This window comes from Chenopodium album, chromosome 14 (genome assembly GCF_948465745.1).
Source record: "Chenopodium album chromosome 14, dcCheAlbu1.1, whole genome shotgun sequence".
NCBI lineage: Eukaryota > Viridiplantae > Streptophyta > Magnoliopsida > Caryophyllales > Amaranthaceae > Chenopodium > Chenopodium album.
In genome coordinates this window covers 20,877,015-20,949,103 of record NC_137847.1, presented here as the reverse complement: position 1 = coordinate 20,949,103, position 72,089 = coordinate 20,877,015, and the positions used below count along the sequence as shown (strand labels likewise).

At 34.7% G+C, this 72,089-nt stretch overlaps 4 protein-coding genes and 1 non-coding gene across 5 annotated transcripts in view; 4 read left to right on the top strand and 1 right to left on the bottom strand.

Moving 5' to 3' along the window:
• Window positions 1-3,154: 3,154 nt before the first annotated feature.
• On the top strand, window positions 3,155-3,865 carry LOC145577893 (uncharacterized). Its single transcript, XM_081635314.1, has one exon. The coding sequence runs from the start codon at window positions 3,155-3,157 to the stop codon at window positions 3,863-3,865; it is 711 nt and encodes a 236-aa protein (XP_081491440.1).
• Window positions 3,866-19,785: 15,920 nt separating this feature from the next.
• Window positions 19,786-19,891, top strand: LOC145580335 (small nucleolar RNA R71). Its single transcript, XR_014099400.1, has one exon. It is a non-coding gene; the product is annotated as a small nucleolar RNA R71 (small nucleolar RNA).
• A 10,449-nt stretch (window positions 19,892-30,340) lies between these two features.
• Window positions 30,341-36,649, top strand: LOC145580139 (cell division cycle protein 48 homolog). The gene is made up of 9 exons (XM_081637497.1): window positions 30,341-30,493; window positions 30,644-30,809; window positions 31,879-32,107; window positions 33,001-33,767; window positions 33,858-34,079; window positions 34,172-34,243; window positions 34,339-34,620; window positions 35,559-35,918; window positions 36,177-36,649. The coding sequence occupies exons 1-9, from the start codon at window positions 30,468-30,470 to the stop codon at window positions 36,462-36,464; spliced, it is 2,412 nt and encodes an 803-aa protein (XP_081493623.1). The 5' UTR covers window positions 30,341-30,467; the 3' UTR covers window positions 36,465-36,649.
• Window positions 36,650-42,429: 5,780 nt separating this feature from the next.
• LOC145580137 (glutamate decarboxylase-like) lies at window positions 42,430-49,106 on the bottom strand. Its single transcript, XM_081637496.1, has 6 exons — window positions 48,899-49,106; window positions 46,685-46,889; window positions 45,521-45,721; window positions 44,901-45,369; window positions 43,865-43,917; window positions 42,430-43,296 (listed from the first exon to the last, which is right to left on the bottom strand). The coding sequence occupies exons 1-6, from the start codon at window positions 48,991-48,993 to the stop codon at window positions 42,808-42,810; spliced, it is 1,512 nt and encodes a 503-aa protein (XP_081493622.1). The 5' UTR covers window positions 48,994-49,106; the 3' UTR covers window positions 42,430-42,807.
• A 14,940-nt stretch (window positions 49,107-64,046) lies between these two features.
• The window catches only part of LOC145580136 (bifunctional D-cysteine desulfhydrase/1-aminocyclopropane-1-carboxylate deaminase, mitochondrial-like), a 12,639-nt gene continuing 4,596 nt past the window's right edge, over window positions 64,047-72,089 (top strand). The window contains exons 1-6 of the mRNA XM_081637495.1: window positions 64,047-64,302; window positions 64,421-64,486; window positions 66,608-66,802; window positions 66,889-66,999; window positions 69,105-69,196; window positions 70,371-70,463. Coding sequence (XP_081493621.1) covers window positions 64,084-64,302; window positions 64,421-64,486; window positions 66,608-66,802; window positions 66,889-66,999; window positions 69,105-69,196; window positions 70,371-70,463 — 776 coding nt within the window. The 5' untranslated portion in view covers window positions 64,047-64,083. The remainder of the gene's footprint in view (window positions 64,303-64,420; window positions 64,487-66,607; window positions 66,803-66,888; window positions 67,000-69,104; window positions 69,197-70,370; window positions 70,464-72,089) is intronic.

Here is a 72,089-nt window from a genome sequence, read left to right as displayed (position 1 = left end):
CAAGAATCACCCAATTCGGAGTTATATCGAAGGAGTTACAGCCTCTGCAAGTTCTGCCTATTCTTTCCAACGAAAATTCAATTCTCTTTAATCTTATTCCTTTATCTTTTTCATGGTTAGTTTTCTAAAATACAAATACCTATTTATAATTTTATATTAAATATTATTCTAAAAGAGTTTTATAGTCCATGCACATTAGATTTGAGTTTATGTTGTGATAACCTTATGGTTATGTTATTTGCAAGGTGTATTCGTGATTGAACTTTGAAAGTGCGTGGTGTTAGTTGATATTCGGAATCAAGGTTCTTGAGGTTCTTTTTGTGTGGTTTTCTAGCAAGGATCAATGTACGTTTAGGTGGCTAGATATCTTTGAAAGTGATTGGTTTGAATAACATGTTTTATATGATTTTATTGGTGATTGAATTAAATTGATTTGAATGATGTTTGGAGGTATTGATTTTAATATTTCATTTGTTTCATAAAAGTATTTTGAATGATTGATTTTTAAATCATGTTTTGAATGGTTTGAATTACTTATCGTGTTTAAATAAAGGAATTGATTTTAAAAGGTTTGTTGAATTAAATAAAAGGTTTTTCAAGGAAGAGTTATTAATTTTGAAAAGTTATTAATATGAGATTTTATTCTCAAGTATCTATTTGAAAGGTTTTGATTTTGAAAGTATGTGGAATTATTAAAAAGGAGTTTGAATTATATTGGAATTTATTGGATATTAAAAGGATTTATTGAACCATTGAATTATTATTATTAATGCTTTATAAGCATGTTGGTAATCCCACTATACAGATTTGGTTTATTGATAAGGCCTTGGACTTTGTATGACCGGATCTTTCCTCAAGAATAGCCTTGTAATATAAGGAGACTAGCTTGGGGGGTGTGCACACTTAGGTGAGGAATTGGATTAAAAGAAATTGGTTCTTAATAAAGGAATTGGTTTTATTAACTATTATTTTGAATATTGAATCATTGGAATCGGTTTTGGAATAATGAGTTTGGAATTTATTGGATTAATTATTGGAATTGATTTTTAAAGCATGTTTGCAAATAAAGTGAGTTTACATTATCTTGCACTTATCGTACTTAGCATAATTTGCTAATCCGTATTTCTTATTTGTTTTGGTTCTCCCTGTTTACCGTAATGGTAAGCAGTGTTGACTGTTTTCAGAGGGAGTCATGAATGAGCATATGGGAGTCCCGGGATTTGCTTCACCTAGTTTAGGAATGTTGGTCTCATCTTTATTTTGAGTACTCATAACAATGTTACTATTTTTATAAGTATTAATAAAGGAAAGTTGAGTTTTCGCTGCAAGTTTTGTTATTGAGTTAAGTATCTTGAGTAGCCTTGCGTAATCACGAGGCGGTAATACGCCCAAGTCTATCTCTACGGTATAATTATACGTATTATACTAGTATTTCCGTAGAGGGAGATTTGGGGGTGTTACATTAATCAATTAGAATTTTTGGAGGATAAGTTTGGTGGAAACACTAATATTAGAGGGGTGGATGATTTTATTGACTGGCGTTTGAATAATGAAGTGTATGAAGTTCCCTTTTTGGGTCAAAGATTTACTTGGTCAAATAAACGACTTGATTCGGAGTTAATTTTAGAAAGATTGGATAGGGGTTATGTTACTTCTGACTGGTTGGACTCTATCCGGAGAGACGTATTTCTCAAGAGCCGATTATTGTTTCATACCATGCGGTTATTCTCTATGACTAAAATCCGGTCACACCCCTTTCTACTCGGCCTTACCAGCTGGAGCTTTGGTGTTTACGCTTCCTGGAGTTTAAGGACATTATAGCCAATGAGTGGTGTGTGGACTTTCAAGGTTCCCCTCACTTCTCCTTGGTTCAGAAATTGCGTAAGGTCTGTACCTTGCTTCAAAGGTGGTGCTTGGATAACAAATGCTTATGGGGAATCAACTAGAGAGAAATCTCAAAAGAGCTATGTATAATGGGGAATATTATCAACTCTTTTAACAGACGGCCAAAACTACATTGCTAGGGTGAATTCTTTCATTCCAAAATGCGAGTTGAGTATTCAATATTGGCGTTAACTTGTAAAATGTGAATGGATCAAGGATGGGGATGCTCCTACAAAACGACTTTTTAATAAAGTTAAAGTCAGGAAAGCAAGGAATGAAATAGTCACCCTACGATCAGGAGATAATACTTGGGTGAAAGGTCACTCCGAGGTTGCTAACCTCATTGTTCATTCTCTCAAGGAGGTTTTTGAACCTCCTTCCCTTCATGATCAAGAAGAAAACATCGATCTCCTATTATGGCAAATTCACTTCCCCTCTCTCTTTACATATCAAAGTGAACTTTTATGCCTTCCGTATGGGGTGGATGAAATGAAAGCCGGTGTGTTTGATTTAAAGGGTTCAAAATCTCCGGGACCCGATGGTTGTATTGCAGAATTCTTTCATCAAAACTGGGATATATATAATAGATGAAACAGTCACCAAAAGTATCTAACATTTTTTTGCTACAGGTTTTCTTCTTCAATAACGTAACTCAACACTTCTTGTTGTGATCCCTAAAACGGATATTCCGGAGTTAGCTTCTTAATTCCGCCCTATTAGCCTTTGCAATACAGTGTACAAATGCATTGCAAAATGCCTGGTGTCAAGGTTAAAAGTAGTTCTTCCGAATCTTATCTCGGACTTTCAACATGCTTTCGTTCCCGGCAGACACATGGAAGATAAAATCTTTATGTCCCAAGAATTAATACATTTCATTAATTCTAAGAAGCGATCGACACATTTTGCTGCAATCAAAGTGGACATGTCTAAAGCTTATGACAGGGTTATAAATTGGCTATTTCTGCTCAAAACCTTACAAGCTTGTGGTTTTCCACCAAAATGGCTCTAATTGATTTCACAATGCATCTCCACGGTTTCTTTCAAGGCCCTTATAAATGAAAGAACTTCTGACTCCTTCAAACCTTCCTGTTGTTTAAGGCAAGGTGATCCTCTTTCCCTGTACCTTATTCTGTTCTATATGGATATCTTATCCCGTATGCTTGTTCTTGCTTAGGATATCAATTGTCTTAGAGGAGTCAAAATCTTAAGAAGAGCTCCCTCTATCTCCCATCTTTTTTGTGTGGATGATGCAATGTTATTTTGTAAATGTATGGAGGAGTCTTGCACTACTACTGTGGATATTATTGCCATATTTGGTACTGCCTCGGGGCAACAAATAAATTTCAACAAGTCCTTTGTGAAATTTAGCCCCTTAGTTTCTCGGAAGCTTAAGAACACTTTTAAGGGTATTCTTCGGGTTCCAACCATAGATAATTTGGGGAAACTTTTAGGGGTACCCATGGATTTCCCAAGGAAAAAATCACATCTCTTTGTTGATTTGGTGGAAAAGGTGAAAAAGAAAATCTTATCCTGGGTACACTATCGGCTTTCAGAAAATGCTAAGCTTATTCTCATTAATTCTGTTCTCCTAGGTATGATGTCCCGTGTTATGAAGTCTTGTAAAATCCCGCTATCTATTGCAAACAAAGTCGACTCGCTAATTACTAGGTTCTGGTGGGTGAAGAGTGGTGACAAAGGTATCTACTGGGTTAACAAGCAACAGGTGCAGCTCCCCAAAGACATGGGAGGTTTGGGGATCCACTCTATTGGTAGGTACAATGAAGCCCTACTTTTCAAACTTGTCAACAGGATGCACATGAATCCTCTATTGCTGGCGGCAAAGGTATACAACGCTCGCTCCAACTGTCTCCTCTGCCCTAATAGTGACCTGTTAAACCTATTGCGATCTCCTCCTCGTGGGTTAGGAAATTTCTCCACTCCATGGCTGTTAATTTTAGGAAGGGTTTTGCTTGGAAAATAGGGTCAAGAAAGGATATTCTAGCTACAAGTGCGATATGGGTTCATATCAAAGTACAGTGGTGAGATTGGACCAAAATCTACGTCAAAGTGCTATATAGAGGGTTAATGACCTTCTCAACCAGCATTCTAGATCTTGGAATGTTGAAGTCGTTAGGCAGCGTTTCGAATGGGATAGTGCACAAGCAATTCTTATTCTTGATCTACCTGAGGAAGGTAAGGAGGATTTTCTTTACTGGGATGGGCATAATAAATAAGGGAATTATACTGTGAATTCAAGGTAAGCTTTCTTAGCAAAATCTAATGAGGGTTGGGAACCGACTCACATGAAAGAATTGTATGTTTTTTTTTTCGAATCATGTGGTATTTGGACATTCCCTCGAAATGGTGTATTTTCCTTTGGAAGCTGGCTGTCAATGGCATGCCAGTTAAAGCTAATCTCATGACTAGGAGGATACATGTGGACTCTCTATGTGATTACTATGAGGAGAAGGAGGAGGACTTATTCCACCTTTTTCTGAATTGTTCTATAGTTCGGTATGCTTGGGAGAATTGCCAAATATCGGACTGTTCTATATTAGTATTAGTTTATTTGCAAGTATAACACGATACACTTTTCTCCCATTTGTTAAATCAAGGTCAGAATCTAAAGGGTCTCTAGAAAAACACAGCATATGCATCATCATAAAAACATCACAATCAAGAGTATATTTTGGTGTTTTCCACTTGAACTTAACTTCATCAAACTCATAATCTAGTATTTCCTCATCTTTTTCATGATTAATTCTCTTCAAGAATTTTGACATTTCCTCCACCTATAACATTTGTAAAGCAATATATAAGTAAAACAAATTTACAGTATAGTTACTTTTAATACAAATTTATTTACTTTAATAGTAATGTCATTTACTTTATATTTATAATAATTTACTTTTGAGAAATTAAAAAATCTTACCACAAGAGATGCAAGAATTTTGTAGAAAGGATTATGTCTGTCATCATACTCCCTGTTATCCAAGTATTGAATGGTCTCTTTCAAGAAGTTAACCACTACCAAACTATAGTGGTTACTCAGACATATTGGAACAAATATCTGTCATTTAAATTACACTTATCAGTCTACAAATTCAAAATCATAATGCCCTGCAATGTAGTTTAATTGCCATGAATAATCAAACATACCAACTAAGCTATCATAATTTTCTCCTTTGCATCACAGAGGCACATCCAATCATACCATGCCTAATTCAATTCTGCCAAGTGTGTTGAAGGAGATGGTTTTTCTTTTTTATCTGTTTTTGGAGTTGGTTGGGAAGGATCTTGTGACATGAGAGATAACTCTAGAGGAGGTATTTGTGTATTAATGAGGACATAAGACGTGTTACTTATACATTTAATTATGTATTTAGCTAAACATTTAATTTAACCTGTACATTGTGGTCAATGCCAAAGAAAAAGCATGATGGATCTTCCTTCAGTCATGAATCATTCATAAGAAATGACCAATATTGAACTATATTGGACTTTATCATTTGAGGGGGGGCAGTTGCATGGCCGTAGAAGAGGGAGTGCAAAGTGTCCCTTTCCACAGGGCCCTCATTTAAAAAGGGCCCAATTTTTTTTTTTTATTAATAAGAGCCTAGCTTCTTGTTTCTAGCGCAAGTATTTTCCTAAGCTTCCATAATCAATTAACCTTTACTAAAAGCGAACCTAAAATGACACTTGTCACAATCACATTAACAATTTTCCTGCCCATTTTACTTTCCGTCTTTACACAGATTCTTTAAGGAAATCATTTTATAATAATTTAAAATATCTTTCTTCCAATTAAAATTCTTAACAATAATAATGCTCCATATAAACCCAACTAATATATTTGTACATGTAAGTAGTCTTTTATTTGGTATTATTTTCGTAAAAAAAATGAAGTAAATATTATTAAACAATACTGCTATATATTATTTTAGTCTTCGATAATACTATTAACTTTTTTTTCTTCCAATTTTGTTACTTTTGCAATAATGTTTAATTCAATTAAAAATAAAATCATTTTGTTAATATATATATATATATATATATATATATATATATATATATATATATATATATATATATATATATATATATATATATATATATATATATATATATTTACACTTTATTTTCCACTATTAAAAGTCGTATCAATACTAACGCAGCATGTGCGGGTACTATCCTTAGAATTTTTTTACAAAAAATAAAAACTTCAAAGACCTTTTTTTTTTTAAAATCAAGTCTAAGTGTCACTAATCTTGACATTGATAGAGTTACATATAAAATTAAAGTTATATTTATTTTTTAATTAGTATTATGAGTTTAATTTTTTTTATAAAATTCAATACAATAACTCTTTATAAAATTTAATAATAACCGTGCATTGCACGGGACTTAAACTAGTAATTTACTAATTCTCAAACTCATTTTCCTAAGCTCATTTTCCACTCTTAAGCCAAGCTTCCATAATACTTCATAATTTCTATGGAGTAGAACTTTTCATATTCCTCCATCAATTCAAATCACAGTAGTATTTTCATAAGTACATCAATTTCAGTTTCAATTCCATAGATAATTGTATTGCCTATTTCTCCATTCAAGAATTTTCAACGGAAAAGAAAGTTAATTTCAGCCAAATTCAAACTATTCTTCTTCCGCAACTATGGCAATGAGCAATAAATTTTGATTTTCCATAAGTATATTTATCAAATGGGTAATTATTTTTCCAATATATACATGGGTTATCTTCAGCCTTTCTTCAATCATTTGATTCCCAATTGATACACAATTAAACTAATATGAATTGGGAATAAAATACAAAACCTTCGTTTGATTTAAGGTCATTTTTTTTTGGGTTTTTGTAATGTCAATTAGATTCTTTAATTTTTTTAAAAAAAAAATTGTTAGGTTTACCGTAATTGTGTTATTGCTATCACTCAAGCATTTTTTTTGTTAAGGTTAAAATTTTCTTAAGTCAATAAGATTAAGAATTAATACAAATTAAGTCGATGTAAGTTTTGAGTTGTATTTTGCTGCTAATATCAGTATGAAAAAAATGTTTACAACTTAAATATTAGGTAAAAAAAAAAAGGTTAAAAATCAAAATTTTTTATTATTTTCAAATTATTAAGGGCCTATTTTTTATTTTAGAACAGGGCCCCCAAAATCATTGCAACGGCCCTCGGCAGTTGGAGCTAGGGATACCATGTCATCCTTTGTTATCATGAGAGGAGCTTCATATTTCACAAGATCTTCACTGTGCACATTTAAATGTTTTTAAAGTAAATTAAATATTTTAATTTTAATTTACTTTAAAAAAATTAAATGTTAACTAAAGTAGATAGAATATTTTTAAAATTAAAAAATTTCATAACTTACTGTTTGAATGAGCTATACTTCACAAAGAAGTAATTAGCCACTACTTGATACAACTTTGGCATTTCATTTATTCTTGATTTGTTGCTTTACTTCAACTTTGAAAGGAAATTAACTTCAATATCTTTTTCTCCACAATCTACATTGATGTTTATCTTTGAAGCTATATCTTGGTGAATGATCTTAAGCACAATGGTTTCTTCGACAACATGTTGTTTATCACCATCACCTGAAATAAAACAGCACATGTAGTTTCAAGGAAATCATACACTATCTACTTTTAATTGATTTGTATTTATTTTTATACAATATTTACTTTCTTTTGTTAACAACTTACTTTCAATTGTTTTTTCTATTGCTTTCTTTGTAACATTTGGCTGCTTCTCTTGAACAACAGTATCCTTTAGGATAATCTCAGCGACCGAGCTTACTACATTAGTGAGGTTGATGGGCGTTAGAACGGCCGCACATTCCACACTTAATCAAACTCACTTATAAACAAACATCCTACAAACCAAGCATAATGACAAGTAAGAGTTCAGTCCACAAGGAACGGGATATGGTTGCTAAAGATCTTAACACTTAAGCTAATTCGAAGTCTTTGGTGAATTGGGGGTTCGTCAAGCAGACAAACAAATTATGGTTCTAAAACGAAGTATTAAAGACACTAGGAAATGGGATTCACTCAACCAAGGCAATTAGGCAAACGGGGAGTAAAATAGACAAGATATAGCAAGGACTATATGTAAGATCAACCTCATGCAATTAGGAAGAAACTCACACTACTAAACTTAGATTCCTCATTAGTTTAGCAATAGAAGATACAGAATCAAATTGCAATAAGTAATGCCATGCTTCATTCATATTTCCATGTCAAACTAAGCATATCATACTATCAAGCTCCTAAATCAAGGGAAGCTAATCCTATCATGAAGAACTAACAAGCAATCTCATACAATCAATTTAATTACAATACAAACATCAATGCTACTCCCACATTTGCATAATTAACCTAAAAGGTTGAGCTTCACCCAACCCCTAGCAAGAAGACTACTCACAACTCATATTCATCAACATGCAAACAAATATTAGGGTTCTAGCTACTTCAATAATTGGGGAAAAGTGGTTAACAATCAAATTCACTATCATCCAACAAGAAATTATCAAGAACTAAAAGGATTCAAGTAACATGCAAATACCAAATAAAATCTGAAATTAAGTAGAAGAAGGTTGAAGAAATTACTAATTGAAGCTTCAAATGTTGAATATAAAGTGCCAAACCTTGAGAATAATTCTTGAATTTCACCAATACAATGATTTGATTTGATGAAAACTAAACTAAATTAATTAAAAGGAATGTTTCAAACAAAGAGAGGTTTCTGAAAACAAGGCTACTGTTCTGTAATTACAAATGAGCTAAAGGGGAAGTATTTATACTCCCCGAAACACATAGGGAAATCCGTCAAAATAAAACGGATTCCCAGCAAGGAGCGCCAGCTCCACAATGAGGAGCGTCCGCTCCTCTGCTAGGAGCGCCCGCTCTAAGCTGCTGCACGCCCTCTCCAGCTGCTTCAGTGAAAAGTCAGATTTGAAAGTGTCAAGGAGGAGCGCCCGCTCCTCACAGGGTGCACGCCCGCTCCCCTGTTTCACAACATAGGCAGAATTTAACTTCAAAGGGAGGAGCGCTCGCTCCTGTTTAGGAGCACGCCCGCTCCTCACAGGCTCTGAATTTGGGCAGATTGTTGCTGAAGTTGAGGAGCGCCCGCTCCCCCTGGAGCGGGCTCTCCCTTCCTTGTCTTCAAGGCTTGAACATTACTCCATGCTTTGAGTGCTTGTCAAATTGAGATATAGTATCTGCAAAACATGGACAAACACAAGCAAAGAAAGGGCGAAGCCGAGATACAACATTTTCATTCAAAAACGAGTTAGAAAGAGGGGGAAAAATTACAAAATCGGGTTTAAATCAACACTATAAGTGGTCAAATAAACCACTTATCAAATCCCCCCAAGCTAGCCAAATGCTTGTCCTCAAGCAATTCACATTGCCCAAAAACAAACCAAAAGATCAATTTGCTCAAAGAAAAGCACATGTATAGATACAAGAATCCTTAAGCAATAAAAATCGAGCATGAGGTATATGCCTAAGATCAACCATGGTCATGACTAGCTAAGGCCTAGCTAACCTTTCCGAAAATACTCAACTTAAGCCTATTCAACACATCTTACTGCGTCCTCATCACAAAGTTCAAATCCCCCCTAATGGTAGTGTCTCGTGACTCCTCAAAGGAGCCGAAAAAACATAGATAAAGCGAGTTTCAAAACACTCGACATCTCAATGAAAAAGTACCTTCTCCATATGCTTGTGAATCGACTCCCTCTACCGACTATGGCTTCCACTACTCTCCTAATCATTACAAAACTCAAGGATTTCGACACAAAGTTAAGGCATAGATAGAACTAGAAGTGTTTTGCAATATGAGCCAAACTAAATTGTATATAAGAGGTTCCTAATTTTGACCCATGCTACAAACCATGAATGAATTGAAACAAAACACACCCCCAAGCTTGTTTAATTGCTAGGGTGGTGACATTTCATCACTTCTTTTCTTTCTTTCTTTCACTTCTCTTTTTTTTTTCCTTTCCTTTTTTTTTCTTTTCCTTTTTTTTTTTTTGAAACAAACTTGGATATTTACATCACTAACTACTAAATACAATCAACTTAAAGAATGAACTAAGAAACAAATAATGATACGCCTTAAATTTTGTGAATTATCAACACATAACAACCTTCATCAATACTAAGAGTAGTTTAGGCCGCGGTCTTGGGAGTTGAGACTCAAGTTCTCGATCTAGGTACTAAATCAAAGAGGATCCTTGCCACTCATGCAAAATGTAGTAGGCTTGAAAAATATTAAAACCTCACTTTTTGGAACAATGTGGGATCAAATACTATCATTGAGGATCAAATTCCTTTGAGATAGGTGACACCATCTTACCACAAACCTAGACTTTAAGTCTCGTACATTCGGCAAAGTTATTCTCACACTAGCCTAAACTAGCCAATTCTATGTTCAACCAAGGGCATCTAAACCATGCTCGAAATTTTATTACAAAAAGAAAACGAGCATCCACCACATATAATCAAATATCATTATTGCAAACCGATCAAAGGCAAAACAAACTCTTTTTTTTTAAGTAAAAAGTTGAAAATGGGGGATAAGAGAACTAAATAAAGAATTTGGATATTAGGGGTTTGGATGTTAAGGAATTTGGATATTAGAGGGGTTAGAAGATAAGAAGAAGAAGTTTGGATATTAAGGAAAGACCAACATCATCAATCATCACAAATCATCATAAATAATCATCATAACAAGAGACCAAGAGCAAACCAACCATACCATGCAATCGACCATCACACAAACCAACCAAAAATATGCAAATACCAAAGCTTAATCATAAGAATAAGATGCTCCAAAGCACACATATAAGGAGAAGTGAGACAAATACATCAATATGCAATTGTTCTAGCCTAGGCATGCCATATCATCGAGAAAAGAGCATAACCAACCTAAAATAGGCATGCAATCTAGAACATAATAACACATGAATCCTACCACAAGTCCCAAAGGCTAAGCTAAGCCTTTCATGCCAAACATTCCACATACAAACTCAAACTTCTCCTTATATAGCACAAGATCATCACATGAAAGCACAAATCCTATCAAAATCGAAACTACCCTATACACAAAGACCCCAAGACTTCCCCCAAGCTAGACATTTGATTACCGTTCCCACGATAGATGGACACAATGAGAAACATCTCCCCCCCCAAGCTAGAACTCGACACCGGCCTCGGTGTTACACATGATGGGAAAGAAGAGAAGGGAACGGTAAAAACAAATGTCTAAAGGCTACTCCCGATCATCCTCCCTAACCGGCGATGGCATGTAATTATAGTTGAGGTCTACATCGCCGGAATAGGAAGGTTGATCCACGTATGGAAGAAGATCATAGTTGGGGCTACTACGATAGTGACCGTGGTCCGGTGCACTACTAGTACCCCAACCATTATACCCGGGTGGAAACCTGAAGTATCCCCTTAAGGGGTGGTTATCGATCTCCTCGGGAGTCATATTACCACATGTCTCGGGGACGTGGTAATAAGAAGGCTCCCCCCTAAAATCACAACCTCCGGGTTGTGTATAATCGTAGGGAAGGAAGGAACGTAGCTCCGAAATGGAGCTACGAGGTCCTTGCCAATAGGAGTAGGTGGGTTGGTTGTTGTTCCAACCCGGAACCGGCCCCTCTTGTACGGGGCGGTGAGGATAGTTGACATAGGGGAGGAAATCCCCCCTCTCAACTTGGTTTTTATAGGACCTTAGAGAGACAAAACTTTGCTATTCATTTTCTTGAAGGATTCTGTGGTTGGTTAGGTTGAGATGGTGAAAGGTTGACTTAAGGTTGAAGGAGGAAGAAGAGGAGGAAAAAGGGCCGCCCATAAAACTAGGAATGGTGGATATGCTATGGCGGCGGGGTTAAGATGGTTGGTCAAGGTCGGGAACATTCCTGGGGAGTGGCTCATTTGGCACTTGCCAAGTCGTTCCCACGGTGTTCACTACCGCCGCATTAGGGAGAATGCAACGGTGTTTCCCTTTGACCAACCAAGAGTAGGTGGTCACATTACCTCGGATTTCCACAAGCATATGCATTGAGGCAAGTCCAGCAAGGTCAAGGGAATTGGAGCCATTTACCGTGGTTAATTGCTCAACCCAATTGGTGAACTTCAATGCCTTGGCAATGATAGTGATCATCCCACCACACTTGATCTCACCCGCCAACTCCGAACTCTTCTTAATTTCAAGGCACCGCTTAACAAATAAGTACCCCATAGTCACATTACCCTCAAGATCTCCCTCAAATCGGGAAGCTATAAAGAGGCATTTTATCTCCTCTTTAGTTAGCAACCCGAGATCTTGCTACGAGAAGCAAGCGTACCCCATAATTCTTATGAATATACCGAGTACGGGGTGGATGATGTGGATAGCATGGCTAAACCGGGTAGTGAATTTAGGGTATTCCGCGATAGTGTTCCACCAATTATACTCCTCATAACTAGAGAGGTAGAAATTATCGGGGTCGGTTATTTGGTTGTAAACGGGCCATCCAAAAATCTCATTGAGGCGAGTTAAGCTTAAGGTTTTGGGTTGGTTGAACATATAAAACTTAAGATCGCACTCAATAGGCTCTCCCTCACCACTAACTTTTCGCATGATTAAGGTAGAAAGAAATTCGAGAGTGAGCGATTCGTAGGTTAGCTCCCTCTTGTCGAGGAAGTTTAACCATTTGAAATTTTCGGCCACTCGCCGAATTCCATTGTCTAATCCTAGGATTTGGCAAGCCTCTTGGTCGTAAAATTGAGTTGGAAGAATTTATCGTGTGGAAAGCTTTTTGTGATACCCCTTGAATTTTTCAAGAATTTTTATTGAGGGGGAGGATTGCTTTGGTTTGGTGTTTGGCTAGGGGTTTGATTTGGGCTTTCGGAAGAACGATTTTTGTTTATTTGGATGCCGGAAGTAGTCTTCCTCTTCTACCCTCCCGCACCTCCAAATAAACGAAGAACCATTTTGGTATTGAGGTTTGGGTTAAAAAGCTAACTCAAAACACCACAAACACACTCACAACACACCACAAACAATCTCCGAAACTTCAAACCCCCGATAAAATCCAAGTACATGTTTCACAATTCAATATAATTCCAACACAACCAACAAACAATTCCAACACAACTAACAAACAATTTCAACACTCTAATTCACAATTCCAATAAAATTCACACAAATTTCATGCACAAGTTCACCAAACTTAAGCAAGAAACTAATCACAATTCTCTTAATCCAATAACTAATCACAAAAAAAATCTACCAATTAATTCACAAATAGCAAGTAAATTTGTTTTAATTCACCTAATCATGCAACTAATCACACACATTCATGAAATAAACAAATTTAAGGAAATTGAAGAAAAACCCTAAGGTTTAAGAGGGAAAGTGAAGTAGGGAAGAAGATTTTACCAATTAGAGTATGAAAATACTCTAAATTCCTCCAACTTTACCGAAATTGGCTCCTTCTCTAACAATCTTCACCCTTTTGCTACCTTGTTCTTCAATTTGAATTCGTGGGTCTTCAAATTTTTGCCCAAATTTGTGAGAAATTGTGATTTTTGGAGAGAGAATTTGATGGAGATTAAGAAATTGTGAATTTTGAGTGAAGAAAGTTTGGATTTGATGATGAAATTGAAGAGAGAAGTTGGAGAAAATAAGGGTTTTAGAGTGATAAGTAGATGGGTGAAGAGGAGGGAGAGTAAGAATGTGAGAATGAGTGGTGAAAATGGGTGAAGGAGGATAAAAGGAAAAGAAAAGAATCTTTTTTTACCCGGAAAGGTCGGAGCGGGCGTGCAAGGAGAGAGGAGCGCCCGCTCCGAACCTTTAGAACAGAATCTGATTTCACGAACCCAGCGAGGAGCAGGCGTGCAGACATGAGGAGCACCCGCTCCTATCTCTGAAAATCATTCTGTCATCTGACCCCATACTGGAGCGGGCGTGCAGGGTGAGAGGAGCACCCACTCCATATTTTATTTTAGCTACGGCATTGTCGTGGAGCGGGCATGAAGTTGTGTTGGAGCGCCTGCTCCTAACCCTTCATAGAACTTCTAATTTCTCATCAAGCAAGGAGCGGGCGTGCATATGTGATGGAGCACCTGCTCCTAATTTAATTTTTGCTACGGCATTTGCGAGGAGCGGGCGTGCAGGTGCGATGGAGCACCCGCTCCTTCTCATGTTCTTGGATTTCGTTATCCTTCCCACAACGGAGCGGACGTGCTATCTTAGATTTTGAATCTGACTTCCTTCACTTGTGAGGAGCGGGCGTGCAACTCAGTTGGAGCGCCCGCTTCTCATGGTACCTTAAGGTTCTATTTTCTGTATAGAGTTTAGGAGCGGGCGTGCATGAGGGTTGGAGCGCCCGCTCCACATTGCCCTGAAGTCTTCTGGTTTCTTCATTGAGCTAGGAGCGGGCGTGCATAGTGCCTGGAGTGCCCGCTCCTAGCTGCTGACAGCTTTTTGTTTTTGTTTCCTTTGCTCCATTTTGCCTCAAGTACCTACATCAAACCACAAGAACAAAATCCAATCAATTTGTAGCCCAAATCATATATCACCAACACTATTCTTTCTTTTTCTCACTCACTCAAAATTTTTTATTTCTCATTCTCTTTTTTTTTTCTTGTCTCTTTTTTTTTTCTTTTTCTTTTTTTTTTTACTTGGGTTGCCTCCCGGAAGCGCTTCTTTAACGTCATGAGCTTGACGACCTCCACACTCAAGAGGTAAGATCACAATGTAGTAACTCAACTAGACCGACATGAGCACCCTCATAGTAAGGCTTAAGGCGATGTCCATTGACTTTGAAAAATCTCTTTCCATCCAAATCCGTGACTTTAACGGCTCCATGTGAAAACACTTACTTAACAACAAAAGGTCCACTCCACCTTGATAGAAGTTTTTCGGGGAACAACTTCATTCTTGAATTGTAGAGGAGCACCTTATCACCCACAAGAAATGCTTTCTTTACAATATTCCGATCATGTCATTCCTTCGTGCAAATCTTGTAGTTGTTAGCACATTCATAGGCCTCCAATCAAAGCTCTTCAAGTTCATGCAAATCGAGTCATCTTTGTTCTCTCGCACTAGCCAAGTCGAAGTTAATGTTCTTAATGGCCCATTGGATTTGGTGTTCAAGTTCCACCGGAAGATGACAAGATTTTCCATACACTAAACGATATGGGGTTGTGCCGATAGGGGTTTTGTAGGCCGTTCTATATGCCCATAGGGCATCATCAAGTCTTTCCGACCAATCCTTCCTATTTCTTGCAACCGTCTTCTCAAGGATTAGCTTGATTTGACGGTTGGACACTTCCGCTTGTCCACTAGTTTGTGGATGATAGGTAAGGCCGAACCTTTGGTGAACCTCATGCTTTCTTAGCATCTTTTGAAAAGCACTATGAACAAAATGTGAACCGTTGTCACTTACCACAGCTATAGGAATTTCGAATCTTGGAAATATGACTTTCTTGAATAATTTTATAACTACCTTGTGGTCATTAGTTGGGGAGGCAATGGCCTCAACCCATTTTGAGACGTAGTCAACCGCCACAAGGATGTATTGATTTCCATAAGAAGTAGGAAATGGTCCCATGAAATCAATACCCCACACATCAAATACCTCTAGCTCAAGTATCGGTTGTTGAGGCATCTCATTTCGCTTGGATATGTTGCCGGTTCGTTGACACCGGTCACAAGTCTTCACAAACCCCCAAGCATCCTTAAAGATGTGAGGCCACCACAACCCGTTATGCAAGACCTTCAATGCTGTTTTGTTTGCTCCCATATGCCCTCCACAAGGATCGGAATGACACATCTTGAGCACATTTTGCACTTCTTCATCCGAAACACACCTACGGAGCAAACCATCTACTCCTCTCTTGTAGAGAATGGGGTCATCCCATACACAGTGCCTTGCTTCCCTCTTTAGCTTCTTCCTTTGGTTCTTGGAGAAATCGGGAGGAAATTCTCCACATGCCAAGTAGTTCACCAAGTCGGCAAACCAAGGAAGCTTCTTCTCATTCAAGATATAAATCACATCATCTCTTCATTCATCACATATGGGGATTTCATCATCACTAGCTTGCACATTTTCTAATCGGGAAAGATGGTCCGTAACCACATTCTCGGCCCCTTTCTTGTCACGGATTTCGACATGAAAATTATTGGAAAGATAGGACCCATCGAAGAAGACGAGGTTTGGACTCTTTCTTTGCCACAAGGTACCTAATAGCCGCATGATCGGTGTAAACAATAGTTTTGGAACCAATGAGGTAGTTCCAAAACTTCTCAAAAGCATGTACCACGGCAAGAAACACTTTCTCCGTCGTGGTGTAGTTCTGTTGAGCTTCATTCAAAGTCTTGGACATGTAGTAAATGACGTGAAGCTTCTCTCAATTCTTGTCCCAACACCCCTCCAATTGCAACATCACTAGCATCGCACATAAGTTCAAACGGCAAATCCCATCTTGGCCCTTGCACGATTGGAGTACAGATCAAAGCCTCCTTTAATTTGTTGAAAGCTTAAAGACACTTTTCATCAAAAATAGAGATGGCATCCTTTTGAAGAAGAGCATTTAAGGGTCTAGAAATTTGTGAGAAATCCTTGATAAATCTCCTATAGAACCCGGCATGCCCCAAAAAGGATCTTACTCCTCTCACATTAATTGGAGGTGGCAATTTTTCAATCACTTCAACTTTGGCCTTGTCGACCTCAATCCCCTTGCTTGATATCTTGTGACCAAGGATGATTCCCTCTTCAACCATGAAGTGGCATTTTTCCTAATTTAGGACCAAGTTGACCTTCTCACATCTTGCTAAGCATTTGCCCAAATTGGACAAACAATCTTCAAATGAAAGGCCCCCTACCAAGAAATCATCCATGAACACTTCCATTTTGGCCTCAAGCATGTCTCCAAAGATACTCATCATGCACCTTTGAAAAGTTGCCGATGCATTGCAAAGTCCAAACGGCATCCTCCTATATGCAAAAGTACCATATGGACAAGTAAAAGTTGTCTTCTCTTGATCATCCGGGTTTATGGGGATTTGAAAGAAACCCGAATAACCATCAAGAAAGCAATAATACTTGTGCTTGGTTAGTCTTTCAAGCATTTGGTCGATAAAAGGAAGTGGAAAATGATCCTTGTTAGTGGATGCATTTAGACGTCTATAGTCTATGCACATCCTTCAACCGGTCACCGTTCTAGTTGAAATGAGATCACCATTCTCATTTTCAACTACGGTCATTCCTCCCTTTTTAGGGACCACATGAACGGGGGAAACCCATCTAGAACTCGAAATGGGGAAGATGATGCTGGCATCATTTGGTGATTTATTTCTTTACCACCTCCCCCATTTGAGGATTGAGTTTCCTTTGCCTCTCAATAGAAGGCTTAGCACCTTCCTTAAGTGTTATATGGTGCATACATAAAGCGGGACTAATACCTTTGAGGTTATCAATGGTATAGCCTAAAGCACCTTGGTGGTTTCTTAAGACACCACATAACATTTGAGTTTGGCACTCGTTCAAAGAAGAATTCACAATTACCGGAAAAGTTGAATTAGGATCCAAAAACACATACCTTAGGTGTGATGGTAGAGGTTTCAACTCTACCATTGGAACACCTTTACCTTCTCTTGAGGTAGCTATTTCCAAACCATCATCACTTGTGATTCCCATACATACTTGCTCAATGCTTTCTACCGTACTTCCTTCAAGCATTCCTTCATACAATGCCATCTCCTTGCTTTGCTCACCTATCTTTTCCTTATTCAAACGGACATTCTCAAGGGCATCGTTAGTAGTGAGCAAGTGCTCATGCATATAAGTTACAATAGAATCAATAGTATCAATCATCATACAATTATCAAGACTAGAGCTTGGATATTTCATGCTCTCATTCAAATCAAATTCTATCACCTCATCTCCTACTTTTAGTGAAATTTTAGCACTTTTAACATCTATTAAAGCACCCGAAATAGCAAGAAAATGTTTTCCTAGAATTATTGGAATTTTCACATCTTCATTCATCTCTAACACAACAAAATCCACTGGGATTTTAAATTTTCCCACCCTTAGAGGAACATCCTCTACCTTACCTTTTGGAAATTTGATAGAACGATCGGCTAATTGTAAGGTAACGTTGGTGGGTAGAAGTTCCCCTATCTCAAGTATTTGATATACCGAATATGGCATAAGGCTAACACTAGCCCCAAGATCACATAAAGCATTATCAATTTGCATATTATATATAGCACAAGGGATAGAAAAGTTACCGGGGTCTTTCAATTTCGGTGGCATTTTATTCATGATAATTGCACTACAATTCTCGGTGAGATTCACCGTTTCCACCAATTCACACTTTCTCCTTCCACTGAAAATATTTTTTAAAAACCTAGCATAGTTAGGCATTTGCTTGATAGCATCGCTAAAAGGAATTGAAAGGTGAATTTGTTTCAATGTTTCAAGAAACTTTCCAAATTGCACATCTAATTTGTTTCTAACAAATTTGTGAGGATATGGTAGCTTTTGCAATTGTTTTGTTTCTCGCTCTTTTTCTCTTTTCTCTTCACTCTCTTTTTCAAAATCTCTCTCTTTTTCACATTCTTTTTCTTTCCCACATTCTTTTTCTTTCTCTTTTCATTCTCATGATTTTCCTCTCTTTCTTGTTCAAAATCACTCTCAAGGGGAGGCTCACTCATGTTCACTCTCTCATTGCTTCTCTTAGGAACACTCTCTTCCAACACTTTACCACTCCTAGTTTATATAGCATTTATGGGCCTCTTGGGATCTAGTCCTTGGGGTGGAAGTTTGGAAGTGCTAGTCTCTTCCTTCAAAGCATTGGCCAATTGAGAAATTTGTGTTTCAAGCATTTTATTATGGGTCATGACTTCACTAAATTTCTTATCACTAGAGGCCATGAAAGTATTGAACATTTTGGTTTGACTTTCCATCATTTCCTCTAAGTTAAACCTAGTAGGTGGTGCTTGTGCAAAATAGTTATCTTGGGGAGCTCTATTACCTCTCACATTTGAATGTGAAGCATTTTGATTTGAAGAACCTCTATTGTTATTGTTGTTCCAATTATTTCTATTATTAGAGTTTCCCCCTTGGTGATATTGACCTTGATTCCCATAGTTCCCTTGGTTATTATGGTTATGGTTACCATAACCACCTTGTTGGTTGTAGTTACCTTGGAGATTTTGGTCCCTTTGGTTCCTATTTCCCCATTGGTTTTGGTTATGGTAATCATAATCATTTCCTCTTTGGTTATAGAAGTTTCCCCCTTGTTCTCTTCAATTAGGTGGTAAGTATCTTTGATTGTCATTCCTAGGTCTATTATCATAAGACAAGGCATTGACTTGTTCATTTTCATTATCATCACCATCTTCATATTGGGGTTGAGGTTGAGAATCATAATTACAAGAAGAGATATCATGGTCATATGACCCACATTTTTCACAAAACAAACACCCATGTGGCATGTTATTAGAAGTAGAAGGAGAAGAGTTAGAATTCATGCCTCTCCCCTTAGATTGGGAGGGATGCTCTTGTTGTGAAGTAGAGGTCTCTAGTTTCGCCTTGATTGATGTCATCTCCTTGCCAACGTTGGCGATTTGGGACGTCAAATTATTGATGGAGTTGAGGTGATCGACGGAGTAAACCGCATTTCCTCCTTTGCTTAGAGACTCCCTCTTTCCTTCTTGCCAATCCATGTGGTGCCTCACCACATCCTCAATTATCTCTATGACTTGCTCCTCCATTTTGTTCATGATCGGGCCACCTGCTCCCGCATCCAAGCTAGTCTTTCCTTGTGGGCTCAAGCCCCCATAGAAAATTTGAAGCACTTGGTAAGTCGGAATGCCATGATGGGGACACTCTCTTTGATATTCTTTATATCTTTCCCATGCCTCATAAATGGTTTCACTAGCCCTTTGACAAAAACCTTGGATCAAAGCCCTTGCCTCGGCCGTCTTCTTTTGAGAGTAGAATCTCCCTAAGAAAGCCATGGTGACCTTTTCCCAAGTTCTCAAGGAGTTCGGCCTTACCTCTTTCTCAAGCCATTCAAGAGCCCTTCCTATCAAGGAGAAAGGAAACAGCTTTAGTCTCACAAATTCTTGAGTTACCCCATTTATCTTGATCGTATTGCAATATTTTTCAAATTCGTTCAAATGTGCAAGAGGGCTCTCATGTTTTGCTCCACTAAATTGCCTCCTTTCGATCAAATTTATCATTGCGGGCCGAATTTCGAAATCGTTGGCTTGAGTAACGGGCGAAGCAATGCCACTTGAAGCTCTATAAGCTCCCGGAGTTCCCAACTCCTTTAAAGGTCTTTGAACTGGTGGTTCCGCGTCACCCATTTGCTCTTGTCTTTCCTCGAAATTGACCTCCCTACTTGGGGAAGTAGTTAATGGCCTAGAACCAGATCTCCTTCTCCTCCTATAGGTTTGCTCAATCTCGGGATCGTAAGGCACCAAAATCCTGCTATGATTTCTGCGCATACACTCTCAACAATTGCAATTAGTAACAAGGCTACAAGTGTAGCCAAAAAGAAACACACTCTTTTTGAATTTTTGTCGTTTTATGGTGAACTAGACTCAAGTAATCAATTAGCAATCAACAACACCGCTCCCCGGCAACGGCGCCATTTTGATGGGCGTTTGAACGATCGCACATTCCATACTTAATCAAACTCACTTATAAACAAACATCCTACAAACCAAGCATAATGACAAGTAAGAGTTCGGTTCACAAGGAACGGGAAATGGTTGCTAAAGATCTTAACACTTAAGCTAATTCGAAGTCTTTGGTGAATTGGGGGTTCGTCAAGTAGACAAACAAATTATGGTTCTAAAACGAAGTATTAAAGACACTAGGGAATGGGATTCACTCAACCAAGGCAATTAGGAAAACGGGGAGTAAAATAGACAAGATATAGCAAGGATTATATGTAAGATCAACCTTATGCAATTAGAAAACAACTCACACTACTAAACTTAGATTCCTCATTATTTTAGCAATAGAAGATACATAATCGAATTGCAATAAGTAATGCCATGCTTCATTCACATTTCCATATCAAACTAAGCATATCATGCTATCAAGCTCCTAAATCAAGGGTAGCTAATCCTATTATGAAGAACTAACAAGCAATCTCATACAATCAATTTAATTGCAATACAAACATCAATGCTACTCCCACATTTGCATAATTAACCTAAAAGGTTGAGCTTCACCCAACCCCTAGCAAGAAGACTACTCACAACTCATATTCATCAACATGCAAACAAATATTAGGGTTCTAGCTACTTCAATAATTGGGGAAAAGTGGTTAACAATCGAGTTCACTATCATCTTACAAATGAGCATAATAACTAAAAGGAATGTTTCAAACTAAGAGAGGTTTCTGAAAACAAGGCTACTGTTCTATAATTACAAATGAGCTAAAGGGGAAGTATTTATACTCCCCGAAACACATAGGGAAATCCGTCAAAATAAAACGGATTCCCAGCGAGGAGCGCCTGCTCCACAATGAGGAGAATCCACTCCTCTGCTAGGAGCGCCCGCTTCAAGCTGCTGCACGCCCTCTCTAGCTGCTTCAGTGAAAAGTCAGATTTGAAAGTGTCAAGGAGGAGCACCCGCTCCTCACAGGGTGCATGCCCGCTCCCCTGTTTCACAGCATATGCAGAATTCAACTTCAAAGGGAGGAGCGTCTGTTCCTGGTCAGGAGCATGCCCGCTCCTCACAAGCTCTAAATTTGGGCAGATTGTTACTGAAGTTGAGGAGCGCCCGCTCCAGGAGAGGTGCACGCCCGCTCCCCTTGGGGCGGGCTCTCCCTTCCTTGTCTTCAAGGCTTGAACATTACTCCATGCTTTGAGTGCTTGTCAAATTGATATATAGTACCTACAAAACATGGACAAACACAAGCAAAGAAAGGGCGAAGCCGAGATACAATATTTTCATTCAAAAACAGGTTAGAAAGAGGGGAAAAGATTACAAAATCGGGTTTAAATCAACTATAAGTGGTCAAATAAACCACTTATCAGAGGTCTTCATTTGGTTCTTCATCAATATCATCACCATCAACTGCCTGATTTGTTGTATTTGCATCCTTCTCTTGTTCCTTTTCATCCTTCTCTTTCTCCTTCTCATGTTCCTCTTTATCCTCTTTGTTTTCTTCCTTCTCCTCTTTGTTGTCATCCTTCTCCTCTTCGTTTTTGTCTTCTTCCTTTTCCTCCTCTTTTTTAGATTCTTCATTTTCATCATCCAGATTAATAGTGTCATGTATAAAATTTGAAGTAGTTTTACTATTTGGACACTCATTAGCAAAATGTCCATAGCCTCTACGCTTATAAGAAGTCTTCCTATTGCTCATCTTTTTATGGTTATCTTTGCTAGAAGAATGCATAGGATCCTTGCCTTTGTCATCCTTGGAAATGGGCTTGCTTGTCTCACCCTTTGGAGCAAAAGGATTCTTGAAGGTAGGTTTAGAATACCCACTAGCACTACTTATCTTGTCATACTTCTCAAACTTCAAAGCCTTTTGCACAACTTGATCAAAACTTCCATGAGCATGTACATCAACCTTTTACCCAAGCTTTCTCTCAAGACCACCAATGTACCTAGAAATTTTATGCTCCGGTGCTTCTTCAACTCCACTCATAATAGAGAGTTTTTCAAACTCCCTAGTATACTTTTCTACCGACATAGCCCTTTGCTTAAGAGAATTCAATTTAAGATAAGCATCTTGCAAATAATCTCTAGGCACAAAAGCCCTATTCATATGTTTCTTTAATTTCTCCCAAGAAAAGATTTTTTATTTTCCATCTTTCCTCCTAAGATTCTTTAAGTTCTTATACCACAAAAAAACATGTTTTTTAAGTTTAAGGGTGGCCAATTTGCAACGTTTTTCATCATTATAACCCTTATATTCAAACATATTCTCCATACTTCTAACCCAATCAAGAAATTCATTAGGATCAAGATTACCTTCAAAATCCGGAAATTTCAACTTGATTTCTCGGTCACGATTGTCCTCATGGTGTAGTTGGTGGTGTTCCCTTCTCCAGTGAGGAGAGTGAGAACCATCTTCTCCACTTGGGATTCTCCTTATTCTAGGACTTCTTCTATTCTCCAAGACCTCAAGAAGTCTATCAAACTTCCTTTCTAGAGCATCCAATCTAGAGTGCTCATTGTAACTCTCATCATCTTCATAATAGTACCTATCATCCATGTTTCCAGATAAAAAGCTTGTATCTTTGAGAGAAAATTTTAAATTTTGTGGAAAAGGGGGAAAGAGAAATTCAAAAGGTAGGATCGTTTTAGGCTAATAACCTGGCCCTAATACCAAATTGATATGAAATAACCAAGAAAACCAAGAAAAGGGGGGAAAATCAACTAACAACAATTTTAATTCAACAAAACAAGATAAACCTATCTCAACAATCACCTAGATTTATGAAATAAGGGTTCTTAATCAAAGCTAACACAAAGTAAAGCTAGAATTAAGGTGTAACCACAAAGATTACAAAGTTGAAATCACAAAGAAAGCAAATAATCACAAAGATTATTTGTAGAGAGAGAAAATCTCATTTATTTCAAAATTAAGCAAAAGTTTCTCCCAAAAGAAAGCTTAGCCCTATTCAAAGGCTTTACAAATAAACCCTAAAGTTCTTAAATTACACCCCTTGAATTACAAATGAAAGGCCAAGATTAAAAGATAGCAAAAAGAAGCACAAAAGAAAAGAAGTTGTCCGCTCGAAACAGGGCCTCAGGAGCGGCCGCTCTAAAGGGTAGGAGCGGCGCTCCTCACAATTGAAACTTCAAGTGACGCCCATAGGAGCGGGCGCTCCTTGCGACTGCTTGGACAACTCAACTTCAAATGTTCATAACTTCTTCGTTTCTTGCTCAAATTTGGCATGTAACCTATCGTTGGAAAGCTCTTGAACTATAATTTCTCCTCCAACTTGAATCACCTAAAAATTCCTTGTAACGAAGGAGTTATGGCGGAATGATGTAGTTGCATCATACATTGATAAGTTTCTTTCTTGGCTAACACATGGAATCCTTAGAGCTTTATTCTAAGAAAACAAAACTTACTCAAGTTTGATGGTAGTCAACCCCGATAGGTGACTACCAAGGAGTTTAGCACGGCTACATGTCACAACAAGTGGCACGTCTTCAACTTCCTCCACCAAGTTCCATGCACCCGCGTCAGTTACTACTAGAAGCAGAACAAATAAATATAACATGTGAAATTGTGACCAATCTCCATGGTAAATTTAGGTTTATCAGTAACTAATTCTAATTTCTACAAGCAAGCTACTAGTTATACTATTCTTTTCAAGGTTATCACTTAAATAATCTTGTATGCTATTTTACTTAAAGCCTAACAAACACATAGCAAGCAGCAATGTTCTAGGAAAGGTAGCATAGCAGCAGCATGAGGCAGAGCAGAAGCAACCAAAGAAAAGCAAAATACATACCAAAGTTCATATTCAAAACGAAATAACAATAGATCAAACTCCCAAAGAAAAGCATGAGATCAAAGTAAAGGCATTTCGGTTTGAAGTGAAGAGAATAATACAAAAAGTAAAGACAAAAAAACCTAACAAGTCAATATACAAGAAATCTTTGCAAGCTAGAATAATACAAGTTGGAGCTAGAAAAAATACTCACATCATGTGCAGCCTCATGTATCTCATTGTCTGTCATAACACCATCTAGAAGGTTGAAAAAGACTTGTAACACCCCCGATTTACTAGCAATAATAAACAATAAATAAAGGAAAATAAACAACCTTTAAATAAAATTGCGGAAGCATACACCTAAATCGGAGGTATTACCGCCACACTCGACAATCTGTCAAGTGCTAAGGCTTACAAAATCCCAATAATTACAACCCAATAATCTAGGTGAGCTATTTGTACAACTTTACAAACTCGTTATACGAACTAATCGAAACACTTGAGCTCCTTTAGCTACGATCACTTGATCAACCTGCTAAAACAATCTTGTCTGCTCACCATTAAGGGCAAATTCCAAAATAGATCGTCGCAGGGCCACCATAAGAAAAAGACATGGCCGCAGACACAAGTAGCACAACAAAATAACACACACGTCAGCAAAAAGCTAAGTAATCACCATATATCAGAATACAGAGTATAATAGAATAATTAACATTACTAGCTCAATTAAATAATGTAGTTCAAAACTACATAACACATTGTACTCTGAAAATAACCTTGAATAATAATACAAACCCTTTTACTCAATTAACTGATCATACCCAATAAGTGTGCCATGCTCTTTGTTCTATACCTAGCCTTGGACATGGGTAATTCGAATAAAACCAACAAGTATAAAAACTTGAATACTCCCAATAATTAGAAAACACCTTGAACCAGACCACATACGGGCCAATTCCCACTGTAGGGGACCATAGAAAAATAAATAATAAAGATTGTACCTCATTCTTAACTCATGATCATTATCTCCTTACCAACATGCCAAGGACTAAGGTCTATAACGCCGAGCCTCAAACCAAGAACAAAATAATAATTTCTCAACCTTTTGATCTCATACTTGATCAAATAATCATTCACAACCAATAATGTATATCTCAACAATGGCACAGATTCCCAAATAACATAACAATTTAAACTCCGTTCAATCATAGTATATCTCAACTCTGATATGACAATAAAACTAATACCCAAATATAATACTCTGCATTAACAACCCTAAAACCTCAATAAAACAATACTCCCTATAACAACAACATTAAAACCCTAGAAATAATTGTACAATTAATTATATACAACAAAAATAATACGATACTCAAATAATCCAATCAAATTATATAATACCACACACTTATATATATGTAAATATTGATCATACAAATAACCAAATTATAAATTTTACACATGACAATACAAAATACAAACAATACAACAATAATTAATAATTAAACAACTTCGGCAACAAAAGATGCGTGTGATTACACATAACAAATAATACAATCAAATTAATCAAACATCTCCAAATTGATAAAGTGTGATTACCTTTTATTCAGGAAACAATTAAGCGAACCGCACTCACGCACAAGATACTCCACCATCAAAAATAAAACTCACGCATAAAACTTGTAATTTTGGGAAAACTAATAATAATGGGTTTATCATGGAGATAAATATTTATTATATGAATTAATGGAAATTATGCTACAGCTAGCTTTAAGCCACGAGCATAATGGAGTAAAGAGATAGGAATTTTAATATCAATACGGCAGCAAGGTTTATTTATCAAAAACTTGGGCTAAAATAGTTTATATATGCTTAAAAATAGAGAGTCCTGTTTAAAATTAAATAGGGTTTTAAACCTTTCCAAACTCTAAAATAAAAAAAATTATAGGATTAGGAAAGTTATTTAATAAATAAAAATAAACTATATATAAAATCATAAAATATTCGGGTATTACAAGACTAATATTCTCTCTCTGTCAGCAAAATTCCTATATGCAGTCTCAATAACATCACCTAAGTATGATTGTTGACCTCCTTTTCTACAAATCGGATACACATCTTTCTGGATTTCTCCTTGACCAAATGATGCTTTTGCTTCACTTGTAATTCTTTTTCTTACTTTCTCATCTGTCCAATGTTTGATCAAGGGCAATGTTGTTAATTCAGGCTGCCCTCTAAATGAAAGGTGATGAAAGTACACAATCTGAAGAATTAGGACACATCCACTAATTCCTGTTCTTGATTCCTTATGCTTGTTTTTCTTGAAGCTCCCCATTGCTTTGCACAAGTTATTGAGTACATAACCATACCAATCTAGGCTACGTATTTCTTTTACATTGTCTGCATAGTTAATTATCTTGTAATCTATCACTCTTTTTGCAACAGGGGCCAAGAATGTGCACTGCAAACATACATCACAAAGAAACTTTTAAAATCATCCACTCCTTCCTTTAGACTCTTTATTTTGTTCTCCAAATTATTCACAAAGATGTCCTCTCTTTTTGGAATTTCTATATTCTTTTTCCACTCCTTTTGAATCACCATGTTTGCTATAGGTTGCTTCCTTAAAGCTATGTTTGGATAGAGAGAAATGGAGGGAAAGGAACAGAAGATAAATGGAGGGATGCATCCTCCCTTGTTTGGACATCTAATGTAAGGAGGAAGCTAAGAGGAAAAAATTGGAGGGATCCATTTTCTTTCCACTTTTAATAAAATTTGGAGAGATTTGGAAGGAAAATGGAAGGTCTCCTTCTCCCTCCCCTCACCTCTCTTTCCTTTCCCTCCCTTTCGCTTCACTATTGTTATCCAAACATAGTGTAACTGATAAGTCAACTTGTTCTCTGTACAGTTGGAAGCATGAAAACATCTTGAACATCGTAGGAACTTACAGAGAACTCCTTCATCATGTCAATCTTGAGCATACAACATTTTTCATTGAAATGATGACAAAGCCATGGAAGCATCTTTGTTGAAACTATTGTCAGTTTTAGTTCAAGTAAGCCTCCATATCCAACACTTATGACATATAATCTTTATCTCTCACTGAAATCCTTGATCATATCAAATTGGCTTAAGATCTTATTTGACTTTAGTCAGTCATATACAACAACATATTCCAATAAATGAGGTGTGAAATTAATTAAAATTTTAAAATAAAAAGATTTGATTCTTATATCTTCGCTCGTATTGTGTTGCTATTCTAATTTCCTCGTATCATGGTGCAATTTTTATTTCTTTGCATTTGCTGGCACTCTTGCAGATTGTTGGGAGCCATTAGGTAAAGAAGAGTGCAAGAGTCATCAATAGCACAACGCTGTAGAGGTGGTTCGACATAACTACTTGATTATGTCAGATTATTCACCAGATTTTTCAAACCTTTACTGTAACATTGATTTTGTTAATGGAGTATATACAATGTATTTTCTGTTGATTATGTTAAAGAAATGACTCATGGTTTCAAAACTTTAGTTTGTTTATTCGCCTATATTTTTTAGATTGACTCAATGTTGACGTTCATTTATTCATTGTTAATAGTCAATACTAGAAAAATCTTTGAACATTCTAGAAATGAGATGAATGTTATCTTGCTGTGAATAACTTGCTACGAAATATATTTGAGAGATTCAAAGATGAATGATTAAATAATGAAGGGTTAAGTGGGTAAAGACTTTATCTGTCACATTTAATTTGTTTTCAAAGAGTAGAATTCGAAAGAGAGAGATTTGGGGAAAGAAAGAGATGATGCACACCCTTTTTAAAGTATAAAATAAATAAAATTATCATTGCATAAACTAACATGTGCAATGTACAATTTTATAAAAATGTACAGTATTTAGAGATAATAACATAATAAACACAATTTTACTAACGCCATCAAACAATAGTTTGCGAGGTTGAGGTGATGGAGTAGTGACATTGCTCTTACTTCGTATCTCTGAGATTTAGAAATCAAATCTCATGGGACTTATTTGTTGGATTTCCCTAATCTCCCCCTCAAATGATTCCCTTCTTCTTACCACCAAAGAAAAAAAAAATTAAAATATTTTTTTTAAAAAAAATCAAGTAGTATGTTGGTGTTACCATTTACAAACGAACCTAAGCACTATAGTCGGTCAAACGCATCCAATTAACATAAATCAAATTCACGTGCATTTTTATAACTAACTTTCGAGATAATGACACACTATTACATTAACTAAATTACATATAAAAGCGTTGGGGGGGGGGGGGGTAGCGCGCGCACCAATGACTAGTAAGAAGCTAAAGGTGGAAATAATAGATATTAAATAAGCATTTATTACACCATTTTACTTGTGAATCGTCGATAAACTCCCAACTTAATACTAAAAAAGAAGGTATATTAAATGCTCATATGCAGCCCTTAGGGCTGCATATAGCATTACCCTTTTTTAAAAAGGAAATTTTCAGGGTATTATAAGGTACTTATCCAGCTCGGGTATTTCTTAATGATGATTACATGCATTCTAGCCAAAATGCATTGCATGCATGAAGTTTCTAGTATTTGCAAAGGCGAGCATGACATGAAGATTATGTATTTCACTCCTAATCATCGAATGTCACATATTCTTTAATTACTGTGAAAAAACCCAAACAAACAAAGAAGAATTTTTCTAACCTATGCCCTTGATATTGTTGAGTTTTAAAGGTGTGTCCATGCTTTTTCAAAATTACAAGATCTACCCTCTAGCTTAAGAAAATTACAAGGTGTTGTTAATCATACGATTTGACATTAACTCGAAGTTTGTGATTCTAAGAAAATGAGAAATAATAAGAAGCGGATGAGAAAAAAAAAAAAAGAAGTACATTGAAAGCTTAACAATCAATGGTTTCTTTTACAAAAAGAAAAAAACAAAAAGTAGATCAAAAAGTGCGGAAAAAAACTTAATTTCAATCCCTTTATATAACTCTAAGCTATTTTGGGCATGAAATTTCACCGTAAAGTGAGATAATTAACAACTAACATAACTAACTAATAACGTTAGGTTATCGTCAAATAATACGGTTGAATAAACACCTTAAGCTGAAGGACACGTCTTGTAAGACCCAATTCACTTCACCTTAAAAAAATTTCAGTTCAGTAAAAATAAGTTCAGTTCAATAAAATTAATTTCAGTTCAGTAAAAATAATTTCAATTTAGTAAAATTCAGTTATCTTAAAGAACATTTATAATAGAAAATCAGCAAAAATAATTTCAGTTCAGTAAAATTAATTTAAGTTCAGTAAAAATAATTTAAGTTCAACAAATATAATTTTGTTTCATTAAAAATAATTTCAGTTCAGCAAAAATAAGGTGAAGTGAACGGGGCCTAATTTTGAAAAAGTATAATCACACCTTAGACACTCAAAAACCGCAAAGACATAGATTAGAAAAACCCAAAACGTTTCATTTATTTAACCACGGAGGGAGTACTTCCTTCGGTTTTTTTTATAGTTGCAACAGTTTGACTTTTACACTATTTATGTGTTTCACTTTGACTAGCTTTGACGATTTATATATAAATAAAAATATAGTCATGTGGGATCTTGTTAGATTCGTCTCGATTTGTACAATTTTAATATCTAAAATTTATTATTTTTACACATTAGTAATCAAAGATATTAACGTACAATTTTAATATCTAAAATTTATAATTTTTACACATTAGTAATCAAAGATATTAACGATTCAAAACATATATTGACAAGGGTGAAAAAAAAAAGTATTGCAACTATAAAAAAAACAGAGGAAAAATATTCATACAAAATACTCCGTATTCGTGGAATTGTGGTAGTGGCATAGTGGGCAGGGGTCGCCCAAACCAAGTACTCCTAAGTAGGCTATACTTCCTCAAAATCGAGGCTTTTTAAGGCCCAATCAAAGTGCTTGACTTTAGTTTAAATATAGATCTGACCTCAATTCTTCCAATTTTCTCATACTCCTCAATTCTCTCTCCTCTCTCCTCTTTCTCGTCTACCTCTTCCAAACTCCTCTGCTTCAACACAACAATCAAGCTATGGCGGATCATGCTGAATCCTCCGAGTAAGTTTACTTCTTCAACGATCTCGATTTTATTCTCAATTTTACTTTTTGAAACAATTAATTTCACCAATTTTGGAAATTTATGCAAATTTTAGATTCCGATTGAATTTATACTCAAAATTGTGTTTTTTTCTTGTTTGAATTTGACAGTAAGGGCGTGAAAAAAGACTACAGTACTGCGATTCTGGAGCGCAAGAAATCGCCGAATCGATTGGTTGTTGATGAAGCCGTCAATGATGATAATTCTGTTGTTGCCATGCATCCTGATACTATGGAAAAGCTTCAGCTCTTTCGCGGTGATACTGTTTTACTCAAGGTATAATCTGGTTATGGTTATGAATCATGGTTTTTTTTAGGGTAATTAGGGTTCCTTCTGTAAAAAAAAGGGGTAATTAGGGTTCCTAGTTTATTCGGGTCTCCAATTTAGGGTTCTTTGATTTGTGTTTGCGACTTTCGTGTTGGTTTGTCTAGTAATTGGAATCTCTATGTATGATTATGCTGTTGTTACTGGTGATAAATCTGATATGGTTTGATAGAGGAGGATGGTGGTAAATCTGGGATTTTTTCAAAGAAAAATTTATCTTTTTTTTTGTTGTAATTATTCAATGGTTTGGGTACTGATCGTTGAGAAGGTGGTGGGTTCTGGGTATCATCTACAGTGCGTAAATTTTGCATATTCAATTTTTGGGGTTAGTAGAGACTTGATTGATTGGCTTGCCTTAAGTCAGAGTAATTCCTTGTAGCCTCTCGGCCTGCTGATGCAATGAATTTGTTTTTGCAATAGATGTTTGGTGTTTTTGAGAAGTATTGCAAATTGATACAAAATCTAGATAAATGCCATGCTAGGCTCAAGTAAAATTTAAATTGTGCAAAATTTGTGAATATACAAGGAAAGTTTTCAACGATGATACCACCTTTACCCTTTCCATGTCTTCTCAAACTGGTTCAATTAGACTTAGGTCCAATATAGAAAGGTGGGCTATTTTTTCTTTTTTTGAGAATTTTTATTTCTCTCCTTACCATCCCCCTCTTGAGTGGCCTTCTTAAGAAGTCACTAGTTCACCACCTTACTGACATCCCCTCCAATTTCCTAAAAAAAAAAAAAAAAAAAAAAAAAACCCTCCAATGCACCTTTGAAAAACACGTATGTTTATCACTTTTATTGTTTCTTATATAGTACGTATGCATTTAATTTCCGCAGGTCTCCCTCCTGTTTTTGATATCTCATCTTCTGTGCTACATAAGTATCTATGTTATGATCAGAGAGCTTAAGTAATCTAAGAATTGCAATGTGATTCAGTACTGCAGTTGCTCTTGTTTTAGAGAGATGAAACTTTAAGGTCTGACACTCTGACTTTTGTGCTCTTTTGTGGAACATTTTCTAGGGAAAGAAAAGGAAAGACACAATCTGCATTGCCCTTGCGGATGAGACATGTGAAGAACCAAAGATTAGGATGAACAAGGTCGTGAGATCTAATTTAAGGGTTCAACTTGGTGATGTGGTTTCTGTGCACCAATGTCCTGACGTGAAGTATGGAAAACGTGTCCATATTCTTCCTATTGATGATACCATTGAGGGTGTCACTGGAAATCTTTTTGATGCATTCCTAAAACGTGAGTTGCTAACTTGCTACTTTTCTTTTCAATTGAATGATTCATTTACTGAAGTTGAGCTGTGTATTTATAGCATTGTCATAAAATGCTGCCCGGAGTTTCATGCTATTATATTCTATATTATTGCTATGAGTGCTTTTTTGATTGGTTTTTATTACTTGTGCTCTTCATTTGAAACTGTCGATCATTAGTGTGATGGTATTATCATTTGGTTGCAAGTTTTTACCTGGACAAATGTAGAGAGTAGCTAGACAGGATTGACTACAGTCTACAGGTTTATTAATAAGGAGACTTTATGCACGCAATGCATGCTTGATCTTAGCTATCTTTGAGATGTATTGGAATATCAACTTAAAGTTTTATGGAACTCTCTTCTTTCTCTCTTGTTTTTTCTTCCTTTTTTTAACCCTATATTTGGGTCAATTTATTTGCAATATTTCTCCTATATTGATACTAGTTCTCACATGAATATTATTTCCAAACCTCTGTTTTTTACTTGCTCCTCTTGTTTGAGAGATTTGAGTAAATTTGGATTTGAGTGCAAAGACAGAGAGGGCCATCTATGTTTTCAAGTAAATGCACTATGAAACATCAACTTACTGAATATAATTAAAAAAAAAAAGCTCAAAGCATCTAGTGAAGAACTGGAAGAACAAAATTTTATCATCGATTAACTGTACAAGTTTTATGGTATATTGTATTGATGATAGTAACATGACTGTCTTTGATGGGTGTTGTATTGTCTTATAGATGTATGTTATGGCTGGGCTTATCACGAATGACATATTGAAAGTCTTTTAAAGTAACATCTTTGATATTTGAGCCTTGTATATTATGTATCTGTAATATCTTCTCCAATAAGTTGAATTTCTTAACTTGTTTAAAATTTTCAGCTTATTTTCTTGAAGCCTATCGGCCAGTGAGGAAAGGAGACTTTTTCCTTGTAAGAGGTGGAATGAGAAGTGTTGAATTTAAGGTTATAGAGACCGATCCTCCTGAGTACTGTGTGGTTTCTCCGGATACTGAAATCTTTTGTGAGGGTGAGCCTATCAAACGAGAAGATGAGAATAGATTAGATGAGGTTGGCTATGATGATGTGGGTGGTGTTAGGAAGCAGATGGCCCAGATTAGGGAGCTGGTAGAACTACCCTTGAGACACCCACAGCTGTTCAAATCTATTGGTGTCAAGCCACCAAAGGGAATTTTGCTCTATGGACCTCCTGGATCAGGAAAGACTTTGATAGCCCGAGCTGTGGCAAATGAAACTGGTGCATTTTTCTTTTGCATTAATGGACCAGAGATTATGTCAAAATTGGCTGGGGAAAGTGAAAGCAATCTCAGGAAAGCTTTTGAGGAAGCTGAGAAGAATGCTCCGTCCATCATTTTTATTGATGAAATTGATTCAATTGCTCCTAAGAGAGAGAAAACCAACGGAGAGGTTGAGAGGCGTATTGTTTCCCAGCTCTTGACTCTAATGGATGGGCTTAAATCACGTGCACATGTTATTGTTATGGGTGCTACCAATCGTCCAAACAGCATTGACCCTGCACTGAGGAGATTTGGTCGATTTGACAGAGAAATAGATATTGGGGTTCCTGATGAAATTGGGAGACTTGAGATACTCCGCATTCACACTAAAAACATGAAGCTTTCTGATGATGTATGGACATCTCATTTATTCTTTGGAAATTGATCTTAAAATATTTTGTGTTTAATACTTTATTTGATTGAGTACATTTTCATTGAACAGGTTGATTTGGAAAGAATTTGCAAGGAGACACATGGCTATGTTGGTGCTGACCTAGCTGCCTTATGTACTGAAGCTGCACTTCAATGTATCAGAGAGAAAATGGATGTTATTGATCTAGAAGATGAGACTATTGATGCTGAGATCCTTAATTCTATGGCTGTTTCGAATGAACATTTCCAGACAGCCCTTGGGCAGAGCAATCCATCTGCTTTGCGTGAAACGGTTGGTTGCTATGATTTTAAACTAGCATTAATTTCTAATTGTGTTCATTGTTGTAATGTTGTTACTGATTATGACTGGCTTTGGTATGTTAGGTTGTGGAAGTTCCAAATGTCTCTTGGGAAGACATTGGTGGCCTTGAAAATGTCAAAAGGGAGCTCCAAGAGGTTCTTTAATTTGCCGCCTTTAACTGCATTGTTTTTTTTTTAAATATTTAATATTCTGTGTTGTTAACTGAATCCTTCCCATTTTCCTATTGTAGACTGTTCAATATCCTGTCGAACATCCTGAGAAATTTGAGAAATTTGGGATGTCCCCTTCCAAGGGAGTTCTTTTCTATGGGCCTCCTGGATGTGGAAAGACTTTGCTGGCAAAGGCTATTGCTAATGAGTGTCAGGCTAATTTCATCAGTGTGAAAGGACCTGAATTGTTGACAATGTGGTTTGGAGAGAGTGAGGCTAATGTTCGAGAGATTTTTGACAAGGCTCGCGGGTCAGCTCCATGTGTTTTATTCTTTGATGAGCTTGATTCAATTGCAACCCAGGTATGTACGCTTACCTAATTGGCTGAACTTACCTTAGTGTTTCTAAGCTATTCATTGACCAAATCATGTGTCTACTTTTAGGTGTAGTTTGGTGGTATAATACCTGATGTGTGGTGTTCACGTATAAGATCTACATTTTAATTCACATTCCCCTCCAAATCAGAATTACCATTTGATTTTTTAGCTGAGGTAGGATTATCAATATAATTTATATAAAGTAAAGAATCCTGTAAAATGGGGGAAAAATGATGGCATATATGTAACAGCTTTAAAACAAGCTCTATTTCTAAAGTCATGGCCATTTGGTAACCAGTTATAAACAATGGTATTGGGAATGAATTTGTTTGTAATTTTCATAAGGAAATCAATGTTCATTCCCAATATCACTCAAGATGACCCCAATTTGTCTATTTTTTTTCCATAAATTTCCATTTCCATCTAATACTACCATCCAAGTGGTAATGGAAAAACATGAAGGAAACACAAGTTTGGGGAATGTAAAATTGTGTTCCTGTGGAGATCATTGTTTATTTTTTATTTTCATTTAATGTACACTTAAAATTCATTTCTTTACCGCAATTTATTTTTGGTTACTTAACAAATGTCTTATAATTATGTATTGATTCATATTATGCATTGCTGTGTCCACATTTCCATTTATGCTATTGTGAGTCGTTTGAATGTGGGAGGGGGTGGGGGAGAGCCGGAGAGGGGGAGTGTGTGGAAATGTTGCAATATGCATGTTGTCTATATAATGTAGCAATCTAAATCCTAATTATTCCATCTCTTTAACTTTCTGGTTAAGCTAACCTTCTCTATTTTGATTTCTCACATTGTTTTGAAGATATTAATGTTTGCAACCTGTCACTTTGAAGTATACTTTTACTTGCATCTTATTCTGAAGTTCACTGATACCAACTGGGGTGGGTCTTGTGTAGAGGGGAAGCAGTCAAGGGGATGCAGGTGGTGCTGCAGACAGGGTCTTGAACCAACTTTTGACCGAAATGGATGGAATGTCTGCCAAAAAGACTGTTTTCATCATTGGAGCCACTAATAGACCTGATATTATCGACCCAGCTCTTCTGAGACCAGGTCGTCTTGATCAACTCATTTATATTCCTCTTCCAGATGAGGAGTCCCGTTATTCCATCTTTAAGGCTGCCTTGAGGAAGTCACCTATTGCTAAAGATGTTGATATTAGAGCACTTGCCAAGTACACTCAGGGATTCAGTGGGGCAGATATTACTGAAATTTGCCAGCGGGCTTGCAAATATGCAATCAGAGAAAATATTGAGAAGGCAAGTATATATGCTTTGGTTGAGTGAATTTAACATGGTTTTTTGTTTTGTTTTTTTTTTTTGGTTTTTTCCTTGTGTTCTGGATTAGGGAGTTAATATTTGTTCTTTTCCCTCCCCAATTGAAAATTGCACAGCTTTCTGCTCTTTTGATAAGTGCCTTCATGGTATCCTTATGTATTTTTTTTTTTTATTTAATGAAAATGGTTAACCCAAGGATCTCTATAAAATGTCAACCTAATTATCTTAATTAATTTGCAGGACATTGAAAAAGAGAAAAGGAGAAGCGAGAACCCTGAGGCCATGGAGGAGGATGAGGAAGAGATTGCTGAAATCAAGGCTGCCCATTTTGAGGAATCAATGAAATTTGCCCGCAGAAGTGTTAGTGATGCTGATATCCGTAAGTATCAAGCTTTTGCACAGACCTTGCAGCAATCAAGAGGATTTGGCACTGAGTTCCGGTTCGCTAACACCACTTCAGGGACAACCGGTACAGATGCTTTTGCTGCCTCTGCTGGTGGGGCTGATGAAGATGACCTCTATAACTAGATTCTGTTTGTCATTTTTTTCTTTATCTTATCAGTGAACTATTTAAGAGGAGTTATTACTCATAATTTAATCTTGTCTACACCTTTTGCTTGTAAGATACATCCTGATGTTGGATTTGGTGCTACGAAAGGCTATTCTTAAAAACAGACATGGTTAATACTTTAGAAATGCTGGTTTTCTTGTCATTCTGTTTGTCTCTCAGGTCGCTTTTCCTGCTACAAAAGGTTAACTTTAGAAGTTTTAAAGGTTAAACAAGTCTATAATAAACAAGTGAAAACGAGTGTTTATGAACACAAAAGTACAAAACCTGATTAAAAACTTCTATAATATAGGGCTACTGATAGTTTAAAGAGGAGAATCCTATATAATTAAGGAAAAATTGTCAAAAATAATACGAACTTTTTACCTACAACCTAAAAGAATCGGTAATTTTTTTTTTATTTTTTTGGATTAGATAAATTCATTATCAATTTAACTCATGATAATACTTAAACCATAGTTAATTACCCCTTAACAATTTAAAAAAAAAAAAAAAAAAAATCACTCCTCCTCCCCACCACCAGCCACTCCACCACCATCCCTCCCTCCTTTCCCCCCACATGCAGCTTCCCTCCCCCACCTTCATTGGCAGCCCCACCCTTTAGCCACTTTCCAATTTCCATGACAGTCCCACCATGGAATCAACCCCAAAAATCCTATTCCCATCTGAAAAATCCCACTCAGCCACCCCCAAACCCCCTCCAACCCAAAACACCACCCAGCCACCCCGAAAACTCACCTCCACTCTCGGTGACCCTACCAGCCACCACGAAAACCCCACCTCCACTCCCGGTAACCCCACCAGCAGCCACATATTCCAATCCCGTCATCCCAAAAACCCAAGCCACCCCAAAAACGCCCCAGTAACTTCGAAAATTTTTGCCCACCCCGAATTCCACCCTCGGCGACGCCAGCCAGCCGCCCCGCCCTGTCATTGACCTCCCCCTCCTCCAAACCACCATCACCGAAGCTCCCTCCCCCGAAATCCCTCTACGGCTCTACCTCTCTATGAAAACCCATGAAATTCCCCTCCCTCCTTACGAAAACCCCCAATTGCCCCATCACCCAGCCTCAAATGCACTAGCCGGTAAGGTTTCGGCGGTGGGTGAAGGGGAAATTTGAGGTTTTTGTTTTTTTTTCGTGGGTTTTTTTTATGGAGGAAGGGGGATTTCGTGGGTTTTGTGGTGGGTGGGAGTCGGGGAAGGGAGCAGGAGGATGGCAATGCCGGAAATGGGTCACCGGCGTGGGGGAGGGGGTTGAAGCGCCGGAGGGCCGGCGACGATGGGGAAAGGGGATGGGCAGGGAAGGGAATGGGTGGCTGGTGGGGGTGGCTTTGGTTTTTTTTTTTATTATTTTTTTTAAATAATAATAATAATAAATTACATCTTTTAAAAAATTAAAACATTTAATAAATAAAAAAATTCAAATTAAATTATTAAACCAATAAAACAATGACACGTGTTGCATGACCTATTAATCAAGTCACAAATCGGTCATAACTTGTTTAAAGCGAATACCCTCCAAAGTTTGTATTATTTAGAAAAAATTGAAAGTTCGACTTGTTTTTAGCGACCGGATGAAAGTTTGCATTATTTTTGACAATTTTTCCTATGATTAAAGGGGTATTGTACAATAATAATTGTTTGAAGTGTATTGGGGCGGAATAATACAAGGGGTAAATTTTATGGGGTAAAATTGTATACTTGGATTGGGCTAATAACTAGACTAAAAATTACCCATCTTTCACCATATGGAATTCATCCATTCATGAAGTGTGCATGCAATATTTGCTGATTTTACAATTAGATTGTTTAATTTTTTTTTTTTAATTATTTTATTTATTTATTTATTTAATTTTTTGGAAAACTTATTAGATTGAGTAGTAATTGTTGTTTATCAATTCTTTGCAGATTTCATTTCTTTTTTTTTCTTTTTTTCTTTTTTCCAAAACTTAGTTGTACCTATATTATTCAACTAGAATAGTATGAGTAGTAGTGTAACATGATTTAAAATAAAAAAAAAAAATCAATAAGAGAGTATGAAATAATTAATCACAAAATGGGGTTTTTGAAAAGAGAAAAATCATTAATATGTTTTTGATTAATCAATGTTCACACTTTTATTTATTTATTATTCCATTAAGAATGATTTTTTCCAATAATCTTGAGTTTCAAAGGACAAAAAATAGGGAGAAAAAAAAAAAAAGAAATGTCATAGCAAAGTGGAGGGAAATTATTTCATGATAAAATGACATGTGTACAAAGGTAATTAAGCGGTTTTTTTTTTTTTTTTTTTTTAAGGAAAAGATAAAATTTCATTAATTAAAAGCCATATGACATCTACAATAAGCATTATAAAATACTAAAATACAATTTAAATTGATCAAGTAAAAATCCTCTTTTAAGTAACTATGATGATGTGAAACTAGATTTGACGGTAAAGCACAGTCGCCGATTGTTCGCTGAACTATGCAACCTTTTGTGAGGGAGTCCATCTTCTTGACATAGTTTTGGGAAGAAAATTCATTACTTGACCATGTAGATCGGATCCTCAATTCCAACGTCAATTGCAAAATTGTACGACTAACAACCCATGAATCCAATCTTTCAAATAGAATCCTAAAAAATTCTTATCTTCCATAAGGGAAGAGAAGAAAGACAAAATCAAACTCTCACAAAAGGAGAGAAAAAACCCTAAAATTGGGAAGAAAACTCTCGTAAAGAAAGAGCAAGGAGGATTATTATAACTAAAAAAACATAAAAACAAAGGAAATAAATAAAGAATTGCGGCTTACCATAGCCTCGGCCCTGGGCATAGTCAAGAGGTGAGACAGCCTAGGGCCCAGGGCTGGTAGGGGCCCATAAATCTCAACTTATAGTCTTTTATGTATGAAAATTAACACAAGAGTTTGATGAAATTTATTTTAGCTTAGTGGAATCTAGCGTGCAAAGAGCACTACTTACCTTAAAGGTGCCAAGGATCGATTCTTCTAACTAACTATTCTCTTATCGAAAAACTGTCTCAATAAATAGATTATTTATTTTCAATTGTTATAATTTATACTTATTGATAATTAAATATATTTTGGTGAGAGATTTGTTTCGGAATATGTACCTAAAGCACTTTTTAAATAAACGAACTAAACTACCAATAGTATTTGATAAGGGGCCCTTATTTCTTGTTTTTCCTAGGGCCCATAAAATGTCAAGAACAGGCCTATTTTAAGGTTTTTTTTAGAGAGGGAGAGAGGAAGAGGCGAGAGAAAGTTTTTAGTACACACTTAATATAAATGTTGATTGAATTTCATTTAATTTCGGTTTTATCTTTAGTTATTGTTATATAGATTGGTAGTAAATCATGGTTGTATATGCTTCATAATACGATTATTGTGATCCATTTTTAAAATAAGGTTTTTTTTTTTTTTTTAATGATTATTTATTCGTTGATAAAAAAAATGGTGAAAAAAACGAGATGTTTGATATGAGAGAGGTTAATAGTATTGGGATCAGTTTCATGTTTGTTGACATTTATTTTCATGATTATATTTAGTTAGCCAGTTTTAATGATTTTTTCATGCTGTAACAGAATTGCTTCATAATCTTGGGAATTAATTTCATGTTTGTTGTATATACCATTGGACGGTAAACGGTTTGAATGGAAGCATAACAGTATTGCTCCATAAAAAAATTAAAGATTAATAATACCAAACTCAAGAATACTAATACCTTGTAATGAGTTAACCTTTACCAAACCTGCTTCTAATTAATCCCTCCTAATTGTTACCCCCTTAAATTAGTCCACCCTAAAAATTTTCTTCCTTATCATTACCCCCCTAATAGCTCCTTAAAATCCAAACAAGGCCTTAAATGATTTTAGAAGGTTTGTCGTATATTGATATCCACTATTTATGAGAGTGCGGGATAACTCAAGTAGTTAGAGCTTTTCTCTCAATTTTAAGAGATCCTGAAATCGGTTCTCATCCCCTCCTTTGTGGCTCTCTTAAACCCCCCCCAAAAAAAAAAAAAATTAAAAAATCATCATGCACGAGAAAAATCGAAAATGTGTTCATCTTAGATAAACCATGAAATGTGTGTGTGTGTCGGGCAAATTGAGAACAAAGACATAGAACATTTTTATGTATTATACTAATCTATTAAAAGGATAAGGCAATTCGACCCTCAACCTCTTATGAGAAAGATGGCTATTTAACCATCTAAGGTAATTATCAACAACTATGTTATTAAGACGGCACTTACGTTATTTATTTATTTTTTTTTTTATCAATTCCAAGCTCAATTCGGGTCCTTAAGGAATAAAATGGCTCCTAAAACCTTTATAAAAAAAAACATTTTTCGACACGCAAACCGATGAAAAAATTGAATTAGGTTGCAATTTATAACAACTTTTGGGCTGCAATTTGCAATTTTTTGTAAATGGTTGCAATTTGCAAAATACTAACTTTAAATGGCTACAATTTGCAACTTTTCCAAAAATTTAAATAAGTGTAAATCACAAGGCTTAATTATAAAATTAAAAAAAAAATAAAAAAAATAAAAAAAAACTCAATTTTGATTTGACAATGACGAATTTAGTTTTGAAAAGCCTTTTAAAAAATTAACGAATATGCGTCTACAACAATAGCAACTTGGGGCAATGCTCAGGCTACATACTAGTGTTTATGATGAATAAGAACATTATTCTCTCCAATTCCTCCTGTTTTCTTTATTTCACAACAAGTAGCAAATTTTTGATATTACCGAAATCCTAATATCTACCATTATTTTTTTTTAGTGTTTAGAGAGCCACAAGGGCGGGGGTGAGAATCGATCTCAGGATCTCCTACAATCGGGACGAAAGCTCTAACCACTTGAGCTATCCCTCACTCTCAATATCTACCATTATTTGGTGTTGCTAATACACCTAAAACTTCTTGTTAGATTTGTTTTTTTAAAAGGAAAATTTTCATATTGTTCAATTACATTGCAATTAATATTAAATTCAATAAAGTAAGTGGGGAAAATAAAACAGATGATCACTATGGAAGAATTTGCAAGAAATATGTGTGGGACTTAGATTTCTCATGAACATGAAGTTTTGGATTGTCAGAAAAACATGATTTGCATTAACATGCTTCTCAACAACATCTATAAATCTATATTAAAGTAGCAACCGTTAATGCATCTTTTTTCAAAGTTGTACATGTGGCACTATCTTATGAAAAAGTTTCCCACTCAAATGTTTTTTTTTTTTTTTTTGAAACAAAATGCTAATTAATTTAAAATAGGCAATAGTTATTATTTAGGTAATTAATTTAAAATAGGTACCTATTATTTTGATAATTTATGTTGATATTTGGTTGTTGGAATCTTTATAGGAGTTGTTAGTATAGTTGAGGTAAATTAAAGTGAACTTACGAACATTTTGAACTCAAAAAAAATATGAAAACAAAATTTACAAAAATCCAAAGATAAATTATTGTAAAACCCGTACATCACACGGGTGCTAACCTACTTGTTTGAATAAAACACACACCAATTGTGTAACACAAAATTTTGAATTAAATGAATTTTCATGAACTTAGTGTATCCTAAAAGTATTTAATCTTATCTCTTATATACTATAAACGTTACCATTTTTCAAACATAAAATTAAAATAATGAACTTAATTGATCATATTAGCCTTTGACCTTTGTAACATGTCTCTATTAGAAATATACAATATACGTACTAATAAAAATACAATCAAACTCATTATAAATTAAAGGTCACCCTTAAATGGGTTAAACTTACCTAAAATTGTTAAAAGTTATCATTAGATTGATCGTCTTTTAATAAAATTACAAAAAGTCTGCATTATACAACACTTATTGTATAGTATATAATATGAGCACAAATATATTGAATTAATTATTATATATAGAGCCTAAAAAGCAATTAATCAAGAAATTAAGCATTACTTCAACCAGGATACAAATTAATGATCTATAATAATAAAATATAAAAATAAAGTACTGCAAAAATGCATTTATAGTTCTCAAGCACTCCAAGAGTAGTACTAATATACTCCTTAATCAAACAACAACAATTCTCCTAAATGGAGCATCCCTTAATGAGAATCAATATTTTGATTAAGAGATAACTATGCAAAACAGAAAGTTCATGCACTTCATTCATTCAACCTTGTTTCCCCATCTGGAGATAATTGCAATCCCTTAATCAGGAAAGATCAACCCGCAAAATAAACTGTATGATAGTATGATACAATAACATGTTACAGATTCGTAACTGAGAGGGCACGTCGTGACTAGCAAACTCCGTTTGCCTTGGTTCGATCAACAAGCTTTTTCCAGTACTTAGTTACTTCCTTTTGAGTCTCTGTAACATCTTTCTTGGTAACAACCTTGTCTCCTTGTGTTTTATCCTTGTCAATGGTAACATGGGCGGACTTGCTAGATACTGCGACAGGGTGAACATTCATCTCATCTAGTACTTGATGGATGTTGGACATAAGTCTGTCTGCAAGGCTCCTACTAAAATCCTCCCTTACTACCACGCGCAACACTGCAATGTGCTCAGCATTGGCTGGCATTGTGTAAGCTGGGACAATCCACCCAAAGCGCTTTAATCTCTCTGCTATGTCAAAAACAGTGTAGTTGCTGCTGTCTTTTAAAGAAAATGCCACGACTGGGACACCGATATCCTTGGAGACCACTTTGAATTTCCCCATCTTTTCTATTTCTTCTGTCAACATCTTTGCATTTCCCCTGCAATTTTCCATGATATGCTTGTAACCCTGCAAGTTTAATAGTATAAGATATCAAAATACTACGTATAATAGGTTGATTGTCATTCTAGACAAGATTTGATGTACTTTCAGTAGAGTAACGAGTTAACAAAGAAAGTCTAAAGAAATCAAGCAAACTTATCAAAATAAGCCATTTTTCCACGAGATTAATGGAGTTATAAAGCCTCTTATAGCACTAGCCCATCTCGGCACTAACCATAAGGAGATTAGCTAAGTTCAATATTGAAATTCGGATTATCTTATTCTTTAATATCAACCATGATGTAGTACCCTAAGTTTGTTGTATCCTTAATTATAACCTTACAAATACAATAAGATATTGAAGTAAATGAATAATAACAAAGTGACACCGCTTATTTTTCTCAAGTAGCTTAACTATGATAAAACTAGCTGACTTCTCAAGTGACTGCTTTAATGCTTCTGGAATATAAACGCAAGTAGATAATCAGTCACTTCAGCTGCATTATGAGCCATGGAGCACTATTTTGCTACATTTTCTTGTAACATATTATTCTATCAAACAGAGGAACAGAAGAGAAAGAGTTGGGATTTTCACCTCAAAGCCAAGCCGTATCAACTGATAATATTGCGCAATGATCTGACTTGAACCTACAAACAGAAAATATATAATGGGTTAAATTGATGTTTATGATGCAAGATGTTGCGGTATTGTATGCCCACTATTTAAGTTGGATTTAATTTAATACACATAATAATCTTAGCTACCCACTACTTGTCTTATTATTAAATATTCATCTTTTGTGGGAGATGTGCATATATAAGACCACTCTGAAGTGAAAGTCCTTCCAACAAAAAAAATTAAAGATTTGCACAGACGAATAAACATGACCGTCCTAAACACCAACTTGGCGAGAGCTTTCTTTGAGATTTAAACTCAAGTACTGATGCAATTATGCAACAATGTAAGAATGCAGGATCAGTAAAGCATTCATGTGATCGACTATTCCCATTGTCCATCCCCATCCCCGTTCCTACATTTTCTCTCACCTTTACAACTCCTGCAGTGCACCTAACCTTTGCAACATCTAAATTTTACCACCAACCATCAATATTCAGCAGCCTCACTTCCAGAGTGGAGATCCCACGTAAGTAAACACCTACACCAAAATCCCACCCTTGCTACCACACATTCTTGGTTGCTTGAGTCGGGGAAGATGTCTATGAGACTACGAGAGGAGAGGGGTGGGGGGGATATGGAATGCCGGATTCAACAAGCAAAGGCAGCAGGGCAGAGAAGGGAAGGAAAGGGGAAGTCTCGATCAAAATGTGCCCATCTAAATGTGGGCCTACAAGCTATAATAAAATCTACTCTTTCAAGAAGAGTAACTCAATAGCAGGAATTATAAAAAGGTTGTAATCAATTATTTGAATTATATTGCAAAGACACCTAATTGTCACTATTATTGGTGTGAAATTTCCTAATACTTTTAAGCAAACTCCCAATCATGGTAAGATCTCTTACTCTCTTAATGCACATACAATACCACAAATTAGCATATGTACCTAATGCAGAAAAATCAGAGAAAATAACAAGTTTCACATTATTCTAATATATATGGCAACTGATATACCTTTGGAGAAGTTGAGAGTGAAAGTCGGCTGATCAGATCCAAGGTAATTAATGTGGAAAACAAGATCCTCTGGCAAATCTTCTTTGGTCCTCCAGATAACCCAACCTATACCAGCATAAACAAGGCCGTATTTGTGACCACTAACATTAATGCTCTTCACCAATGGCAACCGAAAGTCCCACTCAATATCAGGGTAAATAAAGGGAGCAATGAATCCACCGCTAGCAGCATCAACATGAATGGGTGTGTCCCATCCAGTCTCCTTGTTCTTCTTGATCAGAAGATCGTTAAGAAGCTTCACGTCCTCAAACTCTCCTGTCAAGGTGGAACCTAAGATAGCAGCTACACATATGGTGTTCTCATCCACCATATCCACAGCTTTCTCTGGATCCATCACATAATATCCTTCTTTCAATTTGACCTCCTTCAGTTCTACCTCAAAGTACCTAGCGAACTTTTCCCAGCAAACCTGCAATTTTAGTCAAGTGTTTATCACTTAGCTTTGCCGTGCAATAGAGTAGGAGCTGCTAAAAACTAATGGTTAAAGTTAAAGATCAACTACTAGAAAAAAACAGTGAAAGGGAAAAACCGGAAAAAAGGAAAACATCCTAAATTTGCACCTGCACGTTTGCTCCTGTGACTATATTAGGCTTGTCACAAGGTTTTCCTTCTGCTTTTCTCTTTTGCTGCCATTTCCTTTTAAATGCTAAACCTGCCAGCATGATTGCCTCTGAAGACCCTACAGTGCTTACACCAACTGCTGATTCTTCATCTCCAACAGGAGCATTAAAAAGGTGTGCAATGATATTAACACATCGATTCTGTACAGTTAAGTAGATATTCAGATTTGTTGAAAAAAAAGATAATCAAGAGTACATACACTAATTTTCTTCTAATCTTTTTAAAATGATACATACTATAGACTAATGCAACTGTCCTATCCTCTATATTTGGCGTAGGGAAAGGGACATGCACTTATTAGTTAAAATCATGTTCAAATCCTCTATAAGTGTTTTTTTTTTTTTTTTTTTTTTTTTTTTTTTTTTTTTTTTTTTTTTTTTTTTTTTTAATTTATTGGATGAGGCTTCAGGGTGCACAGAAAATAGGTTTAAGAAAATATTTATTTATGGAATAAAAAAAAAAAGAATTTTCCATGGAAGAATGCAATGTAGATGACTTTACCTTGGTTTAGATGAAAAAAAAGTGATTGTATGATTTGTATCCCAATTGCAATGCCAAAAACATATTGCAACGTAACATCAAGAGAAGGATTTTTAAAGCCTCTATAGATGGCTCATGGCATAAGGAAGCAAGATGGGCTGGGATGGAGTGGATACCTTTACTGCACAAGTACTGGATAAGGATGGGGAAAGGAGGTTTTAAGTGCTGCCACCTCGGAAAATCATGCAGAGGCTATTGCATGCCTAGATGCTCTTTGTTAGGATACAAATCATCAGTACGTATCCACAGATCCTTGTTTACTCAGACTCGAAATCTCTTGTGCCTCTTCTGATTAGTAGTAAGATTGTAAACTACTGCCAGACCTCCCTAATTGTTTTCTTTAGCGCTTTATGATTTTTGTGTTATGCTGATATCAAAGAAAAAAGTCAAGAGAAGAGAGGCACCTATCCAGGTGCAATGCCACGGGCAACGCGATATTCTATTTACTCCGTATGATATGTAATACAATGTTTAGGAACAGTTACGCATACCACAGATGACAAATTTTCCACAGTATAACGTTACAAATAAAAATTAGAATGCAAAGTTAGAGAATGGATTACCTGAAGTTCAGTTGTAACAGGGTACTCATCCATGTCAACATAGTTTTTGTTTATGGAAGACATAATCAGCTTATCACACTCAGGCTCCATCCAAGTAGTCACAAATGACGCCAAATTCAGCCTTGGATTTCCATCGAGCATCAGCTCATCATTTATTATTTGGTAAGCTGCATCCTTTGGTATTGATTTATCGGGCATTTGAAACCTTCATGTACATAGGACAAACAAACAAAATTTGATATAGACAAATCCCTTTTTTTTTTATTTATTTATTTTATTTGTTATATACAATAAGCATATAACCAATTCCTTGGCCCATATTTTTTTTAATATGGCCCCTGTAAGTTCTTGGAATATATACTAATGAACTCCATTATATTGATAAGTTATGCTCTTGGTTCAGTGGTAAGTGAGTACTATTTTTACGCAAGGGTGGCGGGTTCGAGGAATGACAAGGGCAAAAATGTTTTTTTTTTTGAATAACCAAAATTATCATTTCCACTTCCCAATATCTGCCGTTCATACTTCATCTTTTTTTTTAAAAAAAAAAAATTTCCCCTTTAATTTGTTTAAATTTTCTTTAGTTTCACTTTTATTCTTTTCACTTTCTTGAATCATCATCTATATAAGGTATCAAAATTCAATTTTCTATATTCAAAACCAATTCTCAAGAGGATTACTATTTTAACCCTAAAAATTCACCTTCATTGAATTGATATGTTTTCTTTGAATCTTCCTTTATTTAACTAGTTTCATTCACAATTTACTGTTTTAGTATGATGTATGTGACTTTTTTTTATAAATTTCGTGAGAAATTTGTTTGATACATTATTTTACCCTTTTTATGATTTTGTTTTTGGGTCTTTAATTATGCATTTATGCTTAATTGCTTATACAACCATTTTTTTTTTTTTGGAGTAATTCATCTAGACATAATTGATGATAAACTTGTATGTGAAATTGAGTATTAAAATGAGTTAGACTCTTTGATTGATAAATTCGCTACTTTGAAAGTTTGTAGGGTACGATTAAGATATTTTTTTTTATTGTTACTTAGGATCTGTTCTCATACGTTTATTTTCAATTCAGTTCAGTTCAATTCAGCTCTAATCAGTTCAGTTCATTTCAGTTTATGTCTAATGATATTGCTAATAATATAAAGCCAAATTTCATTCTTTTAATCTCTTATTACAACAACGACAATAATAATAATAATAATAATAATAATAATAACAACATTGTATTAACTAGAATAATAAAGAGAGTGGTATACAGTTTGGGGGGGTTAGCTCTGTTTAATTTCGTTCCAGCTTTTTTTTTTTTTTGTGTTAATTTTTTACAAAGTGTTTTGTGTTCTTTTGTCATAATAATATTTTATTTTTTAATTAAATAGTATATGTTTTTAAAATGTTTTGGAGTTCCATGTTTTTAATATATTTTCCAAAAATATTTTAATTATATAGTATATTTTTCTTAAATATTTTAATATGTATATTTGTATATTAATAATAAATAATCAAATAACACTAATCCGTAATTAAAAATCACTAATTAATAAGTTAAGTTCAGTTCAGTTTAGTACAGCTGAGTTCAGGCCCTTAGTTCGTACTAAGTGGAATGAGAATATTGGTTATTTTGCCTTTTAGATTTTTTGGTCGGTTGGCCCCGGTAGACTCAAAATCCTGGCGACGCCCCTGCATATAACTACAGAGTAATTTCATTTATACTTCTTGTCTATGCAATGCATAATCAGCTATTGTCTTTGAAACTAAAGCTGTGTAGTACAAATTTTTATATGTGGCTAACCATTACGAGGTTACTTTGTTAATGTACAGGGGTTACTTCGTTAGTGTTATAGGAATTATTTGGTCGGTGTTGTAGGCTACAAGCCTTGCAAGGACTACTTCAACGGTGTTGTAGCTCGTATGGGTTACTTAATCAATATTACGGAAGTTATTTTGTTATATTACAACTATGTGGCCCGCCACACACTAAACGCAAGCAAAAGCAAATACAATCTAATAAGAATCCATTTTTTTATACTACGATTTTAACTATGCACTATTAAAGATCGTAAAAAAGCATAGTTGTACAATTAATTAGTAACGGATGAAGTATACTAGGAATTAGTATACTTACAGAGGATTTGAACACGATTTCATCTAATGAGCAATAAAACTAGTGGAGTACAAAAATTAGACAAGTGGATCATACCTAGGGAGTGCATCGCGAACGTAGCGAGAAGCAAAGGTACAACACAACGTTTTGGTAGAAGCATCTGCTGAAGAAGTAGTATCACTGATCACCATTTTCACCTTCTTATTTTTCTCTTCAAAGAAATCAAGTAAATCAAACAAACTAATGAACAAGTAGTTTGTATATACTATAGTTATTGCACAAGATGTTGGTCCAATATATCAGCAAAAGAAGAGAAGAGGAAAGTGGAGTAGAATTTGATCAAAATTATTAAAGTGGAGAATATCATATGATATGAAATTATTAATATTATGGGTGGGGGATTTTGGATTGATTACAAGTTTACAACTTACGAGGTGATCAGATGAATGGGTGACACGTGCTTATGTGGGCCATGGATGTGGGGTGCCATGGAAGTCGGCAGCTTCGCTGGCCGCATAAATCCGATTTTCGGTGTCGACATCTAAACTAATTTATAAGAAACTGCCTCACCTTCGTCTTTTATTGTTTTGTGTCTAGCCCTATCAAAACGGTCTATCAATTCCTCCGTTTCTTTTTAGTTGACATGTTTCTTTAGCCACGTTTGTCAATGCACAAATTCAATCGTTAATATCTTTAATTACCGATTACCAAAAATTATAAAAATTTGATATTTTGAAAATATAAATTGTGACGAATCTAACAAGACCCCAACTATATTTTTCATTACGTATAAGTCACAAAACATGATCAAAGGAAAGTATATGAATAACGCTAAAGTCAAAATGTATTAATTAAAAAAACTGAAGGTAGTATACATCTGGTTCACATTAAATTATTGTGAAATACTTCCTCCGTGTTTTAATAGGTGTTACTCTTTAACCGACACATAATTTTAGGCAATATATTTGATTTAAATAAAATAAGAGGTAACTGAGGTAGTTGAAGTATTTAAAAATTGTAAAATAAAGATAGTAGAGTTACTAGTTTATTGAAAAGTAATGAACATGAGAGAAAATAAATAATTAAAAAATAATAGTGGGTTTGGGTGGGATCATGAGAGGAGAGTATTATATTTAAATATAACTTTTTGCTAAAAAAGAAAGTGTAACACTTATTAAAAGGGAGTACTAATGTTAGGAACATTATGATCGTTTTATTAAATAAAAAAAGAGAAAATCTCTTTAGTGAATTCATAGTTTTTAATTTTCTCATTGATAAACGATAACAAAAAATTATTATCATTGTAAACCCTAATTATCTTTACTAATCAAATAATAACATTAATGATGATTTGATGTAATTGTTAACATTTTGTTTTTAATAAAAAAAATTAAAATTCCTAAAATGCACTAACTTAAACTCAACCTATCATCATCTTCTTCCTCCTCTCTTTCTTCCTCCATAGTCCTTACCTTTCTCACTTTCAAGCTCCCACCCAATCACCACCGGCCAGCCACCTCCCCCACCCCAACCCCCACCACGCCGGCGCCTAGCCTTCCCTCGTCGGTGCGCTGGCCTCCCCCACCTTTGTCGTGGCTCTCCTTCCCCTTGAACCACCACCCCTCCCCAAACAATCCCTCAAATCCTCATACTCTCCTGCCAAAACAATGAATTTTGGCTCAGCAATTCCTCCTTCAAATTGTTGTAATTTCCTTTGTGTTGTACTTAGGGTTGAATTTGGGGTAAATTATTGTCCTACAAATTAATCAAAAAATAAAACCTAAAAAATTGAATGACATTCTTGCAATTGAATTTGGGGAAATAAGGGCGAAAATTACAGAAATCAAAGATCCAACGAAGAAACGTCGATTGTTGCCTCCATAGAATCGCCGGGAAAGGTAGAGCTAGTCGTCAATTTTATTTTTTTTATTTTCTAATGAGATTTCGGCAGCGAACGACGCATGGTGAGGGAGGGGGAGGGCTACGACTGCCGGCGAGGGAGGATAGGTTTTCGGTGGGGTGGCTTTCAAGGAGGATAGGTTTTATCGGGTGGGTTTAGGGCGATTTGGGTGGGTGATGAAGTTCGGTTGTTGGTGGTGGTGTCGACAACTGGGCGGTGGTTCTGGTGGTGATGGCGGCTAGGCAGCAGCTATGGTTGCTGGGAGGTGGTACTGGTTGTTGAGCAATACTTTTGGGTTGAAGTCTTTTGGGGGAAAAGTTATTAGGGTTAAATTAGTCATTAAGTCGTTAGTTAACTAGGATTAAGCTTATAATATCATTAAGTTCACCAATGAATAATTATAACTAATTAAAGTTTACCAATGATAATAAGGTTTTTTTTTTTATCATTTACCACTGAAAAAATTAAAATGTACGAGTTCAACAAAGAGAATTTCCCAATAAAAAAAAAGTTCATTATGAGCATCTAAAGGTCACTGTGGTCTTTTTATTGCTTTGTATCCTATCCCTCCCTTTGTTTAGATGCTCTCTGTTTTCATTTACATGATTACTCCCACTATTTTTAAATAATTGACAATTTAGTTTAACAATGTTTACCTATACAACTTTAACTTCTATTGGTGTTTTATTCATAAAATTAACCTTTTGGCCCGTGTCATGAACGCATTATATATAGAAAAATTGAAAAAGAATAAATCTAACAGTTTTTTTGTCAGTTGGAATCTTAATGAATGTTTTAGAAAAATATTGTAACCATAGTTGTGAAATTAAATGAAAGTTAGGAAGTAGAGGAAGAAAATAATTACTCGTTGTGAATTGAGTTAGAAAATGAATACAATTGATTAATTAAGAATGTTGAAGGGGTTTAAATGTTGGAGATGAATGAGGAAGATGGAGTGTTAAGGCAAAAGAAATTGTGAAAGTTTTCTCATTAAAAAAAAAAAAAAAAAAAAAAAAAAAAAAAAAAAAATCAAATGGTGAAGGAGAGGAAGACATGTGGCGTATATGGTGATATTTTTTATAAAAGGTTAGATTTAACATAATGATTTTTTTTTTTTTTGGACGGGAACATAATGATATTGGTACTTGTTAAAAATGTCTAAATGTACACCATAATTAAATATATTACTAATGAAAGTTGTGCATTGACAAATGTGCTGGTCAAAGTAGGAAATTTAGTTTAAAACATAAGGAGTAGCATTCATAAAAGAAAGTTAGCATATAATTTGACCCATGTAGTATTTGGTAGACATGGCAAATGCGTCGGGTCAGGTTAAATTCGAGTCAACATATATTTGGGTCGGGTCGGGTCATTTTGGGTTTCGGGTCATGTTCGGGTCAACACTTCGAGTTGCCTTTGGGTCGGGGCAAGTTCGGGTCGGATCATTTGGGTCAGTTCAATTCGGGTCGGGTCAGTTTTCGTGTCCATATATTAGGTCAAAATCGAGTCAGGTCATTTTAGACGATAGTGGTATATGACAAGGACAAAATGGTATTTTAATATTACAATTAAATGTGACGGGATCACATAATTTCAGTTTGATTTTTAGGTTTTAAATGTATCAGTGTATCACTATAGTCTTTTTAGTACCAATATATTACAACCAATTATTATACTATTACACTACTAATGGCACAATGCCACAACCAAGAGGTACATATATTATTTCACATCTCAACCAATATTGATTTATGAAATATTCATGAATTTGTCATGTTATGTAACAACGTGTAACTTTTTTTTTTTAACACTGCATTACTACTTCCTCTATATTTGTTTGTGTTTTACACACCAAATATTTATTTTACCCTTAATTACTCATATTTGATCGATATCATATTTACCCTTTTTACTTCACATTTACTCTCTTTCCTTTGTTTGTAGTCACATGATTATTTTGTTAATTTATTCCTTTGTTAAACAAAACACCGAGGAAGTAACATATTCATAAAAAAAATAAAAAAAAAAAAAAAAAAAAAAAAAAAAAAAAAAAAAAAACGTAAACTATATATATGCACCATATCACCAATTACATTTTTTTTCATTCAACTCCTTAAATATTGGATCAAATGCTATACTATAGCTCGATTACGTGAAACAAAGGAAATACAATCTTAAGTCTTACACCTAAATTTGGCACAATCCAAGTTCAAATTCAATGAACATTTGACAAATTCAAAATACACTTGCCTAACTCAAACTTTATCAATTCTCGAGAATTACTAGGCAACAAATATTTATAAAACCTTTTTTTGTTAAAGAAAAATTTATTTATTGATAGATAAGTCATACGACATCTACTATATATAAAACAAAACTAGCAAATACAATAGAAATTGGATCAAATAATATTCTAATCGCTTCTGACATTGATGAATATCCTCTGTCACATCATTGTTTGATACAGCCTTCTATGAGGGGGTCTTTCGATTTATTATAGATTTGAAATCGATAATTTTTGACACAATTGATTGTAGATGTAGAATTAACCTCCTGTGGTACCTGATTTTTAGTGGACAAAGATTAGTCTATAAAGGTTCCACTTAAGTGTCTGATAAGACTTATAAACAAAACTTAGAGTCGCCACCTTATTTTTATCCGAATAAGGACGGATTTTAAAATAGTCAATTTTAAGAAATAAAACTAAAAAAAAAAAAAATCAACTGTTAACTGCATAAAGATAAATAAGGCACAGGGTTCGGGGTTTAGGTTAAGAGAATCGAATGTCTGGAACTCGTCTTCCCTTCCATTCTGAGGAACGGGCTCTTACTATTGCGTTGTTAAAAATCAAGTTTTAAGACATGTTAATCACAAAAAAAAAAATGATATAATAATTAATATAAGGTAGGTTTGAGCACCAAAGTTGCACTACGTACCGATCATAGTGAGATTTTGAATTCACTCACGGATCAAAACCTTCGTAGTTCGGACAGATGCCATGTTTTAAATAACCAATTCCATTGGGTTTTTAATTTGGGTAGTTGACATAAACGTCATTTTTTGTAAGTGGGATCTTAGTGATCTTTGACGGATTCACTCATAAAAGTAAAATGAACCACCTTGGTTGAGGAAAATCACCCCGATTAATGATCACCAAAAATGTCTTTTGAAGAAGACAATTCAACAAATACGTCCCAATTGACGACTTTTTTAGTGGGTCAAGGTATTTTTTGGAGTGAAACTGTAAGGTTTCTGTGTATAATCTCACTTTGGGTTTAAAAACACTCAAGGGTAATTTTTGTAAGGTTTTAAGGGTTATGTGTTTAGGCTTAATGAAATTGACCAAGTAAAACACGACACCTGTCAAGGCCTTACTTCCAAATAAAAGGGAACAATAAACTATTTAATCATATTCAATTGTCAATTAATCCATCGGGTAATTATAATAGGATATAAGCTTATTTTTATGGAGATGGATAATTGTTACAACCTTATACAACTAAATAATTAATCTTAACCTCATATTTGGAAATGAGGCCATAACCTTATATTAACTATCATTAATTATTAAAACAAACAAGCAAAGTTACGATTCATTCTTGTGTCGCGAAAGGGTTTGAAATAAGAAGGTTCACAAAATTATAAAAATTTTTAAAGTTTGTTAAAACTCTTATTTCTGAAGTCGTCTTAAAATAAAATTAAAGTCCTTAAGACATCACTTATTTCAAAAGTCATTTTTTAAATAATATTAAAGATTTTTTTTTAGAAAATAACAACGTTTTGAATTAAAGTTCATTAATAACTCTTATTTCTAAAGTCATCTTTAAAATAAGATTAAAGATTTTAAAATGTTTTTTTAGAATTAAAGATTGTGAAGAACTCTTATTTCTAAAGTCATCTCTAGATAAAATTAAAGTTACTTAAAACTCTTAATAAGTAAAGTTCTATAAATATAAGGGATATTCTCAATGGTAACACTCAACTTTTTATTTTTCTCTTTGGTAAAGGGGTTAAGTTTTCATTCTCTCTAATAACATTATATTTTTGCATTATGTTAAATATAACATTAATGATTCATTTTTTAACTATAGTTAAGGTTTTAGGTTAGTTTTTTATTTTTTAATAATTAAAATATTAATTAAATAATTTAATAAAATTAAAAAACCAACCCTTCCCTCAGCCACCAGCCCACCCCCTCCATTGTTGGCACCAACCTCCCTCACCCCCTCCCCTGTCGTCGCTGGCTAGCCCCACACCTTTCCTTGTCGGCGTCGGCCAACCCCACACCCTCCCTTGTCGGCGCCGGCCATTCCACTCAGCCTTCCCCACCCCCACATAACCAACCCGACCTCCACCTCTCCCCATTGCCCCCACCTACCTTGACTTCCACCCTAGAAAACCATATCCCCCTCATCGGAATTGCCCCCTCCCTCGTTTTTCGTCCCCTAACCCTAATTCCCCAACCAAAAACCCGTTGAACCCAAAATATTCGAAACCCAAAAAACCAGATTTATGTGTTTTTAACGACTTTTTGGGTGGGGAACTAAAATTGGGGGCGGAAAAGGGGGGAGGGGCTGATTCCGAAGGGTAGTCGGGTTTTGGAGGTGAGGATAGGGGTCGGAAAGGGGCTGAAACCGACAAAGGGTAAAGAGAGAGGGGGCAGTGTCGGGGTTCTACGCGAGTGGTGGTGGGTAAAGAAATTGGGAATGAGAAATGGGAGGAGTGGGGGTGTCCGTGGGTTTGGGAGGAGGGATGGGGAACCTTTCCGGCACCGGTGGCGGGCTCGCCGACCACTGAAGGGGAGGGGGTGATTGTTTGTTTTTATTTATTGTTTTAATTATTAAAAAATATAAATTTAACTATGGTTAAGCTTTTTTTATTAAAATGGTTGTTAAATATGATAATCAATTGTTAGATGTTATTACAGAGAATGAAAACTTAACCCCTTTACCAAGGAGAAAAATAAAAAGTTGAGTGTTACCAGTGAGAATTTCCCTAAATATAAATACATGATATAGTGTAATATAGGTTCCATGACACCATTAGTTTCTTGAAAATAAATTAATACAATTTTTTTAAAAAAATTAAGAGAAAAACGTGCCTATATATTTCATCTCTTTGATAGCTTAAACTAAAAAAATCATTAAAAATCATAGAAAAATTGAAAAAATTATTGTGAGATACGATTGGAAAGCTCTTGAAAAGTTCTATTACTTGACCTAAAGAAATAGAACTGCTTCTAGACGTAAGGGTTGTTTCATATGCCATCTTTGGGACGTGGTAAGTAACTCTTCACTCTTGAACATCCTTTACATGAACTCTTAATTCCTTAGGTCTTTAAGCTCACTTTAAGAAGGAAATTATTTTTAAAAAATATATCTTAGACAAACACATGAATGTATTAACCTTTAAAATGCATTATAAAGAGATGCAATGCAAAATGGAATTAACCTCCCCTCTTTGTAACCTATTACCTCACCAATAGGCTTGACTTTCTAATTTGGAGAAATGAAAGATTTAGGGCTAATTTAGCACCTAATATCGTCATTACCCCTATTGGTATCATCACATGGAAACAAACACATTAGTTAGCATAATAATAATAATTAAGGAAATTAAGAAAGGAATAAAGATAATACCTTGAGCTAGATGTAGCAATTTTTTGGATAACATCGATCTTTTGTTTATCAAGGATGAAAAGATGATAACTCCTTAATTAAAATGCAATAAAAGAGACTAAGTGATATTTTTTTGGAATTTTGAGATATTAAAAGAAATTAGTACAAAATAAAGCTAATGAACTTTTTATTTTTTTATTTTTGATTATAGAAAATAAACTTGAAAAATAAAACTAAATCTTAAGAAATAAAACTTTTTTTTTTTGGTTTTAATATAGAATAGGAATACTTAAATAATTAACTAATTTTTTAACAAAGATGAAAATAACAACAATACTTGAACTTGAAATATTTTTTTTTTATAGGAATTGAAGATAATAACAATACTTAAATAAAAATAACAACTTAATTATGAACAATTTGTCCAATTGGTGGTAAAAAATAAATAAATTACTAAAATAGTGTTCACTTAAAAATATTTCTCAAAGTAGTGTCCATGTAGGTTCGGAAATGACAAAGCTAGGAATTAAAAATTAATGGCTAATACAATCCAAATATATATGTATACCATCAAATTCTTTATTTTTATTGCTTACGGTATCTTGATTAGAGTATGGATTATGAATACAAAGTAATATAAATGTTTAAAAATTTCTAGCATTTTTGTTATGGATATAACCTTGTCAAAAAACGTATATATAACATGATACATGATGCACTATTTAGTCAGATTTAAGTTATCAAAGGGCACTCAATCACCATTCTTGAAACCAACTGCTAGTTCTACTATGCAATATCAATTTGGAGATGGTATTACTTTATTACAAAATAACTCAAAATTGTCATACTAGCTAAATAGAAAACACAATTTAGCACCATTTTTTATCACCCTCAATTCCTCATTAGCATCATCACCTTCTCTATCACCCTCCTCGACGTCAACATCATTACAAGGGAGAGATGTATATTGAGAATTATGACCATCCTCTAATGTATGAGCATTAGTAACTTTATCAAAAAAATATTGGTCATTTGTGAACAACCTAGTATATGTACTATTTGATGGATTTTCAAATGACATTTTCTTGCAAATTAGAGTAAAAAAAATTACTATATGCATACATATAAAAAAAATAAAAAATCAAAACTAGCTACTCCCAAAACTCAATAAATCTAACGTCGTCTACTCCTTTTTACAGTACAATTAGTTGTTAATATTGTAGGCATTATTTAATCAAAGCTAAATCAATCACATCATAATAAGCAATAACCCTTGGATTAAGTAGTAAAGATATACATACAATTGTATATTGAGTATTGTGACTCTGAGCACTTGTTAGTGGTGCATGTCTGACATATTCAATTGCAAAGTCTAATTATTCACCTACCTTATACGAGTATAATCAGACGATACTCACAAATAATTTTTCATAATTAGGTTAAATTTAACCAATTTACATTGTTCCGTTAAACTTTAATCTACTTGTTATAAATTTCAGTTGAATTTTAATTAGAAAAGAAGGAAAACACACCTGATTATAATGATGCCAGAGATTGACTATGCTTCCTTCCCGATCGCATCTACCATCAACGTCTATAACAATAGTAAAGCAAGTAAAACCTAAGAGAACTAGTTTTGCCCGTCAAAGAAAAAAAGAGAACTAGTTTTGAGACTCTAATTTTTAATTTAGACTTTTAAAACGACGCAATATTAACTCCTAACTTTGTAATTTCCGAACCTACATGAACACTACTTTGAGAAATATTTTTAAGTGAACACTATTTTAATAATTTATTTATTTTTTAACACCAATTTGGCAAATCGTTCCTTAATTATATGATGCTTTTTATAAGCTAATAACTTAAAAATAAAGCTAAATTAGAGAGATTTTAACTAAAGCAAAATATTATCGGAGAATTTTTTAGAGAGAATTTTTAGAGAGAGAATTTGTAGGAAATTTTTGGTGTCTTAAAATGAGAAAATTAGGGGGGTAAATATCAAGATTTTGGTAATAATGAGAATCTTGATATTAAATTCTTTCGTTTTGTATGTAACAAACTACATATTCTGTTTTGCATCACTTAAACTGATAACATAAAGAAAACCATCAGACTCTAATATTCATATAATAAAAAGGTTCTAAAAAGCCATGGTATTACAAAAAAGAAAATATATAACCAAGTCATAAAACAACTCAAAAAATACTCACGTATGACAGAGTGCTTAAATTTATTTAGTGACTATTATACTCACCAAGGTACTAAAACGATACTTATAAAATAAATATCTCCCTAAGATGTCAGCTCTGAAAGTTACACAAAGACATTAGGTTGCAATACTAGTAGGGTTGGACAAAATATTTTCAGAGCTTAAAAAAAAAAAAAAACCTTTGCTCTTATTAGACAGTACATATAAATTTACCCAAGAATTTTTGACAAAATCTTATACGTACGAGCATTACAAACAATGACCCTTACTAAAAAAAATAAAGGTAATGTAGATCATATAAAGTCATATAAAAATTGACGTGGTCAGAGTAAAAAAACATACTATGTAAAACTATATAACAAAAAGTTGACATGGTTAAGAGTAATAGTTATTAAGTTTTTAAGTCATACGACATAAAATTAACATGGTCAAGAGTAATATATATCCCTCAACCAAAATGACTTTTTTTTTTTTAAAAAAAAAAAAAAGTGTCAGAATGCAATGCCATGAATTTTCAAGGATGTATCAATAAAATGCATAGTACAAATAAAATTTGCCCACCTCGCAACTCATTCTAACAATAATAAAAAGTTTGTTATTACTGACAACCGTAACAAACTGAAGGATAAGCAATGCTACAGTCCACCATGGAGTGCAAAAAGAAGAAACAACAAAAACATGATCCTAAATTTTGGCCATTATCAACTTGTTTTATTCCTATCCACATATATGCTTCCTATCGATAGATGATTATTGATTAAATTGATCCGAATTGATATTTATCGGATCCAATATTAATAGTGGGGATAAAAAAAAAAAGGAGCATTATTTCAGTCTGCGGTAAAAAAAAAAAAAGAAAAAAAAAAAAAAAAAAAAAAAAAAAAAATTAAAGGAGGTCCCTACTGTACTGTGACATGTAGTACCTCTTTAGGTGTGGGAATGTTCATCATTCTCTTACATTGGTTGGGCATGAGTCTTTAGAGTAGTGGACTTTATAAGTAAGCTGGCCAAATAATAGAGTATTGCACAAATCGTAATATAAAAATCACTAGATAAAATAAAAAAGTACTCTAACAGTCTAAGTGAACATACCAATATACTTACTATATTCTAAAGGGTTAAACAATGACATATTCCCCTTGCGAGACAAAAAAATATTGTACTTTATACTATACGATTATTATACATACATGTATTAAAATACAGTATAAATTGCCTACTTTTTACTATAAAAAGAAAATTACCCTTATCCAAAATCTCCACTCACTACTTAATTCTCATCTTCTTCCATCTCCCTCCTTACCCGAAAAAACCAAACAAAAACCACCATTAATTTCGGCCATCGTGTTTCAAGATAACCAAAAAGATCAGCCTGTCTTTACTTTTGAGGAAGACATGAGGATGATACGGGTGTACTTCATGTACATTGTGGGGCTAGTGGTCCTCCTAATGACTGCATTAATTTACTTGCTAATTCACAAGTAAAGCCCGAAAATTACTTCGGTGGAGCAGGGTAAAAATGCATGTGGTGTTAGCTGTACTTCAATATTTTGTAATTTAGTAGCTTAGAAGTACAAATTGTAACATGTATTTTGGAAATTATGAATAAAAATCATTATTATTGCTCGTTTTCTTTGTTCTAAATAAAAAAAAACGTCATTAAGTTTATAAAAATATTTAGAAAAATAATAATTATTATTTACAAAAACAATAAAGATAATAATAGTAATAATTACAAAAATAGGATCAAAATTTGGTGTCTACACCTCCATTGTGACATTGCACAAATCTTCATCAAAGAATCAATTTTCCCAACAGAATAAAAAAAATATAGCCCTAAACTCTCAAAACGAGAGAAATTAAACCGATATATATACAAGTAGAAAAAACCCACAAATTGGGTAGCCCCGAAGAAATCTAGAAGGAAAACAAGAGATCTAGGAGCATACCATCAACCAAAAGGTTATTGATAGCCCCTAGAACAACAAATTATTATCATTATTAGGTTTTTGAGGAAGAAGAGAGAGATAAGAATAGAGAAAAAGGAGGGGAGACGACAAAATATATATAGTTCAACATCTATACTTAGTATTTAAAAACACAAACCACAAATTTTTCATATGACACATGTCATCACAAGTCACTACTCACCCATTACCCCATATGACACATGTCACCTTTCTAAATCTTTTTGTTTAAGTATTTATGCATTCTATAACTTGCAAATTCAATAAAGAAAATAAAGTGTTTTATTTCCGCCATAATAAAATCAAGTTGATCCAATTAATACACATCACATAAACATATGAATTATAATGAAAAAAAATGTCTTTTCAACTCCTAGACTTAAAATATAACTTAAACTAATATGTCATTTCATATTCCACGATCTTTATGTATATATAACTAACTAGGCCCCGTTCTATAGAGCTGCTCTTCTCTGCTCTGCTCTGCTTTGCTCTGCTGAAATCTGCTCTGCTTTGCTCTGCTCTGCTGAAATCTGCTCTGCTCTGCTCTGCTTCAATCTGCTCTGCTCTGCCCTACCCTGCTCTGCTCTGCTCTGCTTAAAATTAATACTTAATATTGAATTATTATAATAATAACGTATATTTAATAATAATAAATAATTAATACTTAATGATAATAATAATTAATATTTAATAATAATAATAAATAAATAATATTTAATAATAATAATTAATATTTAATAATAACAATAATATATAATTAACATTTAATAATAATAATATATAATTAATATTTATTAATAATAATATTATCTAATATTTAATAATAATAATAATTAATATTTAATATTTAGTAATAATAATATTAATAATAATATAATTAATATTTAATAATAATAATATTAATAATAATAATATAATTAATATTTAATAATATTAATAATAATTAATATTTAATAATATTAATAATAATTAATATTTAATAATAAAATTTAATGATTATAATAATAGTAATAATAGTAGTAGTAGTAGTAGTAGTTGTAGTAGTAGTAGTAATAATAATAATAATAATAATAATAATAATAATAATAATAATAATAATAGTAATAATAATAATAATAGTAATAATAATAATATTAGTAATAATAATAATAATGAAATCTGCTCTGCTCTGCTCGGCTCTGCTTTGCTCTGCTCTGCTTCAATCTGCTCTACTTTGCTGAAATCTGCTCTGCTCTGCTCTGCTCTGCTTTGCTCTGCCCAGAAGCTCAAAAGAACAGGGCCTAAATTCCTTCATCTTCTTCTACAGTTCTACCTTCTCTCTCTCTTTTTTTTTTTTTTCCTTTCTTTTAAGTTTTAGCAATGAAACAATTACTTAATATTTCATATCAAAAATTTCAACTATTGAAAAGCATATCTATATATGAAATAACCAAGTAACAACCCGTGCATCGAACGGGTCAAAAGGCTAGTTATATTTATTAACCTTGTGTCAAAAAAAAAAAAAAATTATAAAACCTTAATTTATTTAGTATATTTTTTAATACAACTTTTATTCTTTCTTCCTTTATACTAAAGGTTTTTAAGTTAACCTTATTAAAGCCTTACTTGAAATTAAACTAGTAATTTCTCTATCCTTAGAAGCTAAGATTGCCCCATACTTTAAAAATGGATACCTCCAATAAAATATTCTTTGCATATTAAACGTGGTCCAACTTGCTCTTTGTATCTCTCGCCTTATAGCATCTCCAAGAATGGTTGTAAGCTAAAGACTTTTATGTTGGGTTCATTAGGTTTTGAAATGATGACTAACAACCCATTTGGTTGCTGCTTGCTTTGTATTATCAATTATATTTCCTATGTTCAATGATAGTTATCTAGATCTTTAAAATGTTTCAATTCAACCCTCTAGACAATGTTCAAGAAGGAAGTGTGTCGAAGTGTTTTGATCAAAGAAAGTTTCAGGAATTGATTAGTGTGAACATCTCTAGGATAGGTGTAATACCCCGTATTTTTATACACTTTAAATTGAATAATTTTTAAGGGTATTTTTAGAGTATTTTTAATTAAATAAATAATTATTTGGGCAAATATAGTTTAGATAAAGATTTTTAAGTCAAGTTAACTTTCTTATTTGAATTTCAAAGTCAACAATTCCTAGTTTGAATGGGAGAGTAAAAGCTTTCCTAATTTAATTTTATTGAGTGTAAAAACCATTAACGAACATGGTTTGGCACGAAAATCAATGAATTTTTTAAAATTGCATTTAATTTAATGGTTATTTTGACGGCGTGTACTGAGAAACATTTTTTATATTTTTATTTGGTGGTAAAATAAAACTTTAAGGGCATGTCTGAATTCCTAGTAAAAGGGGAATAAAAGTTACTGTAGTAAAAAAAATCAGACATTTTTTAAAAAGAAAGAAAATACAAGTTGATATCCAATATCAACATAAGTTATTAATATCAAAGGTTTTTTTTTTTTGGTAAATTCTTAAGCAAAAACCTCCTTTCTCGCTCCTCTATGACCACTTTCTGACTAACGCACCACCACTAATACCATGATCCGACTATCGCACGACCATCCGACCACCGTATGACCACTACCACCACCAATACCATCATCCGACCATCGCATGACCACTAGCACGACCATCCGACCACTAACACCACCACTACCAATCGATCACCGCACAACCATTAGTAGCACTAGAGACCATCGCACCTCTGCGAGCACCACACCCTTTCCCTAAGGGGTTAGGATGGGCTCACTTTACATATGTCCTACTAGGGTGTCTTATGTTTGGCTGGCTGGTTTAGACTCGCGATGGTGGTAGGATGGTCGGCAAGGCCATGGGAGGGGAGGAGAGAGAAGAAATAGTGGGCATGGGAGGGGATGGTCGGCAAAGCCATGGGAGAGGAGGGATGGGGGAGAGAGAGAAGTGCTTTTATTTTCCAAAATGCCATTATATTGTTAATATAGGATATTAATAGCGACTAGCTCTTTAGAAATGCCTGGATTGGAGATAGAATTGTCAAGGGATAGTATATTCCCCTCAAAATAGGAGTAATAGTTATCCTAACCCCCAAGTGTAACTTTTCCTTTCTAAAATACGAAGTTATTATCCAGCTTCCTTCTCCTACCTCACGTCACTCGATGATTCCATCTCATTCCTTCTGGCCTCGCTCTTCCTCCACCACTATCCCTGACATAAATAATTATCCCCTTCTTTGATCAATTAGTAAAATCTAACCCTTAAAAATTACGCACTCCCTTACTTATTTAAGACGATTTAGGCAAGCCATGAGAAGTTTTGGTGTTAAAAAAACAATTTCGTGATTTTAAAATTTCCGTTTTATAAGTATGACAACGGAGATAACACTGTTTAAGATACGTCTTAAAGACCAAAATTCAAATAACAAAATATTAGCAATAGCAAGTTAGCAACTAACAAAGTAAGATTGTTGAGTGTGTCAAAGAACGGAGGTTAACTCCCTAAAAAAAATAAAATAAAAACAGCCTTAAAATTGTAAATGCACATCAAGTCATCAACTTCTCCTTAGTCAGATGCACATCACAATTCACAAATGTTAGTAGTGCCTGCACCATCAACTCCAATTCAGCTCGGAGTCATCAAAGCCACTCGCAACCACCTTCATACTCAGCAGCACCGCATCTTCTGCTCTACTCCCATGGCTTCCGACACCAGCTTCGGCTTCGGCTTCCTCGCTAAACAACCTTACGATCCTCCTGCTTGGGCCACTCATCTTTCCCCCCTTCCTTCTCATACTTTCTCTCTTGCCCATGTACTCACTTTCTTCTCTTTTCTTTCTCCCTTTTATTGATTGTATTGTGTAATTGGCTTTACTTTGATCACATGATTGTATTGTGTAATTGGGTTTACTTTGATCACATATTTTGCAGCTTCCTACCCCAATTCACAAATGGAATCTCCCTAATCTACCCCCCAATACTGAAGTTTGGTTGAAGGTATTTTCTTTTTCCTAATTGTTGTTTCTTTGCTTTTTTTGTAGTTTTTGGGATTGTTTTGGTGAAATTTGTGATTTATTTGGTTGATTGGCATCTGGGGTTGTTTTGTTTGGATTCATGGTTATTAGAATTTGTAAATTGTTTGATGAAATTTACTTGGATTGGTTGGTGAAGCAAAAGAGAATTAAATTTTTTTCGTCGGATAAAAAACCGGAACTACAACCTAATATTATCCCAGTGTCTGTAAAGAGGTGATTGTCCATGCCATTGAAGGGGGTTAGATGTATGTAACCTTACTCATTTAATTACCGTGTGTTTCGCATTGAATATGAGATGTAATCACTGCCTGGTACTGCATGATGAATAGGGAATGCACATAATTTATATAGCCATTTTTATTTAGTCCTTTGTAATTATGAAGCCAAAGTAATGGCATACTATTTTATATTTGTTGGAACGATGGCTTTGGTTCTTCAGTGCCCATTTTTTTTATAGGAGTCTTATAATCATTTATATGCCGCCTTTGCCACCATGATTGTTGATTTTCCTTTATTGCTTAGTTGTCATGCTTCTTTGCTAAAAGATCACGAGGAAAAGTGGCCTTCAGATAAACTGTTACCATTTATCCATAGTAACTCAGCTAGCTGGCTAAAAGGTGTCTATTTTTAGATAAATTATCATAGTGCTCGATTTTTTGTTAAGAGTGGAACATTGACAAATTTTCCTAATCATTTTCTACCCTTTTTCTCTATAAATAAAATAAAACTATATAGTGATAAGTGTGTTAAGTTGAAATTATAGCTTCTAATAAGGCGGACCAATCTAAGAATTACCATCTTGTTATGATCTAATTTGCGTCATGTGCTCTTTTGACCATTTATAAAAGTAATTCTAATGTGAGACCATCATTTATAGTGGCTATATTGGTGTCATCAATCTCTTTTGGTACGACACACACATATGTACATATTATTGATTTTGGTGAGTGATCTCCTCACCATGGCAGGGGTAAAAGTGATGAGGCTTGGATTGATGTGAACTTAATCCAATCTATCGTTATATATTTAAGTCTTCCAGATCAAATTTCACATAGTATGAATTCCTTCGTGGTTAGCTAACAGCAGCTATTGCTATCGGTGGTTTTGATATTATGGTCCTTATCCATGAAAGATTTTTGTGGATGACCACACGGAATAATCAATTTTGGTTCATGTAGCCGACCCCACTTATGGGATTAAGCTTTGATTGATTGATTGATTAATTGTTCTTCCAATGGTATATTGTAATATAGATAAAGGAACTCTCTATTTTTCCTTCTATCTCATTGACTATTTTAGGAAAATATGAATTTCACCGATGGTTTTACATATGGTCACCTCTCCCTTAAAACATTAAACAAATCCTTTGCATGAATATGAATGTCACCTATGGTTTTATATAGCCTCTACCTTATAGGCAATGACTTGATTAGTCAATTTGACTGTACAAATAGTCATTAACCTTTCACTTTATACACTCACTAGTCCTGTATCATAGTCATTCTGGAAGCTAAATACAGGGATTTTTTTTCTTAGTTAATTGTACTGCAGCATGTGAAACATAGCATGTATGGGATAATAAGCTTGTAAGAAATAATCATTTAACTTTAAAACATCCAACCTATAATGTTTGGTTTTTCTTTCTCTTATGAAGTCCTGTAATTCTTCTAAGATGGGTATGTACATGTGTGGTGAATACAGTTATTGAGCTTATATGCCTTTACTAAGAAGACGTTATCCCCTTGCAGCTTTTAAACTTTATTTATAGTGATTGATTAGGACTACCAATGCCAAAGTAATGATATTATAACGTATGTCTTGCAAATTTGGTTGTGTTCCTGCTACATAAGGCAGTTACTGATTCAACTCTTTCTTCAGGGCAGGCTTAGTCTGTTTTCTTTGTCAACCCTAGCATCAATATATAGTGGATGGCAGTTTACTCTTTTGTAATTCCCAAACTTCAACCACCAAAGCTTAGTTGATATTCTCCTATTCCCGGTTTCTTCGTCTGTAAAATTCTGTTCTGTTTTGAAATCACACATATACCATTTGATCTGACAAGAACATCTATTATTTTTTACAGCGTGATGATCTCTCAGGTATGCAGTTGAGTGGTAACAAGGTAAGAAAGCTGGAGTTTTTGATGGCAGATGCAGTGGCACAGGGTGCTGATTGTATTATAACAATTGGCGGCATCCAGAGTAACCACTGTCGTGCAACTGCAGTGGCTGCTAAGTATCTGAATCTTGACTGTTTTCTTATACTACGTACCTCCAAGGTTTGCCAATTTAATTGAAATCTATGCTTTAATCTTGGTTATTTTTTGAAATTATTGTGACTTTAACTCAAAGCTTATGGCGCCAGGCTCTTTTGGATAAGGATCCAGGTTTAACTGGCAATCTGTTGATTGAACGCTTAGTTGGAGCTCATGTTGAACTTGTTTCAAAAGAAGAATACGCAAAAATTGGAAGTGTGGTATGTTGAAGTCTTCACAGTTCTAGGCTTTGTTATCTCTTTTATTTGTTCTGGCTTCTTATTCTATTTGTTTTTATGAGTAATTTGAACGTTTGCCAAACTTTTAAGTTTATTCAATCAAAGATTTACATCTTTGCTGATTGACAATTTGACTTGTTGATGATTGAAAGTAGGTTTATTATCTTTGTGCAACATCATTCAGTAACGGCCTTATATGTTTCACAATAGTGATGCACTCATCTACTGCCCTTTTCTCTTTTTTCTTGGAAAAGTGTTATCAGCCTTTTGGCTTAGAAATATGGATCATGCATGTTAGGCTCTTTGGAGACTAAAATTTAGTGTCTTTGATGCGTGAACTTTATATTTTTAACCTAGAACTATATGGACAGGCCACGCAATCTTATTTATCACCTAAACTTTGAACAACCAAATGAAATAGTTGCTTGCCATAAATGCCGCTCATCAACTTCCCCTACACTCTTGCTTGTCCTCAAGCAAGTAAACTAAAACTTAGAGAGAAAGTAGGTGAAACCTAGCAATATTTATGTTCACTTTTGTAGGAATCATGATTGTTTCTAGCATAAACCCTTGGATCACTCTAAAGGACGAGTGTGCTTTCGTGAGGGTTTCTAAAGTGTCTAACCCACAGCTCTTCTCAAAATGCTAAAGACGTGACATTTTGCACAACTAGTTTTGGAATTTTCAATTGTGAAGCACTTATTTAATGCTCAATTCCGAGGGTCTTCCCTCATATATGGTTTACGAAGCCGTAAGTCATACAAGTAACTTCCAAGGCAACTACGAACATTCTAGATATGGTCACAAGTCAAGGGGCCAAATTAGCTAATCAAAGATGCTATCGGAATCAATCACCTTATTAGCCATTGCATGGGATAAAGTCCTCGGGTTTCACATGGGTTATCTCAAGCATTTAAAATGAACATAACCTTAAAGTTGTCTGGCCTTGCCCTTTCCCGAAACTCCATCCCCTTCCCCGGCAGCCCCACCCCCTTCCTCGGTAGCCCCAGCACCACCTGCCTCCCCTTCCCTTAAACCCCACCCCCACCCTGAAATTTTCCACCCAGAAACCCACCCCCATCCTGAAATTCCCCCCCCAGAAACCCACCCTCATCCTGAAATTCCCCACCCAGAAACCCACCCCCATCCCATAAGCCCCACCCCGTGAAAACCCTACCCTGACAAAACAAGCTCTGACAAGGAAGGTGGGTAGCCATGGGGTGGTGCTGGTTGGCTGGGGGCTGGGAAAGTGGGAAAGGGGATGCTGAATATCATTTTTTTTTTTTGTTTTATCATTTATTTTAAAATATAGGACAAATTAGAAGGCAACATGTGGCAAGTCACTTTCTTTAACCGGTTACCAACTTAAAAAAACCGGACAAGGGAATATTTTGAGAATATAGGATTTAAAGGTGGGATTATTTCTAGATTTTGTAAAAGTTGGATTGTCGTGAGTAGTTCGAGCAAAGGTGTAATTATTCTTTTCAATTTTTCCTTTATTATTTATTCATCAACAATATTTGTTGATGAATTCAGGGAAAGAAAGGAAAGATTATAAACAAAAAATTGAAAGTTGAAAATTTGTGGTTAGGTTGCTTCCTAAAGTAAATACTTAGTGATAAGGACTGGGCGGTATGGTTTATCAGTGTTATGGCTATTGTTGCAGATTTAGAAAAATAAAAGTACAATTATGATGATTCTTTTCATTGTCTCTTCTCTCCAATACCCTTCTTGCTTCATATGAGAAGCAGACAAGGTAGATTAAGGATGTGAGATGACAAAGTTCTCTCATATTTGAAAATTAACAGTATGTACTGCTATAATTTTTCACACTCTGTAAGTGCTATAGGTTTACATTGTCCAATTAATTGCAAGCCTGTGAGGCTGGAGTGTACAGTTTATGTTCTCTCTGTAGAACTTATCAAGTATGATTTGACGTGCAACTACTGAATTTTCTGTGTACAGCTCATGCTTGTAATTTTATTCAGTATCCTTTCTCCTGCATACAAGGTTATGTGAAAATTGAAAAGCATGGATCAATAGCCTAAATAAACATGATATGGGGGCCATCTTTGTCATTCATGCAGGCTTTGACGAATGTGCTGAAAGAAAGGCTGATAAGTGAAGGAAGAAAACCATATGTTATTCCTGTTGGAGGTTCAAACTCTCTGGGAACTTGGTGAGATACTATCGGTTCCTTTGAGTTAGATGTTCTGCCTAAGTATAAGTGATCAACTATAAGCCCTATAAAAATACAACAGTCCTCTTCTCTATTGTAGGTTCCTGTGGAAGGTCACTTGTCTACATTGGTAACATTCTGTTCATGAATTTTCACTCGACATCGTCCTTCAAGAAAAGGAGAAAATATAACCTGATATCCTTGGCTAAGGCAACATTTATTTATTACTTTTATTGGGGTGAAGTGGGTGGACAAATATGTAATTTTATCTCAAAATAACTTTCAAGTATTCATTGCACAAATATCAGAAATAGAAGTACTAGGTTACTTTGTAATACGAATACTATACTTCCTCCATTTTTCAATACTTCCAACACACACTTTTTCATGCTATTTAAGAGAAGTGGGGTTCGCATATGCTATGACTATGCATAAGGTCAAACATAGCATAGCTTAATTTACCTTGTCTGCTTTATGCATAAGATCAAACATAGTCATGTTGGTCCTTGTTACAATCATCTCAATGTATAGTTAATTAGTTATAAAGTATCAAAGATATTATTGGTCAAAGTCTCGCGTTGGCAAATGTGCCAGTCAAAATGGGGCACTTAAAAAAATATATATATTTGGATTACGTAGCTATTGCTCATAAATTCATTATTATATTCAATCTGTCATAATTTTCTTTGGAAATATTTTTTATCATATGTAAGCTCTTTTAGAAATCAACTTAATCTTTCCAAGAAATAAAGCTCTATTGCAAATATGATTTTACTTTAAGAATACATATAAATATCAATCCTGTCTCAGATGATTATTTAAATAAAAATGTGGGGTTTTACTTACAATGGAACTATATTTGTTCAAATGGTTGAGTTCAATGGGTGATCCTATCTTCTGCTATTGCTTTCTGTCGCAGAACATAGCACTTGAACACGACTAGATTGTATCTGATCTATTTAGTTACTGTCCATTATTAATTCTTGTCTCTCATTTCGAGTATATCCAGAAGAATGTATCCTGAATTTGCTTTCTTAAACAGTTACTGTTCAAATGGTCATTGTTTCTGCCATCCTTGTTCTGTATTTCTGTTCGTATAAAAAGGATGCATGTTTTGTTTGTCCTTTAACGTTGTGACATTGGAATCAGCTCGTGTGCTTCTGTTGACTTTCAGGGGTTATATCGAGGCGATCAGGGAAATAGAGCAGCAGCTTCATAATGTTGCAGAATCGAGAAGTTTTGATGACATTGTTGTAGCATGTGGCAGGTCTGTACAATACTACAATCTTCTACAAATCTTGAGACTAGATTCAGTCCAGATTTCTGATTCATGTTTAGTGATTTATGTCTTATAGATTAGATCCAGACAGATAGGGTTATAAAATGAACTAGCCTAAGGGGGAGGGGTAGTGTAGGCAATGTGATTATTAGTAGAATAAACTTGAAGAAGAAAGTCAGTTCATAAACATAGAATGATAGAAATGCTATATAAAGAAGAAAGCAGTGAGAGAGAAGGCAAGTTGATTATTATTGAGTGTTTTGTTAGCTTTTAGATTTTTCGTGGGGAGAGTATCACTCCTCTCAAAATATTGGCTAAGCTTTAATTGGTGATGAGTTACCTATAAAAACTTATCTTGCTTGTTCTTCCCTAATCCTTCTTCCTCTCTTAGTGTCTGTTTTGTGTCCTTAATCTCTCTGTTTTGGTAGCTAATATATAGTTATATACTAGTTCATAACAGAGTGTTGATTAAATACAAATGATAGTTATTTAAAGATTGGTAGAAGCCATAATTTAACTCAAGAGTTTAGGAGCTTCCTTTGGCTTTATTCTTTTCGCCTGAAAACCCATTCACTGGACTTATTTAAAATTTTGTAACATATATGGGAACTTATTTGAACTTATGTGGACTTATTTTGTTGTGAATGACCTTTTATGATGCCCTTGTTAAAACACAATTTTCTTGAAGCTTATTTTCTTACAGAAAAAATAATCTTGCATATTTCTACAAAAGGAAATAAATGCTTGCACATAAGTTCACTAGGAAGCTTAGAAAGCCACTCGATGCTTGATGAATCAAGTCACTTCCAAATTCCAAAATAATAGGATACTACAGATAGTATACATATCTGAAATTACAATAATTAGTTATGCAGATTTGTATAAGTTTGAGATTGACAATTTGATATTTTTAAATTCGCCATTATCTAGTCCACCCATATCCACAAAGAAACTAATAGAATTTCTTATTTTCCTAGTAACGCATTTGCAAAAGTATGTGGAGAAGACTTTCAAGTTCACAAAAATACAACTAAAATTCAGGCCATAATCATATTTTCTGTCTTTCACGGCATATTTACTGTTCTCTCCATGTTTCTGTACGTCCATCTTTGTTGACCTTTCTATTTCTCATTGTTTCTTCTTAGTCGTATCCTTAGTTTCTTTCTTCACTTACCATTCACTAATCTGTGACAGATTATTTTAGATGTTTTGCAGGGAATAACCTTTAGCTTTGCTTTAGGAGTTAGGAGTCAGCATAGAAGCAAGTCAAATTTTTTTTTTTTTTTTTTTTTTTTTTTTTTTTTTTTTTTGACCAAACACCATTTGCAAAACTGCTACTGTGAACCACTAGTCAAAAATGTTATTGCAATCTACTTCCTCCGGTCTCTTTAGCTGCAACACTTCCCTAAAATGGATGCTTTTTAGTTGCAACGTTACTAATTTTAATAATTTTCCCTAGCAAAATACCAAAGGTAACCCATGTGTGGATCAAAACCTGCTAAATCCCCTTTCATTATGCAAGGCTTCTTTGTCTAATCTCATAACCCATGTGGGGACCAAAACCTATTAACTCCCTTTTTCTTAATCTCCGTGCCCACTGTCATGTTACAACTA

Bases quoted from the DNA above. Each gene is read 5' to 3' on its own strand.
- LOC145577893 (XM_081635314.1), top strand. From the start codon at position 3,155: ATGGAGGAGTCTTGCACTACTACTGTGGATATTATTGCCATATTTGGT.
- LOC145580139 (XM_081637497.1), top strand. From the start codon at position 30,468: ATGGCGGATCATGCTGAATCCTCCGA. The intron at 30,494-30,643 runs GTAAGTTTACTT...TGAATTTGACAG, and splicing joins GATCATGCTGAATCCTCCGA to TAAGGGCGTGAAAAAAGACT. The intron at 34,244-34,338 runs GTTCTTTAATTT...TTCCTATTGTAG, and splicing joins TCAAAAGGGAGCTCCAAGAG to ACTGTTCAATATCCTGTCGA.
- LOC145580137 (XM_081637496.1), bottom strand. From the start codon at position 48,993: ATGGTGATCAGTGATACTACTTCTTCAGCAGATGCTTCTACCAAAACG. The intron at 45,722-46,684 runs GTAATCCATTCT...TTAACTGTACAG, and splicing joins CTGTTACAACTGAACTTCAG to AATCGATGTGTTAATATCAT. The intron at 43,297-43,864 runs GTGAAAATCCCA...TTAAACTTGCAG, and splicing joins TGATACGGCTTGGCTTTGAG to GGTTACAAGCATATCATGGA.